Source organism: Pinus tabuliformis, chromosome X (genome assembly GCF_031772625.1).
Source record: "Pinus tabuliformis cultivar Carrire ecotype Pingquan chromosome X, CPIR1, whole genome shotgun sequence".
Classification (NCBI taxonomy): domain Eukaryota; kingdom Viridiplantae; phylum Streptophyta; class Pinopsida; order Pinales; family Pinaceae; genus Pinus; species Pinus tabuliformis.
The window spans coordinates 655732562-655804650 of NC_142308.1; the positions used below are offsets into that span (position 1 = coordinate 655732562).

Sequence of the window (72089 nt, forward strand, 5' to 3'; positions counted from 1 at the left end):
CTCGGATGGGTTTGGATTCAACTTCGTTCTCGTTTGAGAATTTTTCCAGGAACGCCTTATTGTATATCTTCTCTGGCTCAGGCAAATGATACAGTTGCCTCAAATCATCAGCTTTGAACGACCCAAAAATTCTCCCGTCTCTGGTGCTGAAGGTTCTATCCAGGATTGGGATTTCTTCAATTGCCCACCGCACTACATCTGTGTATGGGAGAATTTGTTCCCTAGCTGCTATCCGATGAAGGAAGGAGTCAGCTAAGTCCTTTAGAGTGGCCTCAGATTTCCAAGTAGAATCTGCAGTAGCTTCTACTGTTGTCACTTTGGGTTCTTCAATCTCAATCAAGTTGTAGGCGCTTTGCCAAGTAGTTCTACCGAGACCAGAACATGTGGTATCCGAAATCAATCCTTTCTTTTTGTTTGAGGGATTAGTGACAGCTTGTCCTGCGGCTGGCGCAGCGGAAGTGCCTGTGGTCTTCTTGGATTTCTTCTCCATTTTTCTTGAGCTTTCTTCTTTGGATGAATTCTGCACGGAGGCGAAAATAAACGTAATACAGAGAATTGGCAATGAAAACTTCAATGTGATGAGATATATTGACTGATGCGTGATAAGGGATTAGCTTTTAAAATGGGCGCAGATACAATCCATGGGAGGATTTTAGGACTTACAATTACATTAAATGGCCGTTTAAAACCTGCCAATCCTTAAATGCCCATTGTATCATTAATCGGCCGAATGATTTATTCAAGCGTGCTATAGATGTTTTGGCGGTTGAGCACAGGTGAATCATTGTTGGACGGATCAAGCCTTTAATATGAATTAATCGTGATATCCCTTTATTTTAACGGCTTTTTGAAATCTGTGCTTTATCGCAATCGGCTATCGGGGAAAGCTTAAACCTTTTATATTGGCACCTTTTGAAAACCCCGATCGCCGATAGCGATATTGCATCGCATTGGGAGTATTGGCATTATATGAGACATGTATAGTATATCGTTGATCGCCGATCGCCGATATCGCATCGCATCGGGGCGAATGGCATGGGGCGCTTTAAAAATGTGCATATAGTATTGCCGATAGCCGATAGCAGTATCGCATCGGCGGAAACCAGTGTGCCACTTACTTATGTACCTTATGTCATTGCGATATGCGATCTTGCGATCGCTTTATCGCAATGATAAAGATTGATTTATTTGATTAAAATGGGATTTTTCAAAAAGGGTTTTATAATGTTTTCATTTGGTTTTCGGACCTTTTTTAAATAATATAATATTGATACCAATCAAACTCTAAAGGGACCCATTTCATATGATAATTTTGTGAATAGAATGATAAAAAATGGGGGGGTGTTGTAGAGCACAACAATTGGCGATTCGCTGGAAGAAACAGTTATCTCTGAAAAGTATAGAAATACTTAAACTTTTTCAAAATAGAGTTCTAATCAAAGGGGAAAATTTTAATATAACTAGGTATAAATGCATTCCGAGTAAAATGAAACTATTTTGTTAATTTCCTCTCTTTTTAAAGACAATAGATACATTCTAAGTTTTAAATAGGCCTTTATTGGTTTATAATGATAAAACAGAAAACCTTTCCAAATCAGCTTTTATAGTGAACTCGTCTGTCATAGGTAGAGCCTCTGCTGCCAGCAAACGTTCATAGTTTCGACAGGGATACCTTTTAACCATGTTATTGTCCATTGTCCCATCCAATTTAAGAGTGTGATTAACAGCATGAATTCAAAATATGTTTTCATATTTTGTATTTCTTTCTTTTTCTGTTATTGATAAGATAAAAGCCATTGTCCTGGTTTGGTAGCCAGCTATTGACAATGCCATTCACTGGTAATAATCTAACCGAACAAGCTGGCTCGTGATGAGACCCCTTGTCTTATAATTCTTAAGCCATTACCCTGTTATGGTATGTAGTATTGGTAATGTCGGTTAAACTATTTCCCTATGATCATGGTAAGCAGGCTTGTAATAAGACCTCTTATCTTTTTATATCAAAATTTTAGAATTACACTCTGAGTAATCATAAACTTTGGTGAATGGGATGGACAATTTTCTCTTTTAAGAGTAGATGGATGACAGGGTAAGAGTTGAATATGCTGAATTTGTATTAGCTTCTATCTTGATATTGATAACCCTTTATGACCAATTTAAAAACAGAAAATGATTTATAATACTTTTAAACTTTGAGAGGTGTTCACAAAACTTGAAGTGTGGTTTCAGAATACAATGATACCTAGTTTCCTAGAAATTATCCCTTTTGGTTAAGACTTCTATTATTTTAAAAGAAAATATCATACTACTTCTGTGGATCAAGTTTTCAAACACAGCAAAGGTCAATGGAAGATACCTTACAACATTATTTTCTAAAAATCCTACAAACTACAAAACTCTATCAAACTAAAAGGAGAAGGGGTTACCTCCTCAATTAAAAAATTTCTTCAAGATAAGGCCATTAACAGGGAGAGAATCTTTCAAACCTGATAAATCTTGCAATATGAAGGTCGAATGGCCTATCTTCTCACAAATCTGAAATGGTCCAAGCCACATCTTCTGGAACTTGGTGTGTTTTCCCTTGTCCTCATGGGCCTTGTCCCATTTCAGAACTAAATCACCGACTTGAAATTGTTTTGAACCAGATGAGACTGAATCAAAAGCTACCTTGATGATTTGCTGATGTTTGGCATGAATAACCTTGGCTTTTTCTCTTTCCTCTTCTAATTTTAGAATTTGATCATGTCTAAGCTGAATAGAAGAGGAAGGACTTTCCTCAATGAACTGAATTAGGGCTAGAGAAGGAAGAACAAGATTTGTGGGCAGTACTGCTTCTTTTCCATACACAAGGTTGAATGGGGAAGATCCTATAGAAGCTTTCTGTGTTATCCTATCAGCCCATAATGAAAACATTAAGGATTTGTGCCAGTTTTTATGATTCTGTTCGATAGTTCGCTTAATGATTTTGATCAGATTTTTATTAGTAGACTTTGCTAAACCATTACCCTGGGGATAGTAATTAGCAGAATATTTCAATTTAAATCCTCTTTTAATAGCGAAATCAAACATAGCATTGCCTGAGAAATAAGATGCATTATCAAAAACAAGAGCATTTGGGACACCAAACCTGGTAATGATGAATTGATCTATGAATTCAATGATTGCTTCAGAATTTTCTGTCTTCAAAGGAACCGCCTCAACCCACTTAGTAAAATAATCGGTAGCAGTAAGGATATACTTATGCTGTTTGGAAGACGGTGGAGTAATTTCCCCAATGATGTCCAATCCCCATTGCTCAAATGGTTGTTCAATGTTGACTGGTTGCAGAGGGAAAGCTGGTTTACATTGTCTTCCACTAGAAGTTTGACAATTGAGGCATTTCCTTACATACTCGTGGGCATCTCTAAACAGAGTGGGCCAATAGTATCCAGCATGAATAATTTTGTGAGCTGTTGTGTCAGCTCCAAAATGTCCTCCTGCTGGTCCATCATGTAACTCCTGCAAAACCTTTTGTGCTTCAGATTTCTCAAGGCATCTTAATAAGATGGAATCATAATTCTGCTTAAAAAGCACATCATCAATAATTGTAAAATTCTTCGCTTTTAACCTAATGGCCCTTTTGTTTTTGTAAGACAGGTTAGGAGGTGAATAACCATTTTTTAAATAAAAGATTAAATCTGCATATTGAGATTCAGAATCAGTAACACTTATCTGGTTGATTTCTTCACTTTGATCTGTATCACTTGATTCTGGAATGTTGGATGCTCCTACCAATAACCTGCAAAAACCTTGGCCCCTAACAATCTTTGCTGGCTTAATTTCTAAGTCATATTCTTGAAGCACTGTGACCTAGTTTTCCCTTTTTTCACCTAGTTCTTTTTGGATTAATAGTTGCCTAACTGCAGGGAAAGGAACTATAACTTTTGTGTGGGTTTTCAAAAGGAAGGGTCTATAATGTTTGACCGCTTTAAATATAGCAAAGGCTTGTTTTTCTACTTCGGAGTAATTCAATTCAGCACCCTGAAGATTTGAACTAAAAAATGAAATGGGTGCTTCCAAATTGTGATCGTTGAGCTGCGTGAGTACTGCTGCATAAGACGAGGTGGAGGCAATAGTGTATAATATAAAATGATTAGAAAAATTAGGAGTATTTAGGGCTGGGGCATCGATTATTGATTATTTGATTAAATCAAATGCTTCTTTCTCTGCTGATCCCCACTTAAAGACTGAATTCTTCTTGATCATAGTTTGAAGTGGCAAAATAATTTGAGAAAAATCTGGAACAAATCTTTTAACAAAATTGATTTGGCCTAAAAATGACTGCATGGATTTCTTATTGTGCGGGAAAGGGATTTCAGAAATTTCTTTGATCCGATCAGGATCAATATAAATGCCATCTTTAGACACAATAAAGCCTAAGAGCTTTCCTTGGTCAAGAGCAAAGAAAGATTTTTTAGGGTTAAGAGAAATACCATATCTTTTGCAGCGTTGAAAGATTTGATTTAGGTCATGCAAATGATTGGACTTCTCTTTAGAGAATACAGTAATATCGTCTAGATAGACGGCTACTGTTCTATTAATCATCCCTCTAAAAGCTGTATCCATCGCTCTTTGGAATGTTGCTCCTGCATTATTAAGTCTGAAGGGCATTTTTTGATATGCATATGTTCCCCATTTGGTTCTGAATGTGGTTTTAAGCTGGTCATCAGGATGGACCAAAACTTGGTTATATCCTGAGAAACCGTATAGAAAAGACATTAATTCAGAGCCTGCTACTAATTGGAGTATTTGCTCCATGGTAGGTAATGGGAAATTGTCTCTTAAGCTTTCTTTGTTCAAATTTCTGAAATCAATACAAATCCGAATGTCGCCATTTTTCTTTCTGACTAGCACCATATTGGAGACCCAGTTTGAGTGTCGGACTGGAAAAATAATCTTGGCTTTCAAGAGTTTGTTAATTTCAGTCTTTATTTGACTCTCTAAACTTGGATGTATTTTTCTTAACTTCTGTTGAATTGGTTTCTGATTGGGAAGCACTGGGATGGTATGCTGGATAATGGATGTATCATATGTCTTCAAATCATCATATTTCCAAGCAAAAACCTGTTTATTTTTCCTTAACAGTTTAATGAATGCCTCTTCCTCTTCCAAGGAAAGTCCTAATCCTAAATTAATATTTTGAGGAGCTTGCTCAGTACCCAGATTTATCAACTCAAACCTTATGGTAGAGCTTTGGAGCTTAGCATTAGTCACAGGCTTAAACCTGTCTTTAATATCATAAAGATCCTCCAGCTTTACCACAGGCTTAGGAATTGAATTTTCCTGAGGTGTTTCTCTCATTTGAAAGTCATGCTCATTTTCCTCAATAATTATCATAGGACTTTTCAGAAGTTAAGAATTGTAAAATATCCTCATCATGGTTGAACACTCTCCAATTAGTGACATTGTCAGGAATTGAAGGCCTAAAAAGCAATTCTACTGAAAATCTATCTGGGCTGTAGTCTTCAGAAGGTAGGAGTTTGGAAGCTACATTGTCTAGCAGGTCGGCTGCCGAGTTTTGAGATCTAGGGATGGCGGAAATATTGAATGCCAAAAAGTGTGAAGTGAGTTCTTGTACTAGCGATTGATAATGCTTAAGATGATTTGAAAGACAATGAATTGTATTTCTCACCTGTTTGATAATAATTTCAGAATCGCCGAATACTTTTAAATATTGTACTTTAAGGCTGATCGCTTTATACAGTCCTTGGACTAAGGCTTCATATTCGGTTGTATTGTTAGTGCATTAAAATTCTAGCCTACAAGGTAACATTGTTTTTTCTCCTAGTGGGCTAACCAAAATACACCCTCCTCTTGAGCCCTCACTAGATTTGGACCCATCGAAATATAATGACCAAAATAAAGAAGTATTAACAATTGTATTTACAGTTTTCTCAGTATTATTGAAACATCTAGATCTATTTGTTTGTGAAAAATTCTCAACCTGAGATGTAAAATGGTTAACTGAGAAAGGGGATGATTGGGCAGTAAAGTTACCAAAAAATGACTCAGATGAATAATTCCCCAAAATGTTGTTATTAAATGCTACAGGTTGGTTTTCTTGCTCAAATTCAGTAACTGTATGGGTCATATGTTTTTCTCGATCAATCCTTATTTGATTTGGCTTACCCTTATAGGGAAGCCACATATGTGACCAATCAGTAGAAATATACCCATGTAGTTTTTCAGACCAATCCCTACTCAAGATTAAATCGTAAAATTCAGGTATATCGACTATCAGGATATCAATCCTTTGTACTACTCTGGGATCAGCAGATAACCTGATATTTACGGAATTAATCTCTCCCACAACCTGTACTTTGGTCCTATCCAACTGTACAATATGAATAGCAGACTTCTGGGGTTCAATGTTCAGTTTGGAACAAACTGAAGCTGGCATTATGTTAGAAGATGCCCCTGAGTCAATTAAACAGTTGTGCAGGTTTCTGTTGTAGATCTCATAGGTCAGAAGGAAAGGTGGAGTATGAGAATTTGATCTATCTCCAATCAAAACTAAATCGGTAGCTTCAACCATACCGGGAGGAGGTTGGCCTGAATCATTAGCAGCTTTAGCACTGGGAAGAGGTGTAGAAGGAACAGCATTCAATTCTTTGAGAAGAAATTTCTGCTGATGTTTTAATTTACTAAGTTCAAACATAGTAATGTTTGCTTTAGTTTTCTTCATGTCATCAACAATGTTGTACTCCATTGAATCGGATACCACTAATGTTTTAGATGTTGAAGAAGTATTAGAAGTTGAAGGCTAGTTTTGGGGAACTGTTGCAGGTGATTTCTTTGAAGGTATTTTTTCTTTGGTTGTAGCGGCCTGCACTCCTTTTCTTTGACGTTACCTGAACAGGTTCGGAAGTACTTTTACTCCTAGTAGTGACCGAGAACGCTTCTTCTTCATTATCGGTATCGGAGTTGGGGAGTATAAAACCCCACATTCCATGACATTCTACTACTTCTTCTTCATCATCAGTTGGTGAGATTGTTTCCTCTTCCTCTTCTTCTTGCTCTGAATCTGCATTAGATATGACATTCGGTGGCTTAGATTCATTTTCCTTATAAGTCCTAAAGGGTCTTTGGGTTGAGGTTTCGGCTACCTGTTTCTTTATTTCAACCATTTCATTTGATAAAGTTTTTAGGACTTTTTTCAAACCCTCCATGTCATATGGATCTTTTGGGGTTTTCTTTCTTGAGTCATCTTTAAACGAGACTTTTTTCACTTTTCTGTCTTCCAGAGCAGCTTTCTTTTCTAGAGCATTAATGCGTTTCTCCACAGCAAGTGCTTCTTTCATGTTTTCGGCTAAGGTAGGTTTCCCAACCCTATCTACAAAAATGGCTATATTGGCAGGTAGGGCGGTTATATACCATTTGCTTTGAATTTGTTCACTTGGTTTGGAGGCCATCGGGATTTTGTTCAGGAGTTTATTGAATCGAGCATTAAATTCCTTAATTGGTTCCCTATGCTCTATCCTAAGATTGGAGAGATCGTTTATTAGGGTAGCCAAAGACCTATCATCTCCATATTTGGTAAGAAACTGCTCTTGGCAAGTGTTCTAACTGGTAATGGAACCAGAGGGTAAAGAAAAATACTAGGATCCTACTGATCCTTGCAAGGTGTAAGGGAAAAGTCCAACAACAACATCTTGTTCTGTTACTCCTTTCAAGTTGACTGCCAACATGAAATTATTAATGTGTTCCTCAGCCTGGGTCCCATCATCTAATTAGACTTGGGTAGCCATTTTTCAGGAGCATCTGGTAATGGATGCAATGGTGCAGGCATATTGACTACACCAGGTCTGGTCCATGGATCTGCCATTATAATAGCAGTAGTGGTTGATACTACTGTTGGAACTCCAGATGTCTGGGAAGGAAATAATGTTGAGGAGTGAGCAGGTTGGGATGTTGAAGCTCCTAATCCCTGATGAACAACAATATGTAATGGGGGAGTGGATGGTTGACTTTGCAGAGGGGAAGATGCAATGGAGGATGTGGATGAAAGCTCTTCACTGTCAGATCCTTCAGTATATTTCTTCGCCTTTTTCCTTTTGGGTAAAGGGAACTCAGTGGGTTCAATACTGAGCTTTTCGCTCTGAAGTCTGGTGAGAGGGTGAGGTAAATTGAACTGCGAAGTCGCACTGCTTTGTGATACCTTAGATTTCTGTGGTGAAATCGAGAAACTCTGAAGTTTGTGGATAAGAGACTGGACTTCAGGTGATTCAAGACTTAATTGTTCTGGAGTATGATGGGTTTGAGCAGTGGTAGTTGATTCCTCTTCTTCTTGTTTGGATACTGGAGAACCAGCATGCAAATGGGAAGTTTGAGGGGATACGGAGGGAGAATTACTCTTAGAATGGCTTGTAGATTTTGGTTTGTGTGCCATTCACAGTTGGGCCCTCCTTCTAGCGCCAAAAATGTTGATGCCTCGAAAATCGCTGCAACAACATTGGGGGATAACCACCCGGTCCGGACCTTAGTACAGCTCCTTTTCCGTTTGGAATGGTGGCTCCGACTGGGGATAATGGGACCAGTTTCCCAGAAATGGATAAACGGGATGAATGGATAATTGATTAACTAATCTAATGATAGGTGAATAACTAAATCTATTAACAAGAATACAAGAACTATGACTTATCCCGAGAACTTATTGAGCTTTGAAGTGTAGCGCTTGATAATCTGTGTCTATAGACAGGCATATAGATGACTCCATCTAACAGACATGGACATTATTTCATTCAGGATTACTGTACTTAAATAGTTAAGCAAAGCGATTAAAGCAATATTACTACACTTATCATTTATATCATCGACACATACATGATTAAAAGAAAAGCACACCATAAACATACAATAGTGGAAGGAATACAGAACTGCTGTTAAAACACATATATATAATCGATAATAGCAAAGATAATCAAATAACAATTCATATGAAAGGAATGAATTCAGACATAGATAAAAATACCATATGAGCTGCTTGACACTCCCAATATCAATCGCTACTTGTGATTCTTCCTTCAACGCAGAAAGATTTTCAAACAAAGACAATAGTGCACAATTGCATAAAAAGCTTCCTTGTCAAATTTAGAACAACTGGTCTAGTTTCATAAAAGAATATGACTGAAGCACAATAGTGCAACTTCAGTCTTTAAGTCAGGTACAAAACTTTACGACCCTTTCCAAAACAATGAAAGGGTCTATAAATACTTAATTAATCCACCTATATATAAAACAGAAATCCTACTTAATTGGTATCAATAAATTTTGATCCTATTTTCTTCAGCGATCTGGCAGTCGACGGCATGATTCATCAAGTAGGCTGCTTGCCTTTAAATCTAAGCTGACTTATTGCAAGCATTGGCTCCACTTCAGGTGGTTTGTTGAGGCGCGAGCTGAGCTAGGCGGCATAGGTGGCATCCTGAATATCGGGGATAATATACTCGATTGCATCCGTAAGGCACTTGAGGGCGGCTCTCTGTGTGTGCGGCTTTACCAAGAAGAACCAATAAGTGTCCCAGGTTAAACTGTTAATCCCAGCGATTAATCTCCCCTTTTCTTCTAGATCTGGATAACATGATTGTTCCAATGTTTTCATCGTTGTCAACTTTCCTGGTGTGCATTGGGAAATCATGTTTGATAAGTAGAGAGTGTTATTGACTAATTCAACTAAATTGCTAGAAGTTGATTTACATCTGGAAACCGCCCTCTCTGCTTTCATTAACTGGGATTGCCATTCTGTGAAAAGTATATCTTTGTGTGATTCTAAGATCCTGGATAAATTTGCCGCTTGTCCTTGATCAGAATCTTGCCAATCGAGAAATGCAGCTATCGTTTCTTCAGCCTGATCCAATTCAGTCCTGGCCTTGTCTACTTGCTTACTTATGGATGCCGTTAATTCACATAGTGGCTCTGCCTGGGTGATTTGTTGACACAGAAGCTTAATTTGGGATATTAATGCAGTATTTATTTGTAATGCTTCTGCTCTAAATTCAGCCACTTGTGGAACGCCCTTTGTTTTCTCGAGCTGTGATGATAATTGAGCAATTTGCTCATCTTTTGTTTTCACCATTTGCTCATTTGCTGCTTTCAATTGTGCCAATGCCTCTGATAATTCTTTCTGTTTCTGGATTACGCTTTGGTCAATCCTTTGTTTTTCTGCCTGCAATTGTTGAGTTAGTTGACTGTTTAATTGTTGTTGCGTCAACAATTGCTCCTCTGCCTGCTCTGCTTTCTGCTTTGTTTCAGTTAACTGTGCCTGTAACGAGAAAATCTCCTGATCCTTTGTTTTCAGTAAAAGGCTTACCTCCGATGCCTTATCTATTGTCGCTGCCGAATAGGCTCCCGCATACTGTGACAGTTTTGTCAGGTCATCAGAGGGGTCAAATTCCTCCTTCCAAACCACATTGCCCGTGACAGTTCGCTCTGGGAAAAGGGAAGGTTAATCAGTCCTTCTTCTTTTCCTTTGTCGTTTAACCACAACTTTATGCCTTGGGCTGTAGAAGACATCCAGGGGAGGAATATCTTCTACCTGAAAAATGATTTGGTCGGAGGGGTCCTTTGGTATTATCTCTACCTCTTTAGAAATGGGTGGGCCGCTGGTTCCACTTAGAACCTATGGTGAAGTGATTTCCTATGTGTCCGTTACCTTTGAAGTGTCTATGTCCTTTGAACATTCCAAACCACTGATAATGGAATCAAATTGCTTCCATTCCTGGAGCAATTTAGGGTCAATATGAGTATCCACATTGACATCAATGGTGGTATGTTTTTCCTTTTCAGCTCGGGTCTCCTCCCGCACTTTTTCCTGCTCTCTCTTCTGCTTTTCCTCCTGTTCTTTCTTCTGATTTTCCTCCTGTGGCTTCTCTTGTTCTTTTGTTATAACTGGAGGTTCCTTTGACTGTTGCCGATTAGCCTCGCTTGACGATGTCGCTGGGGTTGTCGCTAGTAGATCTAGAGGCAGAGTTTGAGACCTTTGTTCTCTAAGTGTGTTAAATTCAGTCAACCCTTCATCATGATATTTCATTTTGGCCAATGAGTTAACCTGCATTATTGACTCAGCTGAAGAGAATAGGTCATCAAACATATCTTCTTTATGGTCAAATTTTGACAATTTGGCCTGCTCTAGTGCATTATAGGCAACTTTGTTTGGATCAAATTGCCTATTCGGGAGAGTCGCCAGAGTTAATGATTTAATCTTTGTAGCTTCCTTTTCTGCATGTTTGAGATCATGCAGAGTATAGACACCGCATCTCAAGGGAAAAGAGGGCCAGCCCTGCTTCTTATTTTTCTTGAGAGTCTGTGTAACACTCTCAGCAATAATCTGGTAAGAGATTTCCCTTGCCAACAGTTTATCTGGTATGTATAAAGGGAGAACATGAGGTTCGGCTTGGCTACCGAAAACTCTTATATAAGTGAATTTCTCCTCTCCAAACCATCTCCCTACTGTTGTTAAATCAATCCCAGCTTGGTAGGAAATCTTGGGAATGGGTTTATCAAAAATAGAATAATAAATGGGCAACATAAAGCCGTTGCAGACTTGCTACAGATGGTGCTTGTAGGAGGATTTCCATAATTTCTGGTGGTAAATATGAATAGGCATGGATTCTTGTGGTGTCCACCTCCAGCCGAGCACAGGAAATTCAGAATTAAAACACAAGGTATCTAGGATATAGGCACTGTAATAAAATGGGGGGATTATCCTTTCAGAGATGCGAGTCTTATTCCTAAACTCAAGAAAAACTTTGGCTAATTTATCTGAGAGAATAGTGGCCCAATCCATTATTATACTATTGCATGCAGCTTCCATTAAAGGAACCATTTCTATAGTGAAATTAGAAGAGTCATGTAATCCCCACAATCTACACATCATTATTCCAGCGTAGAAATAAGGAGAAGCTAGGGAATCAACAGAGTACTTACCGGAAGACTCATGTTTTTGTTTTGCCAGATTTTGTCTCCAATCCCGGATGGGTTCGGATTCAACTTCATTCTCGTTTGAGAATTTTTCCAGGAACGCCTTATTGTATATCTTCTCTGGCTCAGGCAAATGATACATTTGCCTCAAATAATTAGCTTTGAACGACCCGAAAATTCTCCCGTCTCTGGTGCTGAAGGTTCTATCCAGGATTGGGATTTCTTCAATTGCCCACCGCACTACATCTGTGTATGGGAGAATTTGTTCCCTAGCTGCTATCTGATGAAGGAAGGAGTCAGCTAAGTCCTTTAGAGTGGCCTCAGATTTCCGAGTAGAATGTACAGTAGCTTCTACTGTTGTTACTTTGGGTTCTTCAATCTCAATCAAGTTGTAGGTGCTTTGCCAAGTAGTTCTGCCAAGACCAGAACATGTGGTATCCGAAATCAATCCTTTCTTTCTGTTTGAGGGATCAACGACAGCTTGTCCTGCGGCTGGCGCAGCGGAAGTGCCTGTGGTCTTCTTGGATTTCTTCCCCATTTTGCTTGAGCTTTCTTCTTTGGATGAATTCTGCACAGAGGCGAAAATAAACGTAATACAGAGAATTGGCAATGAAAACTTCAATGTGATGAGATATATTGACTGATGTGTGATAAGGAATTAGCTTTTAAAATGGGCGCAGATACAATCCATGGGAGGATTTTAGGACTTACAATTACATTAAATGGCTGTTTAAAACCTGCCAATCCTTAAATGCCCATTATATCATTAATCGGCCGAATGATTTATTCAAGTGTGCTGTAGATGTTTTGGCGGTTGAGTGCAGGTGAATCATTGTTGGACGGATCAAGCCTTTAATATGAATTAATCGTGATATCCCTTTATTTTAATGGCTTTTTGAAATCTGCGCTTTATCGCAATCGGCTATCGGGGAAAGCTTAAACCTTTTATATTGACACCTTTTGAAAACCCCGATCGCCGATAGCGATATCGCATCGCATCGGGAGTATTGGCATTATATGAGACATGTATAGTATATCGCTGATCGCCGATCGCCGATATCGCATCGCATCGGGGCGAATGGCATGGGGCGCTTTAAAAATGTGCATATAGTATTGCTGATAGCCGATAGCGGTATCGCATTGGCGGAAACCAATGTGCCACTTACTTATGTACCTTATGTCATTGCGATATGCGATCTTGCGATCGCTTTATCGCAATGATAAAGATTGATTTATTTGATTAAAATGGGATTTTTCAAAAAGGGTTTTATAATGTTTTCATTTGGTTTGCGGAACTTTTTTAAATAATATAATATTGATACCAATCAAACTCTAAAGGGACCCATTTCATATGATAATTTTGTGAATAGAATGATAAAAAATGGGGGGGTGTTGTAGAGCACAACAGGTCCACATCTATTTCACATAATTTTCTCTTTATCCAGACTCAATAGATTAACTCCCAGAAAAGCAAGTGATCTGGGTATATACTATTAAACTTTTGTCGCACCCAGTTAAAAAATATGACAAAGGGACCACCCTGGAGTAATTCTTTATGATATTTTCAGACTCTCTAAATATGAAAAGACCACTGAGTTATCTCATTTGGACTCATTAAATTACACAAATTAACAATAGAGTCACTCTTTTTTTGGTCCTTTTTAGACTCTTAAAATATGAAAAGATCGATGAGTTATCTCATCTGGACTCATTAAATTACACATATTAATGATAGAGTTGCTCTTTTTACGATCTTTTTAAGACTCTTAAAACATGAAAAGATCGAAAAGTTTGCCTATCTGGACTCATTAAACTAATCAGATAGGGCATAGAGTCATTCTTTTTGCGGTCCTTTCCAGACTCTTAAAATATGAAAAGGTCGATGAGTTTACCTGTCTGGACTCACTAAACTAATCAGATGGGGAAAGTAGACAATACAACTGTATTCAGTATTAGAAAGTGTGGCTTGGTAGCACTCGTTCCCTTGAGCATGGAACTCCCTCAGATAAACCTTCCTTATGATGGCCTCTCAATATGAATCCTACCATCCTATGAGTTTAGCCTAAATACCCCAATGTTCTTGCATCTCTATATCCTAACACTCTTTGGTGTTCATGAGTCTAGTGCTGCATGGTTAAAACTGTTGTTGTGCCTTCTATTGTTCAAAGGTTAACCTTTCATTTCCTCCCATGAACCCATCAAGCATATCCTTTCATCGTGCCCTTTGTCGCTTAGACCCAGTGCTAAAAGATTCCTCAATAAAAAAATCATTCTTGTCCTGTTTTGTGTCGACTGATGTAGGACACATTATTGCCTACCTTTGACATGTATCTTCTTATCGACTTCAACACTCTATCTAGAAGACAACCCAGAAATACATTCAGTGCCTTGGTACTTACAGAAATTACTGGCAGGTCACCTTATGTTTGATCAGGAGTTCTCATTATTGGCTCCTAGTTAAGCGATTCTACGGGTGTTCGACAACAAAAACATTTTTCACACTTACTAGATTGTACTGTGCATCTTGGAGACCATCACCATTATTGGCGGCCTTCCTCACATCTATTAATGGTCTCCATTATTGACTGGTAATCAGACGATTTCATGCATGTATCGATCTATGCTGTTCGGTGAAGCGAAAATCAAGACCTTGGGTAGAGGATTGCATCACTCAGCCTTGTTTCCTCTCCCAAGTTGCGTATATTGTCTTCTCGAGACATCTCATTAGAATGATCCTATTATGACACTGGATAAGCATTGTGTTTATCGGCAGCCAGCATCGTCATATCTCTTTTATGAGAAAATCATTCTGACATAGCTACTGAGCATGGGAATGCCCGACTCAGGACATGATTTTAGTTATTTTATATCTATCAGGTTTCCCGTACCACCCAAAGCTCTGATCCTCTGCTAGGTCCCTATAATACTAGTAATTGCCCATCACTATTGTAGTTGTATCCCTTATTAATATTTTTGTGCCCCTATTTTCCCCATATTGTTATTATTGTGCCCCATAGAATCCCTCTATTGTTATTTTTGTGCCTTTATATTATTATTGTTAGGTCGGCTGGGTTATATTGTGACTCCTTAGACTCCTATATATAGAAAGAAGGTTTTTTCATTTGAATCATCAAAGAATCATTCATTTGTGTAATGTAAAGGAGGTTTCCCCCTCGAAGAGGCTAAATTCTAAGGTGTTGATCTATCTTTTCTATCTTTTTGTGAGCTGGTTTCATAACATTTGGTATCAAAGCTCTAGATTCTAGGATTTCGTTGCTCCAAATAGGTCATCATGGAATTTTCACTATAACTTTTTTTCTGCAACATTTCAGAAGTGAAAAAAAAAAATCCATTGGAGAGGAAATCGCACTAAACCTCGGGTCTGAATTTCAGAGCTTTTAGCACTATATTTGCGGAGATATGATCTGAGGAAGTTGGTCTTTTTGCAGACTCCTGAATTACATTTCAAGCAAGTGACCTAGGGAAAATCGTCATAACTTTCTCTCTGAGCATTGGATTGAAATTTCGTAAGAAGGTACAGAAAGAGGACGGACTGTAGTTTCTTTTATATAGTTTTCAAAGCCAAGGGTCGAAATAGGGACACATGGCATGTCATACAAGTTCGCGCTACTGAACTAGTCTATAATCAGGTCTCTGTGGGAGATTTGGCATAACTCTTCCTTGGAGAATCCAATTTGGATCAGACTGGTGGGATTGGAAAGAGGACATAGAGGGCTAATATAGGACACAATTTTAGAACTGGATGATCTGAAATTACAGAGATACATCAAAGGCAATATCGAGCTCCTACAAAGTGAAATAAAGGTGTGTAGATTTTTTTAAATTTTTGCTTAAGCTTGGTTTGAAAAATTATTTTGAAGGAATTCAAAGGGCATAGTAGAGCATTATTATCAGCAATTTATGCCCCGAGGAAAGAAAATTAAAACACCTAGTGAGCAACCTAAAAGCTTTAGCATGACTCATGAAGAAGAGGAAGAAATGCTACATGATATATCAAAATTACAAGACCAAGTGCAACAAATGTCACTCTCACAAAAGCTAACAGAAGCTAAGATAAATGGCATGGAATCTAAGATAAAGGGCATGGAAGCTAAGATGAATGGCATGGAAGCTAAGATGGATGATTTCAAGATAGGCATGGCAGATTTGAAGACAAATTTCACAAATTTTCTACAAGAAATACTTACTAATGGTGAAAGGGTAGTAAAGGAAACTCATGATTCGAACAAAAGAAATGTTAATCATGATTTCATAGACTTTAATGTTGGATCAAAGACCCACCATATTACAAAAATCGATATGAGGAAGTTTGATGGCAAGGATCCCGCAACATGGATATTACAGATGTTTTCGATCTCAATAATGTGAAAAACACAAAAAAGGTACATATTACAACTTTATATTTGGAACCAAATCAATTTGTATGTTATCAATGGCTTTGCTCTCGTAAACAAATTATCACTTGGGAAATTTTTATGGAAGAATTGAAATCACATTATGAGGATACAAAAAGCAGCACTTTTTTTATCCAATTGATAAGTGTCAAACAAAAGGGTTCAATAATGGAGCACATTAAGGAGTTCCAAAAATTGAACACAAGGGTAAAAAATATTCCAGAGGAGCATAGGATTGATGTGTTCATAGGGAATTTAAAGGATAATATCCAACATGATGTTCGCCTTTGGGAACCTGATTCATTAGAGAAGGCATTCAGGTTAGCAAGAGAATGAAAATCAAAATTATGGCAACCAGGAAGCATACCACTCACAACTATAAAGACGGAAGTGTTGTTGACCCTAGTCTTCCACAACCTATAAGGTTGACACCACAACAATTGGAAGAAAAAAGAGCAAAAGGGCTTTGTTACAGTTGTGATAGAAAATACACTAAAGGTCATAAGTGTGTTGTGAATAAATTATTCTACATACATTGTGAAGAGGAAGAAGAAAAGGAGAAAGAAAGGTCAAAAGAAGAGGATATACTCTGGGAACAAAGCCTAGATAAAGAAGAAATGAATCCGACCATATCCTCTAATGCATTGGCTGGAATTACCACTCGTCAAACCATCGAGATAGAAGGAAAAATCAAGAAGAAAAAGGTAATAGTGTTGATTGATTCAAGAAGTACCCACAATTTTATTCATTGTAAGGTAGCAAAAGAATTTAATTTCTTCGTATATCCAACACCAGAGTGTCAAGTGATGGTTGCAAATGGAGGAACAATAAATTTCTCTGGAAAGTGCCATAATATCAAGCTATCCATGGGAGAATATGTATTGACTAGCCCAATGCTTTCCATTCCAATGGGAGGTGTTGTTCTTGTACTAGGAGTCCAATGGCTACAATCCTTGGGTACAATAGCTTTTAATTTTCAAGAACTTTTCATGAAATTTTCTGCGAAAGGAAAGGAAATTGAATTAAGGGGTATTGCAGGGAAACAGAGAAATATAATCATCTCTAATGGTATGAAAAAGCCTCTAAAAAAGGAACAAAGAGGTGTAATTTCACAATTATGTTTGCTAGATGTTTCCACATCGAAATCATCTATTTCTCCAAATCTCCAAAAAGTCTTGGACTATCATTCCAAGGTATTTGAGACTCCCAAAGGTCTCCCACCTATTTGTGATCATGATCATGCTATTCATCTGATTCTATGAGGTGTTCCTCCAAACATCAGGACGTACAGATATCCCTATGCCCAAAAGAGTGAAATTGAATGTATGGTTGCAGAAATGCTAGAGGCTGGTATAATTCAATTTAGTCAAAGTTCTTTCTCTGCTCCAGTAGTATTGGTGCATAAGAAGGATGGATCATGGCACATGTGTCCAAATTATAGGGAGCTCAACAAGCTCACTATTAAAGATAAGTTTCCCATTCCTATCATTGATGAATTACTGGATGAATTGCATGGATCAATTTACTTCACCAAGTTGGATCTTCATTCATGATATCATCAAATCAGAATGAAGACTGAAGACATTTCGAAAATAGCATTTAGAACTCATGAGGGTCATTATGAATTTTTGGTCATGCCTTTTGGCCTTACCAATGCACCTTCTACATTTCAAGGTTTGATGAATTCCATTTTCAAACCCTTCCTTAGAAAATTTGTGTTAGTATTTTTTGATGATATACTAATCTACAACAAGTCTTGGAAGGATCATGTTGAACATGTTGATAGGGTGCTACAACTATTGGAGGAGAAACAATTATATGAAAAATGATCCAAATGTTTCTTTGGAGTACAGAGGTGGAATATCTGGGTCATATTTTATCTCATGAAGGAGTTAAGGTAGATCCTAGAAAAATTAAAGCCATTAAGGAATGGAAAATCCCTACATCCATAAAGAATCTGTGAGGATTTCTTGGGTTGATAGGGTATTATCATGATTTTGTTAATAATTATGGGAGAATAACAACACCTCTAAAAAAATTATTGAAGAAAGATGCATTTTCATGGACTCCAGAAGCAACAAAGGCCTTCGAACATCTTAAAGAGGCAATGTGCCAAGCACCGGTCCTAGCTACACCAGACTTCACAAAAACCTTTATTGTGGAATGTGATGCTTTAGGAAATAAAATTGGTGTTGTTTTAATGCAAGATGAAAGACCCATTGCTTTTGAAAGTCGTCCAATCAAGGGAAAGTTTTTACACAAAGCTATTTATGAGAAGGAAATGTTGGCAATACTACATGCACTTAAGAAATGGAGACCCTACCTAATGGGAAGACACTTCAAGGTAAAAACGGATCCTGAAAGCCTTAAATACTTTTTAGAACAAAGATTATCCTCTGAAGAGTAGCAAAAGTGGGTCACAAAGATGTCGGGTTATGACTTTGAAATCATCTACAAAAAAGGGAAGCAAAATGTGGTGGAAGATGCACTCTCAAGAAAGGATGAAGATGTGGAAGCATTGTTGTGTGCCATTTCTATTATCCAACCAGATTGGATAAACAAAGCAAGGGAGGAATGGATGAATGATGAAGAAGTGTGGGCACTTATTCAAAAGTTACAACAAGATTCTAGTACATCTGATACATTTAGCTGGAAAAATGATTCGTTATGGTACAAAGATCGCTTATACCTCTGTAAGAATTCCCAACTCAAACAAAAGATTCTTATGGAATTGCACACTTCTCCCTTAGGAGGGCACTCAGGGTTTTTAAAAACTTACCACAGGGTTAAGAAGCATTTTTTTTGGGATGGCCTTAAATCAGATATTCAAAAGTTTGTGGCGTAATGTTTGGCTTGCGAACAAAATAAAGTTGAAACAATTAAGACCTCGTGTCTATTACAACCTTTATCCATTCCAAGCCAATGTTGGGAGGAGGTTTCAATGGATTTTATCACAAGTTCACCCAAGTCTGAGGGAAAGAGTGTCATCATGGTGGTAGTTGACAGACTTACCAAGTATGCACACTTTTGTGCATTATCACATCCTTTTAAAGCTAGTACAGTTTCTACTGCATTTATGGAAACAATTCAAAAGCTACATGGAAACCCGAAGATTATTGTAAGTGACAGAGATCCCATTTTCACTGGAAATTGTTGGAAAGAATTATTTTCTTGTCTCGGTACTCAGTTAGCTCATAGCTCATCTTATCATCCTCAATCTGATGGGCAAACTGAGATAGTAATTTTTTTTTTGGAAGGATATCTTCATTTCTTTGTATCTGATAAACAGACACAATGGGTCAAATGGTTTCCTCTCGCTGAATGGTGGTATAACACTTCCTTCCATACAACAACAAAAATGACCCCATTTATGGCACTTTATGGATATCAACCACCATCCATCACGTCATATTTAAGAGAAAATTCTAAGGTTCAAGCAGTGGAACATCACATCAGGCATCAACAACAAGTCCTCCAACTCTTAAAAGATAACCTTGTGTTGGTGCAAAATAGAATGAAACAACAGGCAGATCAACAACACAGCGAAAGAAGTTTTGATGTAGGTGATTGGGTATTCCTACGGCTACAACCATATAAACAAATGTCCCTCAAGCAAGCTAAGAAGGATAATAAATTATCACCAAAGTATTATGGTCCGTACAAGGTGTTGCAAAATATTGGTACTATGGCATACAAATTGGAGCTTCCTGTAGCTTCTAGAGTGCACCCAGTTTTCTATGTTTCATGTTTAAAGAAGGTTATAGGCGACAATCTCCCAGTTCAAAAAATATTGCTAGAACTTGACGAGGAAGCAAAAATTATATTGGAACTGGAAGCAGTCATAGAAATAAGAACTCGACAATTACAAAATCGATCAATTTCGGAGTATCTCATCAAGTGGAAGAACTTATCTAATGAAGATTCTACATGGGAGGATGAGAATTTTATACAGAAGCATACATAACTACTCAAGCGTTGAGGACAACACTTTTTTGAAGGAGAGGGGCATGTTAGGTCCCTATAATACTAGTGATTACCCCATTACTATTGTAGTTGTATCCCTTATTAATATTGTTGTGCCCCTATTGTCCCCATATTGTTATTACTGTGCCCCATAAAATCCCTCTATTGTTATTTTTGTGCCTTTATATTATTATTGTTAGGTCGGCTGGGTTATATTGTGACTCCTTAGATTCCTATATATAGAAAGGAGGTTTTTTCATTTGAATCATCAAAGAATCACTCATTTGTGTAATGTAAAGGAGGTTTCCCCCTCGAAGAGGCTGAATTCTAAGGCATTGATCTATCTTTTCTATCTTTTTGTGAGTTGGTTTCATAACATCCTCTCTCTCTTTTTGTCAAATAAAGAAAATTATAGTTAAGTAAAGTATTTCGGTCATCGTCGCAACCTCTGATCTCACACTTTAGGGGGCATCTATTATACAACAAAATGACCTCCTCATCAGCTTAGAGGAGAAAGACATGATGGCTGAAGCAATGGCCAAAATCACAGGCCTTGTTTCCACACTAATGATGTTTATACACTGACAACATGATTTATAAAGCTTCTCTGTAAGCCTAAGGGAGTGTTAGTGACCCTACTAACTCTACTTGTTCGTTTGGGGATAGTGTTAGTGGATTATAATGAGAATTTAGAGGTCAAAGGAGTGAATTGACTCATAAATATCTCTATATTCCCTCCTAAATCTACTCAGAAAAGCAAGGAAACATCTAAAGTTCGACCAATTTGTGGGATTTATAATCCTAATGAAGGAGGCAAATGGGAAAGAGCTCAAAAGCATGGCAACATCATTGCTTTTACCTTAAGGGACTCATGGAGGAACTTGGCAACCCTAACTCGATTGCTACATAAGCAGAGCTAGGGCTATTGTGATGGAGGTCAGATCATTTGAAAGGATAACTTACTTGATTGTCGAACATAGTCTCAAATCTAAGCATAAGAAGTTGGTAAGAAGGGAGAGAGAGAGGAGCTAGATGGGTAAGGGAAGACTGATGCAACAAATGGTTGTAATCACTCTTCTGACATTAATATAGAACTGCAGTTGCATTGTCTACTCCATGATGTTGGTACTATCATTCATTTATTTTTTTTTCCAATACCTTTTAGCATGAGTAGCTTAGTTATGTGTAACTAGATGTCTTTTATATATTCATGTATTAATTATCAAGGTTGTATGTTGTGATTATGCTTGTCTCTTCTATGTGCAGGAGTTGATCTGGAGCTGGCTCAGGGGACTTCCACCTAGCTACATTGTGCTCTCCAGCAAACCTACACGGAAGCTTGAGGTAATGCATCTATCTTGCTTTGATAGTTAGTTATTTTTTATGGACATGCATGTAGCTTTGTGACTACTGCAGATAATCTTACAGTCTGGCAAGGGTCCCAAGAAGACCCTTGAGGGTATCTCCATTCTCCATACACCGTGCATTTTATCCTATAGTAGATTGTTTCATTCAAAAAATGCGTAATCCTATCACTCATAAAAATATTAGGGCATCCAAACCTCATTAATACATATTCGAACAAAAACTTCACAATAGTGGTCGTTGTACAATCCTTCACTAGCTGCGCTTCTTCCCATCTAGTTAAATCTTTGTTGTAGTAATAATATACCACACACACTTCTTCTTTCCTTGTGGTTGTATAGTACCTATAAAGTCAATGGCCCATTTATTAAACACCTGCAATGAAACATGAGGATTTAAAGGCAATTCATCCCTTCGCAAAGGTTTCCCCATCCTTTGGCAAGCATCGCATGTCTTGTAGTATGCCTTGGAATCCTTGTGTAATGTAGGCCACCCTAACCCAACGTGAAAAATCTTCTGCATGGTCGCCTTCCTTGCATAGTGGCCTCCTTCCACTCCTCCATGAGCGTAAGCTAGGATACTAGTGCATTCAAACTCCAGAACATACCTACGCAGTATCTCCTATGTTCCCATTTTATATAAATGATCTGCAATTACTAAAAAATCTGCAGCGAGGACTACTAAATCCTTCTGTTGAGTGTGTTAGCGCTTGAGATTTCACCCTAGGCTGAGGAAGGTAAATCTTCAAGGCTACATCAAACCATTTCACCTCGTAGCTAGCCCTACGAGGTATGAGAAGGCTCTCTCGGGTCAGATTCGGTAGATCTTTCAATAGGATTAGGCTGACCAATTAAGAATAAAGATTTTAGGCTAGTAAATTGATAGGGGGTTTGGATTTAATGATTTTTGGGGTTTTTTAATGGAATGACGGGGCTTTTCTGGGCTACATGGGCAAAATCACAGCTTCAAACAGAAAAATATAATGACTACACAGGTTGTCAACTGAGGCAAGGTAGGCATGCAATTTAACACCAAATCTGGTTTCAAACGGGATGGCAAGACTGGTGAGGAGTTAAGGAGGGCAGACAATAACTCTGAATCCTCCTTAAACAGTAGAAAACATCGAATGCGAACAAACTTATAGGAGGAGCATATAATACTATGAATTCCTACCTAATCACTTCATTTGTTCAGCTTGAAAGGGTCATGAAATGAAATGGAATATAACTGATTACATATGAGACAAAGGGAAAAACTTATGCTAAATCAACATACCACATGAATCTCAGCAAACAGAGCTGTGAAATTCCATTAAATTCTCTGCAGAAAACTGTACATTACAAAGCTCTATGCTTCTCCAGCAGCTCCCAGCGCTCAGGAAAAACTCTCCACTCTTCACTCACTCTAAAAAAAAACACTCCTCTACAAATGAATTTTTAATACATTAAATAAAAAAGTTGCCCAAAACAAGGGCGTTGTTTTAACTAACCTCAAAAATATCAAACAAACTACAACTGGGGGAAAACAAGTCGACCCCAAGATGAGGGATTTGTTTTATTATCCTTATTAACAAAATAAACTAAAAATAATCAGCGCTTTCCTGAAGGGAGAATGGCGCTCTTTCCACTGAATTCTGTTGATGATTGACCAAAACTGGAGCGCATATCTAGTTTGTAATATTAATTAAAATCTGGGAAATAGGAATCGAATCCTATCTTGTTGTTCTGGCACCGTTTGAATAGCGGTGGCATTACACGTTTACCCTTGGCACTCTTCTGTTTCTTGTAAGAGTTTAGTAACTTTGGTGTGTAAACAGCATCGTATGCCACCTGGAGCTCCACATCAACATAGTTGGCATCCAATTCTATAGCCAAACGAAGTACATCAAGGCGTGTTGCTTCATCCATTTCATTCTGTCCAGCTTGAACTGCAAGTAAGCTATGGTCCTGTAAAATAGCCTGAGCACAAAGCTTCCCTGACAGCACTGCACCTTCCATTGATGCTAAATATTTCTGCTTCGTATAATCACCAGATAAATAAAATCCCTTAATAGGCGACCTCTGCAGAGGACGACAAGGTTCGCAATTGGATACTGTCTTGTAGACGGACCTTGGAGTTTTAACAACATGATACTTTAAAACCTTTGCTTTACATCCATCATCTGCAATTTCATCTGGAAATAGTTTGGAGAGTTCCTTAAGCGTAGTTTCAAGAATGTCCTCATCACTGCGACCAATCCATTCTTGTGCAGGTGCAAATACAAGCTCCAGCATTGATCGATTTGGATCATAATATTCCTTGCAAGTAACAGACATATCTGCATACACACTAAGAATAGGACTTCTGCTAAACAATAAATGATCATATGTGTTTTTCAGTTTTCTATCAAACCAAATGTGGACGTTGATTACAGGAACTCCTACTAACTTTTCCAGTTTCTTAAAGTAGGAAACCTCTTTCCACTCTTGGGGTAAAACAAGCTTTAAGATGTCAACAGGCATTGCTGATACATAAACATCTCTTTCAACAATGTCTCCATTAGCCAGAAGAAAGTGTTTCACCGTGCCATCATTATTAAGCTCAATCTTTTGTAGTCGAGAATTTAACTGAAGCTGACCACCTAAGGATTGGACATGATCAACAATTGGTTTGCATAACCTCTCAGGCGGATTTCCATCTAGAAAAGCCATCTTTGAAGATTACATCAGCTGAAACAGACACCTCTTCTGCTCCCCTAAGCGCTGCTATAATTGAAATATGAAGAATCCCATCCCGATCTCCAACTTTAAAGTTCTGCCTGCTATCCTTTAAAACTGGCAATATATGAGACAAATGCTCTGGCGTATATGGAATAAATGAACAATACAAGGTCCCAGTAACCGAGTCCCTCCATGGTTTACAGTGCCCCAATATAAGATGGATCAACCTGACAGTCATATGAACTTCAAGTTCCTCCCCCAACGCTTTGAAACTGTGCCCTTCAAAGTCACTAATTTTTACAGAGAAGTTATATCCCGCATCTGGAATGTGCACATTGGCTCTCTAGGTCTGCGTCCAGGAGTCCTTGTACTCAATCTGAAAAGACCAATGGCTCTTCCAACATTTGATGGTGCTGCTAAAGCAATTGTTACTCTTTCTCCTTCTTGTGCTGGAAGATCAACGGACTGTGTTGAAAATCTGTGTGTGAAAGCGAGCCCATTTGGTGCTCGAATCTGATTGATTCTGACTCTATGTTGACAATTTCACCAGACATAAGCTCATATTGGTAACGACACTTTGAACAGGCGACAACCTGAATTTCATGTTGCGGTTGGACAACAGCAAAGGCTATCATACAATATGGACACTTCACAACCTTGCCAAAAGACACCTCATCCCCATAGACGCACGGGCTTGTTATTTCGACCAGGGTTGGAGCAGAGCACCCATCTCATAGTAAGAAGTAAGTCAAAATCTTTATAGTGTCATACATACCCCCCCGTTACAAGTAGTGGAATGTATCATGGGAAAAAGGAGCCCCGTAAAGCATTAATTTATATGTTACACAGAACTAACACCAACTGCGTGTTTTACTTGGTGATATTCCTGATGGAGAGCACAACATTTCCAGTAGTCAATGAACACAAAAGTCAGACCTGTCATTCCAGGAAGCTTCCACTTCTTTCTCAGTCATTTTGGGGACCCACAGGAATAGTAGCAGTGCAATATACCTAGTGACAACAAACAATAGATGCCCCAACCTTAGATCCATCAGTTACAAACTAAGCAATCCTTCCAAAATAATTCCTGGTGCAAATTGTTGTCATACAACATGGGTTTTTTCTTTATAGCAATCGAGAATCCCAATCTTCAACAACTTCCAATAGCAATGAATTGTGAGTCGATAGCTAGCGTGTTGGCACTCGAAATCTCTGAATCTATGAAGAGAGGGAGCACAGGGTCTTGGAGACGTGCCATCTGGTTCGATAATGCGAGGAATTTACTCATCTTCTACGTTGAATTTACTGTCACGGCCAATGGAATCAATCCTCTTCTCCACGGCGTCCAGATCCAAAATAACCACCTATGATGAGAACATCAAGATCAGATCCGGTGTTTATATAATCTGGTTTCAACTTGAGCCATTTTCCACTGCGGTCACTAGGTTCCCATTTTGGATCTAAATCCTTCAAAATTATGCCTTCATCTCTGTTATCAACAGTTCCTTGTAAAAATTTAGCAACTTCTTCAACACTAGCAGCAATAAAGGACCAACAAGGTTCACCAAAAGAGCGACATGAATTCAAACTCCCTTCAGGTAACAATAGCTCTAACCGACCCTTTAAAGGCTTCACGACCTCGCAAAGAAGTTTATGGCGCTCACGCAAGCTTTGGTGGACGAAGCACTCCATCTTTACGCTTATAAACGACTTTTGCACCCAAGACATTCCCATTTTCACTAAACAAATCTCTCAGGGTCTCCTCCCATTCTGTATGCTACAGTAACAATCTCAAATTCTGGCATGATGTCAGTGAATTCTAATATGTCTTTATGTACTTCCAGGATTACCGCCAGAGGGCGTGCTCTGCAATGAAAAATATATATCGAAACAGACCATGCTCCTCTGTCTGTCCCCTTGTCCTTGCCCATCCATTCCTGCCTCAAATGCACCTGTAGAAGCATCCACAACTAAGACTGCGGCATCTGCTTGAGACGCACCAACGATCAAGCTTGGAACAAAATCCTTGTGCCCGGGAGAATCATTCAAACACACGCCTCCTACCTGAAAGAGATCAAGAGCATAAAATGCTTTGTTCACATCTGTAGTGAAAACCCCTGCTTGCAATCCATAATGCGTATTATTTACTTCATGTACTGCTTCCTTCGCCGAATTTTCAGCTTCAAGTCTAGACAATTCCTCTGAAACTGTAGCTGCCATTTGTCCACTTATGATTGCCACTGCTTTGCTAATGATATTCTGAATTGTGCTTGTGCAGATAGGAGTTTCAAGTTTGCTGCTGTCTTAAGAAGAGCTGAAGATAAAATTACATAATCTGAAAAGCAACATTTAATGATTTCTTCTTCAAAACCCTGTTTTGAAGAAGAATCAATCGCACACTGTCATGAGACGGAGTCTAACATCGGCTCCATTTGGGATGGCAGCTGCCGCTCCGTGGAGGTGCCAAGAACCGCAGAACATTGGGAGAGCAGACCGTGCCTCCACCATTGGGCAATGGAGTCATCATCAACAAATCAACACAGCTGAAGACTTATTTTCAAACTGAAACTGAACTCAAACAAACTAAAAGCCAACTGAAACAAGATGCTGCCCTTATGGCTGCTTATTTATGTACAAAATCTACTCTAATCTGCTGTACATATAATAGATCAGGTAATGCGATAATGCCAAATTAACCATGCTAATAGACCTGAAAATGAAGCCGCTTGAGAATGCTGCCACGAAGTCACAGATGCAGTTGCTGGCAGCCCTTCATGCACATACTGAGCGCGGTCACGGAAAATACAGCCTGATCGGTCAATCAAGCTGAAAAATGTGTCCATGTATGCTGCAATAGGATCACGGACACCGGCCTCTGTTGGCTGCCCCAATTCCTCAATACATATTTCCAGCTGCACATTGTCAATGTATACCTCTATAGGCAAATCTGTTATTGCTTGTTTCGATGGAGGAAGGATTTCCAAAAACTTTTTAGGGTCTTGGAAATCATAATAGTGGATCTGCTCATCGAGATACTGAATCTCATTTTCAACTCTTTCAACCACTAACTCATAAAATCTAGTTTTGCCTTCAAGATGAAGCTTCGGAGATTTCACACATTGAAAGAAAATACTGAAAAATTCTTCATTAATTTCAATATCCGCTAACATCTCTCTAACTCCATCTAGAACTTCACAAAGTGCAGGGTCTGCCACATACCCTACCATTGCATGAACATATCAACAGGCACTGGAATGTCTGGATCAAGTTGGAGTCGCCAGGTGAATGATTCAGCCTGCATAAGTATCTGACTGCTGTCCACCATCAGCATCAGATCTGAACTTGATACATGTACTGGGGTAAAATGCAATCGAAGTGGTCGTATTCACAAGCTCACGGAGATTGACTGAAGCAGCGTTTATCTACTAACGCTGATGTAAAACAAGAGCGTTTTCGAAGGCTTCTGGCGTAACTTCAGGCTCCGTCTAAGACTTACGAAACTCACACATCAATCAACAAACAAGTTTGTTCTCCCCAGTATGGTCGCCAATATGTTAGCGCTTGAGATTTCACCCTAGGCTGAGGAAGGTAAATCTTCAAGGCTACATCAAACCATTTCACCTCGTAGCTAGCCCTACGAGGTATGAGAAGGCTCTCTCGGGTCAGATTCGGTAGATCTTTCAATAGGATTAGGCTGACCAATTAAGAATAAAGATTTTAGGCTAGTAAATTGATAGGGGGTTTGGATTTAATGATTTTTGGGGTTTTTTAATGGAATGACGGGGCTTTTCTGGGCTACATGGGCAAAATCACAGCTTCAAACAGAAAAATATAATGACTACACAGGTTGTCAACTGAGGCAAGGTAGGCATGCAATTTAACACCAAATCTGGTTTCAAACGGGATGGCAAGACTGGTGAGGAGTTAAGGAGGGCAGACAATAACTCTGAATCCTCCTTAAACAGTAGAAAACATCGAATGCGAACAAACTTATAGGAGGAGCATATAATACTATGAATTCCTACCTAATCACTTCATTTGTTCAGCTTGAAAGGGTCATGAAATGAAATGGAATATAACTGATTACATATGAGACAAAGGGAAAAACTTATGCTAAATCAACATACCACATGAATCTCAGCAAACAGAGCTGTGAAATTCCATTAAATTCTCTGCAGAAAACTGTACATTACAAAGCTCTATGCTTCTCCAGCAGCTCCCAGCGCTCAGAAAAAACTCTCCTCTCTTCACTCACTCTAAAAAAAAACACTCCTCTACAAATGAATTTTTAATACATTAAATAAAAAAGCTGCCCAAAACAAGGGCGCTGTTTTAACTAACCTCAAAAATATCAAACAAACTACAACTGGGGGAAAACAAGTCGACCCCAAGATGAGGGATTTGTTTTATTATCCTTATTAACAAAATAAACTAAAAATAATCAGCGCTTTCCTGAAGGGAGAATGGCGCTCTTTCCACTGAATTCTGTTGATGATTGACCAAAACTGGAGCGCATATCTAGTTTGCAATATTAATTAAAATCTGGGAAATAGGAATCGAATCCTATCTTGTTGTTCTGGCACCGTTTGAATAGCGGTGGCATTACACGTTTACCCTTGGCACTCTTCTGTTTCTTGTAAGAGTTTAGTAACTTTGGTGTGTAAACAGCATCGTATGCCACCTGGAGCTCCACATCAACATAGTCAGCATCCAATTCTATAGCCAAACGAAGTACATCAAGGCGTGTTGCTTCATCCATTTCATTCTGTCCAGCTTGAACTGCAAGTAAGCTATGGTCCTGTAAAATAGCCTGAGCACAAAGCTTCCCTGACAGCACTGCACCTTCCATTGATGCTAAATATTTCTGCTTCGTATAATCACCAGATAAATAAAATCCCTTAATAGGCGACCTCTGCAGAGGACGACAAGGTTCGCAATTGGATACTGTCTTATAGACGGACCTTGGAGTTTTAACAACATGATACTTTAAAACCTTTGCTTTACATCCATCATCTGCAATTTCATCTGGAAATAGTTTGGAGAGTTCCTTAAGCGTAGTTTCAAGAATGTCCTCATCACTGCGACCAATCCATTCTTGTGCAGGTGCAAATACAAGCTCCAGCATTGATCGATTTGGATCATAATATTCCTTGCAAGTAACAGACATATCTACATACACACTAAGAATAGGACTTCTGCTAAACAATAAATGATCATATGTGTTTTTCAGTTTTCTATCAAACCAAATGTGGACGTTGATTACAGGAACTCCTACTAACTTTTCCAGTTTCTTAAAGTAGGAAACCTCTTTCCACTCTTGGGGTAAAACAAGCTTTAAGATGTCAACAGGCATTGCTGATACATAAACATCTCTTTCAACAATGTCTCCATTAGCCAGAAGAAAGTGTTTCACCGTGCCATCATTATTAAGCTCAATCTTTTGTAGTCGAGAATTTAACTGAAGCTGACCACCTAAGGATTGGACATGATCAACAATTGGTTTGCATAACCTCTCAGGCGGATTTCCATCTAGAAAAGCCATCTTTGAAGATTACATCAGCTGAAACAGACACCTCTTCTGCTCCCCTAAGCGCTGCTATAATTGAAATATGAAGAATCCCATCCCGATCTCCAACTTTAAAGTTCTGCCTGCTATCCTTTAAAACTGGCAATATATGAGACAAATGCTCTGGCGTATATGGAATAAATGAACAATACAAGGTCCCAGTAACCGAGTCCCTCCATGGTTTACAGTGCCCCAATATAAGATGGATCAACCCGACAGTCATATGAACTTCAAGTTCCTCCCCCAACGCTTTGAAACTGTGCCCTTCAAAGTCACTAATTTTTACAGAGAAGTTATATCCCGCATCTGGAATGTGCACATTGGCTCTCTAGGTCTGCGTCCAGGAGTCCTTGTACTCAATCTGAAAAGACCAATGGCTCTTCCAACATTTGATGGTGCTGCTAAAGCAATTGTTACTCTTTCTCCTTCTTGTGCTGGAAGATCAACGGACTGTGTTGCAAATCTGTGTGTGAAAGCGAGCCCATTTGGTGCTCGAATCTGATTGATTCTGACTCTATGTTGACAATTTCACCAGACATAAGCTCATATTGGTAACGGCACTTTGAACAGGCGACAACCTGAATTTCATGTTGCGGTTGGACAACAGCAAAGGCTATCATACAATATGGACACTTCACAACCTTGCCAAAAGACACCTCATCCCCATAGACGCACGGGCTTGTTATTTCGACCAGGGTTGGAGCAGAGCACCCATCTCATAGTAAGAAGTAAGTCAAAATCTTTATAGTGTCATACATACCCCCCCGTTACAAGTAGTGGAACGTATCATGGGAAAAAGGAGCCCCGTAAAGCATTAATTTATATGTTACACAGAACTAACACCAACTGCGTGTTTTACTTGGTGATATTCCTGATGGAGAGCACAACATTTCCAGTAGTCAATGAACACAAAAGTCAGACCTGTCATTCCAGGAAGCTTCCACTTCTTTCTCAGTCATTTTGGGGACCCACAGGAATAGTAGCAGTGCAATATACCTAGTGACAACAAACAATAGATGCCCCAACCTTAGATCCATCAGTTACAAACTAAGCAATCCTTCCAAAATAATTCCTGGTGCAAATTGTTGTCATACAACATGGGTTTGTTCTTTATAGCAATCGAGAATCCCAATCTTCAACAACTTCCAATAGCAATGAATTGTGAGTCGATAGCTAGCGTGTTGGCACTCGAAATCTCTGAATCTATGAAGAGAGGGAGCACAGGGTCTTGGAGACGTGCCATCTGGTTCGATAATGCGAGGAATTTACTCATCTTCTACGTTGAATTTACTGTCACGGCCAATGGAATCAATCCTCTTCTCCACGGCGTCCAGATCCAAAATAACCACCTATGATGAGAACATCAAGATCAGATCCGGTGTTTATATAATCTGGTTTCAACTTGAGCCATTTTCCACTGCGGTCACTAGGTTCCCATTTTGGATCTAAATCCTTCAAAATTATGCCTTCATCTCTGTTATCAACAGTTCCTTGTAAAAATTTAGCAACTTCTTCAACACTAGCAGCAATAAAGGACCAACAAGGTTCACCAAAAGAGCGACATGAATTCAAACTCCCTTCAGGTAACAATAGCTCTAACCGACCCTTTAAAGGCTTCACGACCTCGCAAAGAAGTTTATGGCGCTCACGCAAGCTTTGGTGGACGAAGCACTCCATCTTTACGCTTATAAACGACTTTTGCACCCAAGACATTCCCATTTTCACTAAACAAATCTCTCAGGGTCTCCTCCCATTCTGTATGCTACAGTAACAATCTCAAATTCTGGCATGATGTCAGTGAATTCTAATATGTCTTTATGTACTTCCAAGATTACCGCCAGAGGGCGTGCTCTGCAATGAAAAATATATATCGAAACAGACCATGCTCCTCTGTCTGTCCCCTTGTCCTTGCCCATCCATTCCTGCCTCAAATGCACTTGTAGAAGCATCCACAACTAAGACTGCGGCATCTGCTTGAGACGCACCAACGATCAAGCTTGGAACAAAATCCTTGTGCCCGGGAGAATCATTCAAACACACGCCTCCTACCTGAAAGAGATCAAGAGCATAAAATGCTTTGTTCACATCTGTAGTGAAAACCCCTGCTTGCAATCCATAATGCGTATTATTTACTTCATGTACTGCTTCCTTCGCCGAATTTTCAGCTTCAAGTCTAGACAATTCCTCTGAAACTGTAGCTGCCATTTGTCCACTTATGATTGCCACTGCTTTGCTAATGATATTCTGAATTGTGCTTGTGCAGATAGGAGTTTCAAGTTTGCTGCTGTCTTAAGAAGAGCTGAAGATAAAATTAAATAATCTGAAAAGCAACATTTAATGATTTCTTCTTCAAAACCCTGTTTTGAAGAAGAATCAATCGCACACTGTCATGAGACAGAGTCTAACATCGGCTCCATTTGGGATGGCATCTGCCGCTCCGTGGAGGTGCCAAGAACCGCAGAACATTGGGAGAGCAGACCGTGCCTCCACCATTGGGCAATGGAGTCATCATCAACAAATCAACACAGCTGAAGACTTATTTTCAAACTGAAACTGAACTCAAACAAACTAAAAGCCAACTGAAACAAGATGCTGCCCTTATGGCTGCTTATTTATGTACAAAATCTACTCTAATCTGCTGTACATATAATAGATCAGGTAATGCGATAATGCCAAATTAACCATGCTAATAGACCTAAAAATGAAGCCGCTTGAGAATGCTGCCACGAAGTCACAGATGCAGTTGCTGGCAGCCCTTCATGCACATACTGAGCGCGGTCACGGAAAATACAGCCTGATCGGTCAATCAAGCTGAAAAATGTGTCCATGTATGCTGCAATAGGATCACGGACACCGCCTCTGTTGGCTGCCCCAATTCCTCAATACATATTTCCAGCTGCACATTGTCAATGTATACCTCTATAGGCAAATCTGTTATTGCTTGTTTCGATGGAGGAAGGATTTCCAAAAACTTTTTAGGGTCTTGGAAATCATAATAGTGGATCTGCTCATCGAGATACTGAATCTCATTTTCAACTCTTTCAACCACTAACTCATAAAATCTAGTTTTGCCTTCAAGATGAAGCTTCGGAGATTTCACACATTGAAAGAAAATACTGAAAAATTCTTCATTAATTTCAATATCCGCTAACATCTCTCTAACTCCATCTAGAACTTCACAAAGTGCAGGGTCTGCCACATACCCTACCATTGCATGAACATATCAACAGGCACTGGAATGTCTGGATCAAGTTGGAGTCGCCAGGTGAATGATTCAGCCTGCATAAGTATCTGACTGCTGTCCACCATCAGCATCAGATCTGAACTTGATACATGTACTGGGGTAAAATGCAATCGAAGTGGTCGTATTCACAAGCTCACGGAGATTGACTGAAGCAGCATTTATCTACTAACGCTGATGTAAAACAAGAGCGTTTTCGAAGGCTTCTGGTGTAACTTCAGGCTCCGTCTAAGACTTACGAAACTCACACATCAATCAACAAACAAGTTTGTTCTCCCCAGTATGGTCGCCAATATGTTAGCGCTTGAGATTTCACCCTAGGCTGAGGAAGGTAAATCTTCAAGGCTACATCAAACCATTTCACCTCGTAGCTAGCCCTACGAGGTATGAGAAGGCTCTCTCGGGTCAGATTCGGTAGATCTTTCAATAGGATTAGGCTGACCAATTAAGAATAAAGATTTTAGGCTAATAAATTGATAGGGGGTTTGGATTTAATGATTTTTGGGGTTTTTTAATGGAATGACGGGGCTTTTCTGGGCTACATGGGCAAAATCACAGCTTCAAACAGAAAAATATAATGACTACACAGGTTGTCAACTGAGGCAAGGTAGGCATGCAATTTAACACCAAATCTGGTTTCAAACGGGATGGCAAGACTGGTGAGGAGTTAAGGAGGGCAGACAATAACTCTGAATCCTCCTTAAACAGTAGAAAACATCGAATGCGAACAAACTTATAGGAGGAGCATATAATACTATGAATTCCTACCTAATCACTTCATTTGTTCAGCTTGAAAGGGTCATGAAATGAAATGGAATATAACTGATTACATATGAGACAAAGGGAAAAACTTATGCTAAATCAACATACCACATGAATCTCAGCAAACAGAGCTGTGAAATTCCATTAAATTCTCTGCAGAAAACTGTACATTACAAAGCTCTATGCTTCTCCAGCAGCTCCCAGCGCTCAGAAAAAACTCTCCACTCTTCACTCACTCTAAAAAAAAACACTCCTCTACAAATGAATTTTTAATACATTAAATAAAAAAGCTGCCCAAAACAAGGGCGCTGTTTTAACTAACCTCAAAAATATCAAACAAACTACAACTGGGGGAAAACAAGTCGACCCCAAGATGAGGGATTTGTTTTATTATCCTTATTAACAAAATAAACTAAAAATAATCAGCGCTTTCCTGAAGGGAGAATGGCACTCTTTCCACTGAATTCTGTTGATGATTGACCAAAACTGGAGCGCATATCTAGTTTGCAATATTAATTAAAATCTGGGAAATAGGAATCGAATCCTATCTTGTTGTTCTGGCACCGTTTGAATAGCGGTGGCATTACACGTTTACCCTTGGCACTCTTCTGTTTCTTGTAAGAGTTTAGTAACTTTGGTGTGTAAACAGCATCGTATGCCACCTGGAGCTCCACATCAACATAGTCGGCATCCAATTCTATAGCCAAACAAAGTACATCAAGGCGTGTTGCTTCATCCATTTCATTCTGTCCAGCTTGAACTGCAAGTAAGCTATGGTCCTGTAAAATAGCCTGAGCACAAAGCTTCCCTGACAGCACTGCACCTTCCATTGATGCTAAATATTTCTGCTTCGTATAATCACCAGATAAATAAAATCCCTTAATAGGCGACCTCTGCAGAGGACGACAAGGTTCGCAATTGGATACTGTCTTGTAGACGGACCTTGGAGTTTTAACAACATGATACTTTAAAACCTTTGCTTTACATCCATCATCTGCAATTTCATCTGGAAATAGTTTGGAGAGTTCCTTAAGCGTAGTTTCAAGAATGTCCTCATCACTGCGACCAATCCATTCTTGTGCAGGTGCAAATACAAGCTCCAGCATTGATCGATTTGGATCATAATATTCCTTGCAAGTAACAGACATATCTGCATACACACTAAGAATAGGACTTCTGCTAAACAATAAATGATCATATGTGTTTTTCAGTTTTCTATCAAACCAAATGTGGACGTTGATTACAGGAACTCCTACTAACTTTTCCAGTTTCTTAAAGTAGGAAACCTCTTTCCACTCTTGGGGTAAAACAAGCTTTAAGATGTCAACAGGCATTGCTGATACATAAACATCTCTTTCAACAATGTCTCCATTAGCCAGAAGAAAGTGTTTCACCGTGCCATCATTATTAAGCTCAATCTTTTGTAGTCGAGAATTTAACTGAAGCTGACCACCTAAGGATTGGACATGATCAACAATTGGTTTGCATAACCTCTCAGGCGGATTTCCATCTAGAAAAGCCATCTTTGAAGATTACATCAGCTGAAACAGACACCTCTTCTGCTCCCCTAAGCGCTGCTATAATTGAAATATGAAGAATCCCATCCCGATCTCCAACTTTAAAGTTCTGCCTGCTATCCTTTAAAACTGGCAATATATGAGACAAATGCTCTGGCATATATGGAATAAATGAACAATACAAGGTCCCAGTAACCGAGTCCCTCCATGGTTTACAGTGCCCCAATATAAGATGGATCAACCCGACAGTCATATGAACTTCAAGTTCCTCCCCCAACGCTTTGAAACTGTGCCCTTCAAAGTCACTAATTTTTACAGAGAAGTTATATCCCGCATCTGGAATGTGCACATTGGCTCTCTAGGTCTGCGTCCAGGAGTCCTTGTACTCAATCTGAAAAGACCAATGGCTCTTCCAACATTTGATGGTGCTGCTAAAGCAATTGTTACTCTTTCTCCTTCTTGTGCTGGAAGATCAACGGACTGTGTTGCAAATCTGTGTGTGAAAGCGAGCCCATTTGGTGCTCGAATCTGATTGATTCTGACTCTATGTTGACAATTTCACCAGACATAAGCTCATATTGGTAACGGCACTTTGAACAGGCGACAACCTGAATTTCATGTTGCGGTTGGACAACAGCAAAGGCTATCATACAATATGGACACTTCACAACCTTGCCAAAAGACACCTCATCCCCATAGACGCACGGGCTTGTTATTTCGACCAGGGTTGGAGTAGAGCACCCATCTCATAGTAAGAAGTAAGTCAAAATCTTTATAGTGTCATACATACCCCCCCCGTTACAAGTAGTGGAACGTATCATGGGAAAAAGGAGCCCCGTAAAGCATTAATTTATATGTTACACAGAACTAACACCAACTGTGTGTTTTACTTGGTGATATTCCTGATGGAGAGCACAACATTTCCAGTAGTCAATGAACACAAAAGTCAGACCTGTCATTCCAGGAAGCTTCCACTTCTTTCTCAGTCATTTTGGGGACCCACAGGAATAGTAGCAGTGCAATATACCTAGTGACAACAAACAATAGATGCCCCAACCTTAGATCCATCAGTTACAAACTAAGCAATCCTTCCAAAATAATTCCTGGTGCAAATTGTTGTCATACAACATGGGTTTTTTCTTTATAGCAATCGAGAATCCCAATCTTCAACAACTTCCAATAGCAATGAATTGTGAGTCGATAGCTAGCGTGTTGGCACTCGAAATCTCTGAATCTATGAAGAGAGGGAGCACAGGGTCTTGGAGACGTGCCATCTGGTTCGATAATGTGAGGAATTTACTCATCTTCTACGTTGAATTTATTGTCATGGCCAATGGAATCAATCCTCTTCTCCACGGCGTCCAGATCCAAAATAACCACCTATGATGAGAACATCAAGATCAGATCCGGTGTTTATATAATCTGGTTTCAACTTGAGCCATTTTCTACTGCGGTCACTAGGTTCCCATTTTGGATCTAAATCCTTCAAAATTATGCCTTCATCTCTGTTATCAACAGTTCCTTGTAAAAATTTAGCAACTTCTTCAACACTAGCAGCAATAAAGGACCAACAAGGTTCACCAAAAGAGCGACATGAATTCAAACTCCCTTCAGGTAACAATAGCTCTAACCGACCCTTTAAAGGCTTCACGACCTCACAAAGAAGTTTATGGCGCTCACACAAGCTTTGGTGGACGAAGCACTCCATCTTTACGCTTATAAACGACTTTTGCACCCAAGACATTCCCATTTTCACTAAACAAATCTCTCAGGGTCTCCTCCCATTCTGTATGCTACAGTAACAATCTCAAATTCTGGCATGATGTCAGTGAATTCTAATATGTCTTTATGTACTTCCAGGATTACCGCCAGAGGGCGTGCTCTGCAATGAAAAATATATATCGAAACAGACCATGCTCCTCTGTCTGTCCCCTTGTCCTTGCCCATCCATTCCTGCCTCAAATGCACCTGTAGAAGCATCCACAACTAAGACTGCGACATCTGCTTGAGACGCACCAACGATCAAGCTTGGAACAAAATCCTTGTGCCCGGGAGAATCATTCAAACACACGCCTCCTACCTGAAAGAGATCAAGAGCATAAAATGCTTTGTTCACATCTGTAGTGAAAACCCCTGCTTGCAATCCATAATGCGTATTATTTACTTCATGTACTGCTTCCTTCGCCGAATTTTCAGCTTCAAGTCTAGACAATTCCTCTGAAACTGTAGCTGCCATTTGTCCACTTATGATTGCCACTGCTTTGCTAATGATATTCTGAATTGTGCTTGTGCAGATAGGAGTTTCAAGTTTGCTGCTGTCTTAAGAAGAGCTGAAGATAAAATTACATAATCTGAAAAGCAACATTTAATGATTTCTTCTTCAAAACCCTGTTTTGAAGAAGAATCAATCGCACACTGTCATGAGACGGAGTCTAACAGAGTGGAATAACCTTCCAAATATGTTTCCATTGTTAAGAATTGAATAATATTGGAAAAATGATCATCTGCAACACACACAGCAAATGGATGCACCTATGGCAGTCCTTCCTCCAAACCACTTGGTTCCTCACCTATTTCAATATTTGATATATGGTCTAAGACTGCATTCAACCTTCCAGGCTTTACAATCACCTCAAAGTAATATTCCTGGAACAATAGTAACCATCAACATATCTTCCCCCCAACATAGGCTTATTGGCCAGGTACATCAGTATGGAGTGATTTGTATAGATTTTAAAATGTCCACCTAACAAATAATGTCTGAATCTCTGCAATGTGTAGACCATCACCAACCATTCGCACTCTGTAGTAGAGTAATTCTTCTCATATTTGGATAACTTCATGCTCATGAAAGCTATCAGATGATCATTCACTCCTTCACCTACCTATGTTAATACAACTCCTAGTGAAATACAAGATGCATCAACATGCACATGAAACTCCTTTTTCCAGTTGGGAAATACCAAAATAGGCACAGTCACCATTTTCTCCTTCAAGACATCCAAGCTGCACTGACAGTCTTCATCCCAGCAAAACATCACATCCTTCTTTAATAATTTCTCCATTGGCATGGTTATCTAGGCATATGCCTTGATAAACTTCCTGTAGTACCTAGTGTGTCCCAATGTCGTGCGTAGTTGTTTCACATTCCTAGGGGCTTCCAAATTCACAATTACAATGATCTTGGTAGGGTCCACCATCAATCCTTGCTTACATACAACATGGCCAAGAAAAATCTTGAAAGGCACAAAAATATACATTTTTTCAAGTTCGGCACGATTTGATACCTTTGACATGTATCCAGCATGAGGCGCAAACTCGGAACATGTCACTTCACCAACCCAAACATAGTCCAATCATCAAAATATACTTCCAAGAACTTATGAATAAACTCTTTGAACGTTGCGATCACTACCCGAGAAAAGTTTCCAGGCGCGTTCTTTGATCCGAATGGAATAACTGTATATTGGAAGAAACCCCACTCACTCGCAAAGGTTGTTTTGCTTCGATCCTCCGGCACGATCTTTATTTGATGATATCCTAAAAAACCATTAGTGAACAAATATGCCTCCTGTCTGCCAACATTCTCTAATACTTTGTCAATAAACGGTGTCGAAAATGGATCATGCACATAGGCATCATTCAACTTTCGTAGATCTACGCATATGCTGATCTCACCCTTCCGTTTCTTTTCTTGGACCACCATAGGGCTTACCCAATATGATTCTTCTACAAGCTCAAAAATACCTGCTTCCAACATTTTATCTAGTTCTAGGCGCACCTTCTCCTTATACTTTGGATTCAGTTGATAAGGTCACTACTTAATAGGCTTTACATCTAGTTTCAATGTGATCTTCATAACACCTAAATCTCTGACAACCCTTTCAAATCTGGAAACTTTGTTGGGAATAAGTATTGGTACTCATGCAACAACTTAGCTACCTTATCAACCATATCTTCACCCCAACAATATCCTATCTTCGTGAATTTAGGTTCTTCTTTAGATCCAATGTTTACTTATTGAGGTTTCAAAGGCTCTAATATATCCAGGTTCGCCATGTTCAGTCCTTCGACTTCTCACTATACTTTGGTTTCTAGAATGGTAATATTCCGCATATCATCCTCTTCTTCAACAATCACATTATAGCATTGCAGTGCATGGTGCAACTCTGTACTCCAATCTGGCTGAGACCATTCTACTCGTTCCTTTGACGTTCTGAATATAGTTTCTTTAATTTCTTTTAATGCCTCATCAATGCTCTCAAACCCATCCTTGAAGTTGAACGTTAATAGAAAACTCTCCCTTAAAACATCCCATTCAGTTGTTCCATGGTGAAGCTCCATTTCCAGATACCAATTCATTGGATTGTATCTAACATATGTCAGAAGATATGCACCCATTTCGGTTGTGGTTTTGTCCCCTAGGCCTTAGTCCATCATGCTAAATGATCACACAGATCATCCTTCCCACTATACTTTTCTCTGATTCTAGTATTAGCATAGTTGAACCTTAACTTCATCATTCTTTTGTATTCTTTCCATCCAGCAAATCTCTCCTTATGCGTACCCCACAAATGGGCAAGCATAGCATGCAACACCAATTCTAGTGCCTAGAATCAATGTTCATTCATTATTTCCATTTCAAATTCATCCAAAAACATTTCCACATCATTCAAACCATCATAATGTGGAAGGTTTCTTACCTCAGTTGAAACACACCTCTGCAACTTGGGCATCATGTTGTAGCGGAGCATAGATACTTCATGCAGCCTATTCTACTAGTGTTCAAGCTCGTTATATGAATCTAAGGCATAGGAACTATCCCTATCCCACGAAATTCATCCATCGGTTGTAGGATTGATCCAATCCTCATCTCCTATTGTTATCTTGTATATCTGATCTAGATCATCGTCTCTTTCTACATAGTCATGCACTGGTTCAGTATAACACACTCCTTTCGCAGGGTCTAGTGGCACTATAACTCTGAGTGACTTCTTCTCAAAGGAGATCTTCCGCTTCTTCAAGTTGATCACCCCCTACATATCAATAGCCTAGTCAATTCCTAGCATCATGGTGTATAGTTTACTATCATCAACTATCTCAATGACCTTGAAGTAAGCTAGCACCCTCGCACCCTCAATTTCCACTGTTACACCATATAAGTGCCCCATCAGAATCATCTTTTGTTGATTTTCTATGTGCAACTGAATAGGAGACCACTACAGCACAAGTCTCCCCATCCTTTCATGTGTCTATTTAGGAAATACATTCACATTAGACCGCATATCCAAAATTACCTGGTCCATTTTTTATTCACCTATCAGCACATTTAGCCTCATCTCGTGCCTCGTTCGTGCCTTATGCTTTCCAATATTTCTTACGGTGCACTACTCAGTAGGACTCTTTTCCTTATTGGTGCATTTGTCTATTAAGTCTTACAAGATTTCGACTGCTTTCTAATCACGCAATAACTTCATACAAGTCTTCAAAAAGGTATCTACTATTGAAGGATCTACTTCTTGCGATGCATTAGTCTCCATCATTTTCTCCTGACTTCTTGAGGTGGAGACCTCACTGAAGTTCTTCTTTGCTTCCAAGAAAGATTCTTTATCATAATTTAGATCAAAGTCGACTTCCTTCTCACCAGCCTTGTGTACCCATCCATATTCCTCAGGTTGCTTACCTTTATCTGTGCCAATCATCATACCACTTCTCAACACAATATTGATGCTTTGATCCTCTTCGTGGGCCTCAACCCTCATCATCTTAATGCTCTGTTGAAGTTGCTTGGGCTGCACCTTATTCTCTTGCATCTTTTCCATAAGAACTGGAAATTCCTCTATGACATGGTCAAACTATCGACAATACTAACATGAGCGATGTGTGGGATTTGTACAATCTCATGTGAAATGCCCTACTTCATCGTAGTTATAGCAGATTACCTACCCACGCCCTCGACTTGGTATAATGCCTCTTCCTCTTCCTCAGCCTTCGAATCCTCCATGCATTGTTCCTGCACCTTGATCCTAAGGTTGGTTCTCTACCTACATTCTATAGGTAGGGGTTTTATCCATCATCAGCTCATAACTCCTTTAATGGTGTTCATCGTGTCCTATGGATTTACAGAAATTACAAAATAACTGCTGAGGGGTCTGTACAAACTTTTGCAATAGATAGAAGTTATCAGTAGCATGCTGATCACTAGCCTGGTAGATAGCACACCACAACATAGCTCCCGTGATCGTCCCAACATTATTCTCTGGTTTCAGGGGAATAGCCCCCCCCTATGTTGTAGTTCTTAAAGTCTAGGAAATGGTCCTTATCATGTCCATGGCTTTTACACTTCAAACACCATATTTTAGCACATACCTTCGGTCGATCTTCCCTTCCTTTCTTCAATCTCTACAACTCCAAGTGTAGGATTTCTATTTGTGAATGAATCTATTACACTCGAAGGTTCATATCCTGAATATGTGATGCATCGAGCCTCATTGCGATCTCCAAGGATTTTTCTTGCATTGTTATTTTCTGCTGTGACATAGGTATTCTTAAATGTGGCAAGAGTGATGCTATAAACAAGTCACGATGCTGGGAATATGAGATTTTCATATTAGCCTGTCGGATCAGGCATTTCAGCCTCTCATCAAAGTCCCAAGGTGTCTCATCGACTTTCTGTCATATTTCCTTAAATTCAATTACTGACTATGCCTCTGACTTAGGCTTGTTTAACTCCTTGTTCGAAGCTAGCTGAGTACCTGCCAATGATGCATTGGAGTTATCAGTGAAATACTTGATATACCATGTTAATGAGCGATCTTGTAAGGCTGTAACCAACTGCGCTTTCTTAATACTATGGTCTGCAATCTGCTATGTTGTTTGAACAAAATCTGTGACAAACCAAAACTATTCTAGATCTTTGCTACTCGTTCCTTTAAAAATCATCATCTTCATCGAGTTTGTCATGTTGTATGGTGGGAATGGAGGTGGAGAGGGTGAAGGTGTAGTGTATGAGGCAGAGGTGGAGGTGGAGGTGGAGTGGATGGATGAGGTATCCTCAGAATACCCTATGTAATTAACTGAACTTCTCTTCATGGCGTAGTCAGCACTGTCCCTTCCTCATCGCTTGAAGGGGGTTCAATGAGCGGACTATATTCTGGGTTGTATCCTCTGTTTCTTCGAAAGAATATCCTACTTTGTGTAGCCCTAAACATAAAGGTAAATGCAAAACCCTTTTTTCACATAACAACATTTTAATCCAAGTGTTCAATGATTTCAAATACTTACCTCATTGTCCTTTAAAGGTCCTTTGCTCCGCTTCGCCATAGCTAATATTTATATCAATAGTAAAATAAGTCACAAAACTCCCCAACATGCGATCAACCCAGTGGTCCACATCCTTTGCAATATTTCTTTCTGATGCTTCCAAATGTTGCACCAGTTCAGGAGTTCACACTATAGGGCCTTCGAGCCTCCACATTCCTTGACTATTGGCCAACTTGGACAACCACTAGTGTATCTGTTCAGGAAATAAACTGAAGAACACATCAGTCTCGTTAGTGTACAAAGTATCTACAACCACTATTCCTTGGATAATTTAGGGCTCCTGTTCTCCTAAGCCACGAATGCGTGTGATTTTTGATCAATCAACTTGTCAAGATCTTTCTTCATATGGAACCATTAATTGCACATCTCTTAGATAGATCCTGGTCCCGATAATGGAACCAATTGTTGGCTTAAGAGGGTCTGACCCAGGTTCAAATTTGTTCACGCCAACCAACAAAACCCTAACTATTTACCCTTTCAGAAACAAGCTACATAACACAGGTTGCAGTCTCACCCAAAGCAGTATTAGGGGATGCTAGAACTAGGTCTCTGCATCCAAGGACATGTGATAAGTGTTTCTTAAGCTCTGAAAGTTCAGATCTACCTTCGCACATAATGGTATCCTTCTAGTGCTCACTGATACAACTCTATGAAAGTGGCTTCTAGACCTTTGTGAAGGTCTACGATCAATCTTTGCAAACCCCAAATAGGTAAATTATCCACTTTCGTGCATTAATTTATAACCTTATATCTAACTTCATGTAGATCTATCTGATTTATCCAAAAACATAACAGGAATAACCCTTATCTTCACGAAAAAATATAACTACTTCAAACATGCATAAAGAAGATAGATTCAGAAGTTTCGTGGAGCATTTATTCATTATTCAATCGGAAAAACATTATAAGAAACAAAGCATAAAATCAACATAATCAACAGAATTTCTCAGATTGCATAGTAATTCTTCAAAGTCAGTCTTTATTAATCTTCAATGTTTAGATTACAAACTCTTTCACCCTATGCACTCATCTACAGGTGCCCAGACACTCAGATGCGGACTTACTAAGGCCTCCTGTGCACTCAGATGCAAAAGCCTTCCATTTTCGCCTAAGTACAGGAAGTAGAGCCTTCCTACCTTAGCACTCGCCCAAAATAGCCTCTATCTTGACTTATCTTAGTTATCCCCTACTAGACTCACTATGAATCAAATATATAGCATTCTCAATACAATACCATGGTCTGCGAACCATGGGTGGGTCTCAAAATTGACCTATTTACTTATTCAAACAAGGGGCTAAGACCCCTTTGACTCCTATCTACCTTTGTGCTCTGCATCGACATTTCACGTAGACTACATATTTTACAAAAATTTATAGAAAACTTGGGATAACTAACCCCAAAATTGACCGTAGGGATCCTATCCCAATAGGCGTCAAGCATTAACACTAATAATTCCTATTCAAACTCATTTTTAAATCTAAATTTCCTTCGATCAATTGCATTATTTTTCATCTCTACAGTGTTCGCAAAAGTGCTCAATGACACCAAATCTCTAAATTGAATGGTCAAACGACTCTATCGGCCAATAGATTACCAGGTTACTTCAGATTTTTGTTTTCATTTCAGTTTAAAATGGCTAATCAGAAGGGGAAATCTAAGATATCTATTGAAAATCCTATGCTTCCCCATATCCTTAATTTAGATGAACTCCCCCTAGTAAACACGCAGTTCAAAAGCATAGAAACCAAATGTGAATTCTACTTGTATGAACTACATAATTAGGCATTTCTTAAGTTTGAAGATGTCAGTGATAAATTCTATTTATGGGAGTCTACCCAAATTCATTTTCCCCCAAACTCATCATTTCCCTGAATTCATCACTAGAGGCACAAGCTCAAGGGATGAAGTAAATGAGAGGTGGGACATCTTAGTCCCACCAAATTCTTGCTTTTTTAGTAGGACAAGTTGAATCAATGATGATTTTGGAGGATTCTAAGAAATTAAATATTCTACTCTCTAGTTAAGAGCAAGAACTAATGAAAAAGGAAGAGGAACTGAACAACACCAAAATAGAACTCTACCAAGCATAAGAAGATGGTCAGTGAGTCAAAGTAGAGCTAGAGGTATTGAGAAGGAAACACCCAAGTAAATCCTCATTTAAAGATTCTAAAGGAATAATATGGGATAGAAAAATAAAGATGGTAGGTCAGCACTGGGATCATATGGAGTTGCATCAAGAAAATATAGATAATTTAAAAAGGGTTAATAGCGAGATGAACGCAATAAAGAATGTTATTGGTGATTCCCCCACCAAAGTTGAAGTGATAATAAAATTCCTAAATCACATGCAAAGGAAGGTGTCACCAAAGTAAATATAGATACATGTATGATGGTAGCAAGAGAAAATTAGATTAAAATGAATAAAAAATTGGTGGAAATGATGGATAAGAAGGTAGGGGCACTCACAAAGGAGATACAAGCCTTCAAAGATAAATGTGAGATTTTATATGAGAGGAAATCCCCATCATTCTTTGATGGAAATGGAGACTTATATCCCAAGGAGTCTCTCATAAAGAGCCTATTTGAAATCAAGAATGAACATAAAGGATTTGGAGAAGAAGATCATACTCTACAAAGAAAGGAAATTGTCAACCTATATGCAAACCATTTTGAAATTTGTTTCCTTCTAAAGCACACCTAGTGGACTATGATTCAATCACTAACCTCGATGGATCCTTCTTGGATGCATAAGAATGTGATGTCTTGTTCAACATATAGTGGAAATATTGATGGATATATACAAACGAACCACTCAAAGGGGTCTTGTGTAGTCACAAGTTGGAGGAACAATGCTACAGGTGTTTCTAATGGAGGTAGGTTCAAGTTCCAGGCCACCCTAGAACAGGCAAGAAAAACCATAGCCACATGTTCTATCTTAGATAAGGTGGACCCCACCAGCGACCCAACCAAAGAAATGCACACCCCTTTAGCCAATGCATAAGCATGAGAGAGAGAGGCCAACCAAAATCAAGTTGAGGCATCCAAGGCAAGGTAGAACCCACAATATAGCTGGACGATGTTAGAAACTAGGACAATAATGAGAGGGGGGTTAATCAATATTTTGAGAATTTTAAAAATTTCTTTCATAAGTAAATAATACTATGACACCAATAAACACTTCAACAATTATTCATATCGGAATTACAAGAATCAACAAGAATCACATATTTGACAAATAGATTCTTCAAACTTTTCCTCAATTACTTTCATAATTGTAAGCTTCAACTTGTTGTTACAAATTTATCTGACCACAACTAGAAAGGAGCTATTACTCCCTAATTTATTAGCTACTACTGAAAGGAGCTACAACCTCTGATTTATCATCTACTACTAAAAGTAGCTCCAACCCCTAATTTTTTACTAGCAATTACTAGAAGGATATACAACCCCTGATATGCAAGTTGCCACTTGCTTGACCTCCTTTATTCATCTTTCATAACATTTTCAAACTCAAATCATGCAACTTCCTTTCATAAATAAATAACTTCTTACCTCAATCTCATACTCCAAACAACATAAAATAACCTTCAATCATTTATGATCATTGATCAATTCACCATCAACACTAGCAATAGTAACATCATTCACTTATGAACTCATTACTTGTTGAAAATTCAATTATGCTTGTAAAGAATTAGGACATATTTTTAGTTTTTATAACTTTATTTAACCCTGTCTCTTTTCCATGTGATGAGCCCCAAAAATGGGTAACTATATGGGCTAATTCTGCCTATTATTTTCATTTAATCCACCATTCTCAATAGTTTTGCACATTTTTTTGAATATGTTTATGCAAATAGAGTGAATGGGGATAGTCATTTTGCCATGTAGTCTAATGAGTATTTATTGCAGATTTTTTGGACAATTTTGGACAAGGACCAGGAATTTATGAGCAAGATGGCAGCCAAGCTCGAGGAAACAGGGATGAGGACTTGTAGGAGGGGTTTCTCCTTCATTAATGACCCCTTCCTCGAATTCTCCATCAGCAACTCAGAGTACAAAGGCCCACATTGATGATTCCAAGGGGCAGCCGAGCAAGTCAAGTAGGGCTACTGTTATCTTCAGTTTTAGACAGTTGAGTTCCGTAATTTTAGGAGGACCATTGGGAGTCCTCACTTGTATAAATAAGAAGGCTTTAAGCCTCAGTAGGTTAGCCATTTCATATTATATTTTCACACTATTGTGCAACTTTGTACTCAGCTCATTTTCGAGCTCCTTTTGAAGACAATTTTGTGATGTAACTGCTATTTTTTTCATAAATGAATATGAACCAAGTTTTGAACCAGCACTGATCTTTTCTAAAGGGATGAAGCTCTTGGGTTAGGGCCCAACCCAAGCTACCCAACACCTCCTTTGTGTATTTATATGCTTTTGCTTGCATTCATGAGATAATTTATGTTGTTTAGGTTAATCTTGCTTTGTTAAATTAGGTTGCTTTTGATGATTAGAATAGTTGTTTTTGCTTCAATTTTCTTAAGTAGTTTTCTATAGAGACAAAAAAAGATCCAAAAAGTTCAACGAAAAGTCTTGATCTCCTTTCTCCCTCCTTGGGACCATGATTTGAGATGAAGGCACTACTGCTGCCACCAAAAACACTGTTTTTGCTTTTCCAATGCAATTGCTATTGTGATATTTCCAGTTGGAGAAGCTGATATTAGTTTGGAATCACATGATTAGATCATTTTATGTTTATTTACCATGGTTTTCTCACATGATTTCCTATTCATAAGATATTGTTTATCATTCCTCTGGTTTTAGGTGAGAAATTAGGTTAAAGTACACAAAGCTTTGTTTTTCGGTTCTTGCTTTGGTCAGTTTTTAGAAGTAAGTGTGTAGATCTCTTGTAGAATGTTTTATCCCACTATCCCTCCATCAAAAAACCAACACCAACTCACTTCTCCAAGATTTCCCCACTCATTCGCCACATTTCTCCAATTTGCCTAATTTTTGTGGTTTTTCACAAAATTGCTTCCTAGCCCTTTGAACAAATCCAACCATCTCTTTCATTCTTGATCTTCCTTGACAAGTTATAGACCCCCAAACACCTTCATCCAGCCTTCATTCCCCTTTTTCCATCATTTTTCCACCTTCAAGACTCCAAAAACAGCCTTCGGCCTCCTCTTGTAGATCCTCCTCTAGAACCTCATGTAGATTCCCTGTAGCCTCCTGTAGAAATTCTTGTGAGTGATTCTTCGAAGTCTAATCACAATGGAAGTCTTCAGAAGGGTACTAGGGGCTTCTTAGGACCCCTCCACACCTTCCTCACCTTCTGCAAAATCCAACTCCATCTTCCTTTGCCACCAAACCTCTGCACAACCACAACCAGTCAAAACACAAGCATAATAATTCCACATAAAAATGCTCAAAAGTACAAAAAGATGATTTCTTCTCATTTCTCTTTAGAAGTAGCTTGAATAAATGAAATTTACCTTTTTAGTAGTCAATGGCACCCATTTCAGTAGTTTCCATCTCTTTTCTTGCAAAAGTAGGGTTAGTGGGTAAACTAGGGTTTGCTAGGGTTTACGTTTCATTTCAGTTTTCATTCTCTTTCTGCAAGTAGAATAGCCTCTTTCGAGTTATCTTTCTTTCATCATAGTTAAACTCTTCTTCTGAGAATTCATAGAAGTTTGCTTAAGCTCCTAGCGAACTTGCGCCAGCTGATCAAAGTGACAGCCTGCAGTAAGAGCTAGTACTTGTGCATATAGCACCATCGCTTCCAAGTTTGTTACGAACTACTGGGTTGATAAAAGTAAAAAGGGAATATCCAGGAGTTACAGCATTATTGCTGCAATACTGGAGCTCACCACTCTTTTTGGCGCCATTGTCGGGGAGGCGTCAGAGTATTTTGTGATTACTGCTTTTCTTCTATTTTCTACTACAACATTCTGCTAAGTAGTTTATTTCAGCATAAGTAGAGTAGTTGTTTCATTTCAATTCTGCAATTTCCTTTCTACAAGAGTAGATTAGTCATTTCCTGCTTTTGTTTCAATTCTGCAATTTCATTTCAGCAAGCGTAGATTAGGCATTTCCTTCTTTCGTTTCAATTCTGCAATTTCATTTCAGCAAGCGTAGATTAGGCATTTCCTGCTTTCATTTTAATTCTGCAATTTCATTTCAGCAAAAGTAGATTAGTCATTTCCTGCTTTCATTTCAATTCTAAAATTTCCATTTCAGCAAGATTCAATTCAGTTAGTTTCAATTTGTTGTTCAATCCATTTCAGTTTTGCGGGTACAAGTAGAAAAAAACAAAAATCACCCAAAAGATATTTCCTTTCATGCCTCGTAGGAACAGAGACAATTCAGGAAAATTCCTACCCAACACCCCCACCACATCACTAAGCCACCCTTCTCTCTTCTTCGATGGCAGTGATCTAGAAGAACCTATAGGTGAACCTCCAGAGATATACGAAGATCCTATAATAGAAAAAGAGCAAGAAACCATTCCTCCTGAGACCATGGATGAAAGCAGAAACGTTAGAGGAAATGGGGAACGAATATAAGGTTCCTTTCCTATCTGATAGACCAACGGGGACACAAAAATGAAAAACATAAGTCCTTTAGCCTTACCTCACTTCCATGGATGGTGTTATCACCCTAAAATCTTTGTCTCTAAGCTTTGGAAAGTTGCCTTGTTTCTAGTCATAGTCTTATAAGTTTTGAGTCATCTCATCACAATTAGTGTCAGTCTCATTTAGGAACCCTTCTTCTAGTCATGGTGTTAAAGGGTCTCTAGGTCATTTCATGCTTTAAGGGTTAGGTCATAAGGTTAGAAGTCTTTTAAGGTCATATCTCTTTTCCAAATAATGTTTGACAACCTCATTACATGTTCTAAAAGCCTTACCAGGTGTTTAGAAGTCATATCTCACATCATTTTGGAGAAATTTTGAAACTAGCTACGAAATCACTGAACTAGGAGTTTTCGTAGCGCGCTACGAAGTCCTTGAAAAAGCCTATTTCAGCATAAAAAACTCTGCTTTCTGCGTTTACTAGTCAACTTCCAGAAGGGGTCCTGAGCAGCTAAGAACTAAATTTTGAAAAATGAAAGAGGATTTTCTTCCTAACATACCAAACTACAAAAAACTCTTTCATTTTCTTCAAATTCATTCTTAGGTGGGAGGAATTTATGGTTAAACTTGCGCAACAAAACTGCTGAAAGTCAAGCTTGGTCTTCTGGTTTTAGCAGTCTTTTTCAAAATCAGTTTCTAGTCAAATGAAAAGGTATTTTGGAATTGTGAAGGGGTTTTCTCTTCATAAACTCTCCAGATACAATAACCCATATCAATTTCTTCATAAGTGTTTTCAATTGGGAGATAATAAGCTTTCTTTGAAACCCACAATTCAGAGAACGGATTTTCCCTGTTTGACACGTGTGTTTCAAGGATAGATTCTGGATAGCTGGAGAAGTGTTTTAAAAAACCAAGAGAGGTTTTTGTTCTAGAAAGCATGGAATACAAAAGCCTTCTTTAGTTTCGTAAAATATGTCATGAGTGAGAAGATAAGGGCTCTGTCCCACGTGCCATTTTCAAGGATCCTAAGCCTAAAAACAAGGAAACATGTTCCCTAATTTCTAGGGTTTGTCATCAGTAGTCAGGTGACAATGTGGGAGGCTTCATCAAATTTGACTTCATGAGGTTGCAGTTGTCAAAGAATTCATTTAAATGTTTAGATAATGTTTTTGTAATCATAATAAGGAGTTACACTCCTAGTTGTATTAGGTCTCTAGGACTGCTAGTTAGCTGTCAAATGCATTTAAAGGTTTGTTTTATGGTTAGAATAGGTGTCACTGAAGGAAAATTTGAACTCCCCTCATGCTAGAGGAGGAATCTAAGTCATGAAATTAACTCTATATATTGGAGAAGATGTGATGCAGAAAGGGTTGGAAATTTTCAGAGAAAGACTCATATTGTGCCATTGTAGAAGATTATGTTTTTATGAATGCAGACTTTGGCTTTACTTCTCAGGATTCAGAAGGAGTTCAATGGTGGCTTGTTTATGTTTTTCCTTTTTTCCTTATGTATAATAGTATGAATGTATGGCACTTAGAACTCATTAACATGCTCTAAATTCCTTCATACATTTATGGACTGTGTTTTCCTACATGTCTTTATGTGTTAACTTATATATTGAACTGTTGATGCCCTGACTTCCATGTAAAGCTAATTTTATTGTCATACTGAAGCATTTCTTGACTCCATAAGTGCAATTAATGTTTACTGATCATGTTCAACCATTCATATATCTTCACTTGTTTCATAGAGTTAGCCATCTAATCTTTATCAAAATCTTTAACCTAGTGAGAGAGCCTTCTCAGGTTGAGGAGGTTAGGCCTCAGCCAAAAGTTGGTTTGAAAGAGTTACACAAGGTATACCTAATCAGCAACCTATCAGGGGTTTATTTTTGTGATAATAGATGGACTATCGAAGATCCTGATACCTTCTTGTTTGAACTTTTTGTTCTCTGTCGAACCTATGACTATGTCGAAGACACGCAGAAGTTGAAACTGTTTCCTTCTACCCTCAAGGATGCAGCCTTGTGCTGGTTCATGGGGTTACCTGGAAATAGTATCACAACTTTGGCTCAGATGCAACAAGCCTTTAACAACAAATACTGGGATTACTGTAGGTCAAATGATACCAAGGAAAAAATCTTTCGAATGACCATGGGAAGTGATGAATCTTTAGAAGACTATGAAGAGAGGTTTCAACTCAGTTATAAAAGGGCCAGGTGCACACTTGACCCCAAATCTCTGAAGTTGGTCCTACTCAGAGGAGTCCCTGAAGATCTTTTAGAAACCGTCCATTTGCTGGCTGGGGGAGACATCTACGACTGCCATATGATGACATAAATACTATGTTTAGAAACCATTCCAGGTCAGTTGGAAAGAGAGGTAGGGGAAGTCAACCTTTAGCCAGTACATCCTCATCCAGTTCATCCCTTAGAAGCAAACTTGAGATTCGGCTGGAAGATTTCAAGAGCGAGGTGAGGCAGACTCTTGCCATGCAAATGGATACCTTGCATATCAAAAGGAAACAAGAGGAAGCCAAGAGGGCTTTGGTCATCTTTTGTCCCAGGTGCACTAGGAAGCATCCTAGGAACGAATGTCAATTGCACTCTATAGAAGTGTGTTTAGTCTGTCAAGAAGACCATCCTACAAATCAGTGCCCTTCCTTGCCCAAAATTAAAGCTACATATCAGGGGGCTAAAGGAGCCACTGAACCACTCTATTTCATGAACCAAATGAGGCCTCATGGACCTAGACCTTACCAACAGGGAATGCAAGGGACATCCCAGGCTTATTACAACCCCAATCAAGCCACTTCCATGCCTTATTGGGGCCCACCTACTCATCCTTCCTAGTCCACACCCCCTCCTTGGTCGTATCCTCCTTAATATCAGGCTCCACCAATTGCTCATTTGTTTCACTCTTATGCTTATCCATAGCCTCAGTGGAATGCACCTCATCAGGGGTGGAGGCCCCAGTACAACTCTCCTCCCACTCTTTTGCCTCTACCACCTGCTCAACCATAACCATTACCTCCTGCTCCACCAAGACAACCCCAAATACCTGCTCAACCAAACCCGAACCCTAATAACAGATAGGTCCAGCAGGTATACACTGGAGAAGCATCATGCCCAACCTATGTTGTGGACATTCAAGAGATTAACCTACGATCTGGGAAGGTTATCCCAAATAGACAACCTCCTCCTAAGGAGGATGAGGAAGAAAAATAGGAAAGTGAACCGAAAGTCACTCCACCCTTTCCTGAGAGACTAACTGGAACCACAAAACTGACCCCAGAAGAAACTGAACTTCTGGGAGAATTGAAACAGTTATGTGTAAAGATACCACTTCTCCAAGCCATAAAAGATGTACCTATCTACAACAATATGATCAAGAAGAAGTGCTTCAGGCACACGAGAGATGCCCCAACTATCAATGTCATAGGATAACTGTCCGACCTGATGTTTGGGTAGGTGATCTGTCCAAAATATCTAGACCCTAGGAGTCCTGTAGTCGATGTCCACATCAATGGCACCGTAATCCCCCATACCCTGATTGATCTAGGGGCTGCCATTAACCTGATGACCAGGGACACTATGCTCAAACTCAACCTTTAGGGTTCCCTAAGAAAGACCTCAACAATACTACAGTTAGTAGACCGCTCCACCGTGACCCCTGAGCGGATTGTGGAAGATGTAATGGTCTCTATTGATTCCTGGGAGTACTCTGCTGATTTCCTGGTTCTCCAGCCAAAGGCAAAGCTCACTGGGTATCCTCTCATCCTAGGAAGACCTTGGTTGGCTATTGCAGATGCCTACATCAGTTGTCGAGCTGGGAACAAGACAATAAAAAACCGACATATGTCCAAACAACTAGTCCTATATCCTCTTGCCCAACCTCTGCTAGAACATGATTTACCTCTCTGGTTGGAGGAGGAAGATTAGGATGAAGTCTATTCCACACCATTCTATACAATAGAGGCTACCATGGGGGGTCCACAAACTGAGGATGATATTATTGAGAACTTGATTTGGAATCCACCCCCCATTGTGTTGCCATTAGAAGAGATAGTGGAAGAAACCCAATCCAATCCTTTAGTTGATCTCTGTGTGGCTGATTTGACCTCTCTCTGAGTAAAGAATGTGGAATTTGTCCCAGAAAGAACCTTGAAGATCAACTCATCCCTATCCACCTATCAGGAGAAAGAACTGTGTAGCTTATTGAAAAACCACTTGGATGCCTTTGCTTGGAGCTATAAGGAGATGAAGGGAGTCCACCCTTCAGTCTGTACTCATCAAATTTACATTAAAGAAGATTGTAAACCAGTTAAGTAACCTCAAAGGAGGATGAAACAGCCCTTAAGGACATTGCCAAAGAAGAATTGCAAAAGTTGTTGGATGCAAGATTCATCTACCCCATCTCTGACAGCGTATGGGTTTCTCCTTTGGTGCTAGTGCCAAAGAAAAATGGGAAGTGGAGAATCTGTGTAGATTATCAGGAACTAAACAAGGCCACCAAGAAGGACCATTTCCTTTTTCCTTTCATAGATCAAGTGTTAGATGGCCTGGTAGGGAAGAAGTTCTTCTCCTTCCTAGACGGGTTTAGTGGGTACAACCAGATCCAAAGCAGCCTGGAAGACCAAGCTAAGACCACTTTCACTTGTCCTTGGGGTACCTTTTCATACCGGGTCCTTCCTTTTGGGTTTTGCAATGCTCCCACCACTTTCCAGAGAGCAATACTGAGCATATTTGTTGAACTGGTTCATGACTCAGTGGAAATCTATATGGATGACTTTACCCCTTATGGTTATAACTTCCAAAAAACTTTGACTAGCCTAGGAAAGGTTTTAACCAAGTGTATTTAAATGAACCTATCCCTCAGTCCTGAAAAATGCAAATTCCTGATGACTGAAGGGACCGTGCTAGGTCATACAATTTATCAGCAAGGATTACAGGTGGATCCCAACAAGAGTGCTATCATCCAAAGGGTCCCACCTCCTCAAAAGGTAAGAGATGTTTGAAGTTTTCTAGGCTTAGCAGGGTATTATCGAAGATTCATTAAGGATTTTAGTAAGCTAGCCTCTCCATTGTTTGGTCTTTTGGGAAAAGTTGCTGAGTTCATATGGACTGACAACTGTCAAGAGGCTCTGGATGCCTTGAAAGGTAAACTAGTAATTGCCCCAATTTTGAGAGGTCCAAACTGGGCCCTACCTTTCCACATTCACACAAATGCATCAAACAAAGTGATAGGAGCAACCTTAAGGCAAGTTGATGAGAAGCTACCTTATGCTATATACTTTGTAAGTAAAAATAACTACACTATAACCGAAAAAGAGCTCCTAGTTGTAGTCCATTCCCTAAATAAGTTCAAACACTACATCATCGGCTATCAAACATTTGTGCACATTGATAATGATGAAATTAGGTATTTTATGAATAAACTGGATGTAAACGCTCATATCATTAGATGGTTACTTTTATTGCAACAATTTGATTTGACCATTGTTGATAAGCTGGGTAAGGAAAATGTTGTTGTTGATTTTCTGTCTAGACTAGGTCTGTCTATAGGTGAAGAAGGAATGGTGGATGATCAAATGCCAGATGAACACCTATTTTCTATTTTAGTACTCTCTCCATGGTTTGCTAATATAGCAAACTATTTGGTTTCAGCACAGTTTCCGCCACACCTGTCCTCAAAAGAGAAGAGCAAGATCGTGAGGAAAAGTGCCCCATTCACCTGGATTTGGGGCAATCTTTTTAAACTTGGCCCAGATCAGATTTTGAGGTGATGTGTCAGGAGGAGGAATTTTTTGACATCCTCCTAACCTATCATGATGGGCCCTATGGGGGCCATTTTGCAGCAAAGAGGACTGCCTTCAAAATCCTACAAGCAGGTTACTATTGGCCCACTCTTCATCAAGATGTCAAGAGATATATCAGCCAATGTGACCAATGTCAAAGGATGGGGAAACCTACTCCAAGGCATGAGATGCCCCTGCAACCTCAAGTGACTTTCGAGCCATTTGAGAAGTGGGGCATGGAGTTTGTGGCTCCTATCAACCGTCCTTCAAAACAGAAATCTTACATCATTGTGTGTATTAATTATTTAACAAAATGGGTAGAAACAAAGGCAATGAAGGTAGCAACAAAAGAAAAAGTAGTTGATTTTTTGAGGGAAAATATCTTCTACAAGTTTAGCTATCTAAGAGAGTTAGTCACCTCCAATCTGGTTGAAGACCTGCTCACACATCACAATATTAAGCACAGAACTTCCACTCCTTATTATCCGTAAGCAAATGGACAGGTGGAAGTCACTAACAAAGCTTTGGAAGGGATTTTGACTAAGGTAGTGAGCAGCAGTAGAAAAGATTGGGCAGATCAATTGGTTGAGGCCACCTGGGCCTATAACACCATCTGGAAATCCACCACATGGTTCACACCCTATGAGCTAGTCTATGGGAAGAAGGCTCTGTTGTCAATAGAATTCGAATATAACACCTTAAGGATGGTAGCTCAGCTGGACCTAGATCTCAGCCATGCACAAAAGGAAAGACTGCTTCAGCTAAATGGATTGGATGAACAGAGATTATAGGCCCTTCTCCACTCCGAGGTAGTCCAACTTCAAAGAAAAATATGGCATGATAGAGACCTCAAAGAAAAACAATTCCAGCAAGGAGATTGGGTGTTGCTGTATGATTCGGGAAAACCAAGGACAATATTGTTGGGACCATACACAGTAGAAAAGTGCAACGACAATGGTTCAGTCCTGATCTAGATCATTGATGAAGAAGCCATCCCCATGCTCGTCAATGGAATAGGTGTAAAATCTACAGGAAGCACCTTTCCAAGCAGGAAATCATGGAGAATAAGAGGAAAACAGTGTTGGTAGTGGAGCAGGTCTCTGCCTCCACTCTGCCAGTTCAAATCACCCTTGTTCAGTTCAAACAGGCTTCGTCCCATTAAAACCACAGTTCAAATATGCAGTCAGCACGTGTTGTTATAGACATTTTTGTGCCTTACAGCATTGAGCATGAAATGTCCATAAACCAAGGGATCCTAAGTCCCTAAAGATGTTGTTTCAGCTCCTAAAGAAACTTGGTCAACAAATGACAGCTTCTCCCAGAAGTTCTCCACCAGAAACTGCCCAGAACTAGTCAATCAGGATCAATTCAGAGGCTCCACTAGCTGCCTGCGTTGCAATTCAGAGGCTACACTGGCTAGGTGCGTTGCAACGCAGGTGGATGCACTACCAGGGTGCGTTGAGTGGGAAATGACAAATGGCAAGCTCAGTCAACGAGGTGGAAAGACACTAGAAGCTTCCAGAATCTTCTCCAATGACACTTGCCTCAATGAATTCGACTAGTGATGAGTAAGAGGCTCTCAGTCTCCAAGTGGAAGCAAGAACTGACAGAGAGAAGCCACAAGTCAAGACATAAGCTGACTCATCCTCTCTGCTTACATCTATATATGGATCTCTCACCCAGAGGTCCAGGAGGCTGAAATTTTGTACTTTGCAGAGAATTGTTGTTGGTTTGAGATTGAGATTAGTATATTGGGTGATTTATGCTTTGTTGGAGGAGAGGAAGGGATTCCTTTGCTGGGAGGTAGATGCTGGATCGGGACTCACTTGGTTGTATCTCCTCTTGGACTTTCTTATCATATCAATAAAACTATTTGAGTTTCTCCTATATTCTTGTATATCAATGATGCTTTGTTGTATTTGCATATTTAGTTTATATCTGATCCTAAACTAGTTATGAATGTAAATCTATGTCTTTTGTGTAGTTTTCCTCTCTTGTGATCTTGCAGGAACTTGATGAAGCTGGACCAGTGAAGGAGCAAGCAGCGGGAAGCGAACAAAAGAGAGAGTGATTGAATCGACAAACTAGCGGAAGACACCGGTTAGTTACATCCTTCTTCTCCATTTACATTTCATAAAGAAGAATACGAAAATAGTTTTCCTTGTTTGTTGCTAAGGCACTATCACACCTTAGAGTGGGATAGGGGCATTCCGAATTGGATACTTTTCCCAACAACAAATTGGCGACTCCGCTGGGGATCGTATCTAGTTAGTTTATTTGTGTTTCTATTGATTGTTTGTTTCATAAACACAAGAAGAAGCAATCGAAAAGAATTTGCCATTATCAAATGTGAAGTAGCTGCTACTTCAATCCTTTCACTAGGATTTGTGTATGATCTGAACAGCTGATCCACAAATGCTCTAACAGCCCTTTGTGATAGATCTTAGTCCTCCTTTAAATCATCCCTCTAATTGTACCTAATTGATAGCTTTTATCTGGCCAAAAACCGTAGATTAAACTGCAAACCGTGACCCAGAACCCAGAAACAATTCTCATTTCTGCTTCAGCGCAGACTCTGTGAAGAGGTTCTGCATTTCAACGCAGGTCCCGAGAAGGCTACCTGCGCTGAAGTTCAGTTTCTCTGTGCTGGGGGTGCGCTGATCAGCTTTGGCCTTGTGCAGCTGTGGTTCCCTGCTTCCTTTTGCTCAGTTTTATCTCTGTTTTTGCAGCCTATTATCAGTGTGTGTACCTATCTGAAACCCCTTTTCTTTGCCTCAATTCTGCCTCAGTTGTATAAAGAAACTGTATTTGTTCTTTTTGTATTTGTTACATCATTTTCAGTTTCCCATCACAAAAGTAAACTAGTCATACTGTTGCCCTCAGATCTAGACTTGTCGTAAGTGTCATTTTGATCTTAGGAGTGAGTTTGTTTGCTGTTCACAGTTGATTACGCTTTTACTTTTGTCTTTTGGTTTGAATTTATGCATTTCTAGTGTCGAAACAAGGAAATCATAAAGTGTCGTAATCATCTTTTTGATTTCGAAAAGGAAACTTGTTTGTGTTTTTCACTTGAAATCGAATTCAAATTTGTACAACAGCTTTCTTTTTAGGCATCAATATTAAGAAAGTGAAAACAAATACATGCACAAGTGCATTTGCATTTTGACAGTTTGTATGTTGATTTAGGAAAAGTGCATTTACAGTGTGGTCTATGCTCTTTGAGAAAAGATGGTGTCTTTCTTTTCCCCTTGTAGCTAGGATTTTCATTGTTGAAAAGATATAAAAGCTTGCTTATCATCTTTAGACTGCATTTAGGAATTGTATCATACATCTCGTGGTGATCCAAAAAGGCAAACTTCTAAGAAAGATCAACCTAAAATAAATTGAATGAACTTAACAACGCTTTGTAACTTAACGCACAACATAGAGGTCTAGGCTAGAGACGTGTTTCGGCGTCGTAAAACCTGGTCACTGGTCGCCTCACTGATGGTTGGGTGATTCCTCCTGAGAGACGATAAGTGCCAGTATGGATTGTGCTCCCACGTACCGTCGAGTATATATTGGGAGACCCCTATAGGCATAAAACCTTTATCCATAGGAAGCCGTGTCGGCCGCCCTACTGATCGCAATGCACTGAACACAGCATTCGGGAAGATTGACCGCCCGTACCCTAAAAAGTATTCTGCGGTTTTGCAAAAAGTTTGGCACACCCTCTACCTAGAACTCCAGAGCAGTCCCTTTCATTCCTTTTCAGACTCCTTAACGGAAAAGGTCCATCTGAGCACTTGTCACTTCAGGCTCATTAAAAATCGAAGGAGACTAGAGTCATCTTTTGCTTTTTCTCGACTCTTTAAAATTGAAAAAGCAAGTTGTGTCTAAGCGTCGTTAAAATTTATTTTAAACAGAATAATCACCCCCTGTTTCCTGCGTTGATCTTTAGGTTGAGAAAATGGAGCCTACCAACCAAGGAATTCCCCTTGGTGGAAATCCTAGTCCCTTCTCCTCTTGGGGAGATGTTGGTGCGCCCCATATGGCCACATTGTCGCTTCCAGGACTGACAATTGGCTTGCCGGTCTGGCTCTTCTCAACCAATGTCGTTCAGAACACCACTATTCCTGAACAGTCGAATCAGTAGTTAGACGAGTCCAGAATTTCCCACCAACCTTCTACTTCCTCTAATTCTTCCTCTCTTCCTTCCTCTTCATCTGACGGGACTGGTAAAGCTAAAAACCAAGTTCCTAAGAAGAAGGAAAAGAAGAAGAAAGAGAAAAAGAAGAAGGAGCCAAAGGCAAATAAGGGAAAACAAGTGTCGTCTAATGAAAATCCACACACAGCACTGACTAGGCCTAAATCGCCATGTGTCATCTGCAAGGGAGACCACTTTCATAGAGATTGTCCTTGCATCCCTCGGATACTAAGGGACTGGTCTCCCCGTTTGCACAATCCGGTGTCGTCAACCTCTGATTGCCCTGTTGAAAGTACACCGTCAACTAGCGAAAGTGAAGTCCCAGGACAAAAAGGGAGGGCTAGACCTCCCTGTAGACTGTGCGAAGGCAACCATGCCCTCCACCGTTGTCCCTTCTTAGACGAGGCTAAAAGAGTCTTGGAAGATCGTCTGGTTTCACCGTTACGACTTCCTCCTGGATATAAAAAACTCTTGCCAAGTCCTTCGTTAGTTGAGAATCCAGCTGGCCCGCTCAAGTGGTCAGCTAAAGCGTCTATCATTGAGGATAAACCAACTGAATCCATACCAGACGAGAGTCAAAAGGTCGAGGCGGCAGTGGACCCGGTCTTGCCTTCAGAGGTTTTATCTTCGAATGATACAGTCACTGAAGAGGATAAGGATGACACCATCCAGATTCTTTTCATCAACACAGACTCCAACGAACAAGGGGGCAATCCACCCATTCCTTTATCGCAAGAAGGAAGTTCGTCAGAGCGATACCCGGCCGTCTACTCGGTCCCACCACCAAGAAACCTAGTTGTGTCCTTCGACTGGAACCAACTAGGCAGACCCCGTTTGCCAGCAAGTATACCATTCCGAATTATCGTTCAAATATACAGAATGGTCATGGCTGGCACCATCATTGATGAGGGGGAATCTGTGAGTATCCTTTCCTCTATTGCTTGGAAAGTGCTTGGTTCGCCATCGCTTTTGCCTGAGATGAGAAATCTGACAGGCTTCGATAAAGGAACCAGTCGACCTTTAGGGATCCTCCCCAATGTGCCTATCACATTGAAAGGGAAGACCGTTCAAATGAACGTGATGGTCGTTCAAGGACCCTTGGATTATAACCTACTCCTTGGACGAGACTATATTTATTGCATGGGAGCCATCGTCTCCTCACTCTTTAGAGAAATGTGTTTTCCGCACGAAGGAAGAGTGGTCAAGCTCGTGGACCAGCTTTCATTTCCCGGATCACGCATCACAAATAGTCATATACCATCCCTAAATGGTCTCTTCACGCAAGAAATGTCTCAACCTACGGTCCGTCCTCCCGATGAGCGCGAGTAATTCGGAAGGATATGACTGGAACCCAGGGGGCATGCGTCCTGGTCTGCTTCGGCAGGAAAACTTTGGGTATAGAGTAGGTTTCCGCAGGAGAATATGACTAGTCCGTACCCCTTCCGTGATTGGAAGAGGGGTTGTTCTAGAATAAGATTCTCTTGTCAAAGTTATGTGGGTCGGTGGGCGTCGTCGCTCATCTTTGTTCATCTCGGTGGACATTGCCGAAGAAATGTTTTGTTTGCTGTGTGAATGAGACAATCTTTGGTAACCTGAAAGAGGTAGGCCTCTCTCGGTAAAACAAATGTTTTGGCGGAAGTGAAGTAGGGGTAACCTTGAAATCGTACTTTATACCCGGGGGCATGCAAACCTTTTGGAGTGCAAGCAAAGAGCGATTATTTATCTGTTTTTTGGATTAGTCGTTTCCTAACTTGCATAAAGAAAGGATTGGGAGCAAAGCTTTGTAAGGCGCAAGCTCCATAAAAAATGGAATCTTAAATGAGACATTCTTATCATATGACTGGATTGATCGAGCAGTTTTAGCACATAGTTCATGCTCGTTAAAAAATAAACATAAGACCGAGCAGTGTTTTTCCGCGTTTAAGCTCGTTAAAAAATGAACTACCCTCCGGTAAATAACCACCGTGAATGTAACATTATCAGCCATTAAAGCCTTGGTCGTGTTTGCACCGTCACCTCCACTTTTCCATTGGCCGATCATTCACCTCCATTTGATTGTTTACCCATTTTTAGGAACAGCTGCGAAGAGTGATTTCACTAGCCATCCTTGTGACGCTGCCGTGATTGGAAAGTTCCAACCCTTACCTGGAATCAGCTGCTACCCGTTTTATCACTCGTTCCTCAAAAGACGAGTCTTCTTTAAGCTCTTTTCATCTGACTCATAAAATATGAAAAGATTGCCGAGTTTTGGCCTTCCAGCTCGTTAAAGCAACCGGAAGTGCTATCCCTCCTCTAGATTTTAATCTTTTTGGACCTGAGGGATTATTGCACAAAAAGATCGAGCGCTTGTTTTTTTCGGCTCGTTAAAACTATCGAAAATTCATCCCTTCTTTATTGTTTTATACTTTTTTGGACTTAAGGGATTAGATGACGAAAAAGGACTTCCAGAGTTATCTTTACGTACCTTTTCAGACTCTCTAAAAATGAAAAGGACCGAGTTATCTTTGTCGTTAGACTCGTTAAAAAGATTAATAGCGACAAACTTGTCTTTAGACGAGAACGAGTTTCACTATCGCTAGGCTCGTTAAAACATAGCGATGGGTTTGCCCGAAGGGAAAATTATTGAACAAGCATATGTTATCCTCCTCAAGCTTGAAAAAAATAAAGAGGTACTGGTCAGAAATGACTGGGGAAAATTGGGAAGAAACTCAAAGAACTTTTATTGGTAGCAAGTCGCTCTTGAACATGACACTTCCACTCCGTGCCTGAGTCAGGTTGGGTTGTTTCATTCACCGGTCACATCACCATGGTCTCGCCATACCATCCATCTTTGGGGTAAATGCTACCAATCCATCACATAAGTGTCGCCGATATGTTCAAGAGAAGTCATCCAGAGAAGTCAACCGTGTCCCATCCACTACCATACATTATCCTTCATTCTTTCATGACCGCCACCCTGAACCATATATCATCAGATCGTTTTCACCTCCATCAAAATCGTTTGCTCCGTTCCGTGTCACTGATGTGGGATACATTAAGGCCCTCCTTTGACGGATCGCTTATTGTCGACATCAGCTCATTATCCAAGAAGTTGATCTAGGAACACCCCCTTCAGTACTTTGAAGCTTGCATGCCCCAATGGCAAGTTTCTCACTTCCGGCGACAGGTATACATCAATGACCTTCGAACGAAAGATTTTGTGTGGTGTTCGACGCCAAGTCCTTTATTCACACCACGTGAATTGTACTGCAGTACCTTGAGGGTCATTATCATTATCGGTGATTCCTCTCGCGCTTGTTAACAGTTTACATCATTGACTGGTAATCAAGCGATGTCTTTCCATGTTCGACTTCAGAACATTTCTCACATGGATCGACTTGTACTTAGAGTGAAGATCGAACGAGATTGAAGACCCCGGATCTAGTTTCATCCATCCGGGCTGCAATATATATTCAGGAAATAAAGACATTGACATGTACAGCATTATAGCACAGATAATCATCCTACCAAAAGGATGGTGATTTCATCAAAATCATCAGTCTACCATCAGATGATTGTCTGTCCTATGTATAGAAAAATGAATTTATAAAGCTGAGCATGGGAATGCCCACCTCAGCTAGATCATGAAAACAGTATGAAAAATAATGTATTGTATTGTATCTTATTACAGGTCTCCTCCCAGCATTGGAAGAACTTCGGATCCTCCTAATAAAGCATTTCACCCGATAAACGGCCTCATACTTTAGGGGGCAACTGTTATAGACATTTTTGTGCCTTACAGCATTGAGCATGAAATGTCCATAAACCAAGGGATCCTAAGTCCCTAAAGATGTTGTTTCAGCTCCTAAAGAAACAAGGTCAACAAATGACAGCTTCTCCCAAAAGTTCTCCACCAGAAACTGCCCAGAACTAGTCAAATCGGGATCAATTCAGAGGCTCCACTAGCTGCCTGCATTGCAATTCAAAGGTTACACTGGCTAGGTGCATTGCAACGCAGGTGGATGCACTACCAGGGTGCGTTGAGCATGAAATGACAAATGGCAAGCTCAGTCAACGAGGTGGAAAGACACTGGAAGCTTCCAGAATCTTCTCCAATGACACTTGTCTCAATGAATTCGACTAGTGATGAGTAAGAGGCTCTCAGTCTCCAAGTGGAAGCAAGAACTGATAGAGAGAAGCCACAAGTCAAAACATAAGTTGACTCATCCTCTCTGCTTACATCTATATACGGATCTCTCACCCAGAGGTCCAGGAGGCTGGAATTTTGTACTTTGCAGAGAATTGTTGTTGGTTTGAGATTGAGATTAGTATATTGGGTGATTTATGCTTTGTTGGAGGAGAGGAAGGGATTCCTTTGCTGGGAGGTAGATGCTGGATCGGGACTCACTTGGTTGTATCTCCTCTTGGACTTTCTTATCATATCAATAAAACTATTTGAGTTTCTCCTATATGCTTGTATATCAATGATGCTTTGTTGTATTTGCATATTTAGTTTATATCTGATCCTAAACTAGTTATGAATGTAAATCTATGTCTTTTGTGTAGTTTTCCTCTCTTGTGCTCTTGCAGGAACTTGATGAAGTTGGACCAGTGAAGGAGCAAGCAGCGGGAAGTGAACAAAAGAGAGAGTGATTGGATCGACAAACTAGCAGAAGACACTGGTTAGTTACATCCTTCTTCTCCATTTACATTTCATAAAGAAGAATACGAAAATAGTTTTCCTTGTTTGTTGCTAAGGCACTATCACACCTTAGAGTGGGATAGGGGCATTCCGAATTGGATACTTTTCCCAACAACACGTGTGGCCCATCAACTCGGGAAGGAAAAACTTAGAACTGGTAGTGGTGGCGGCATATAACGGTAATAATGGAGTTGATGGTGGTCAGGCGACATGAAAACCATAATGACACTGGCGTAGGACCAATGGTCTGGATGGGGATAACATACCCATTCGGCCACCTCACCTCGTCATAGCATATCACGCCATTAGCTTAAGTACAGTGCGGTCTAATCCTTCACCACCTTTTGTTTCATTTGCGTCGACGAGTTCTCGACTGTAACACTCACCTACCACCTTTAGAATACCGAACTAGTCATTTTCTACCAGTTTTTCAAAACCTTCCTGCTTATCGGGTTCTACAGGAATGACAAACACACTCTACAGGAGCAGGAACATCGTCTACAGGAGGTTTTCTATAGGAAGGCTAGAGAGCAGCTCCGCAGAGGAAAAATTTAGATTTTTTTCCAAATTCGAGCTCAAAAAGAGGTAGGCTCAGAAATCCACTCTACATGTGATATATCTATACAAGGTGGTGGATTAGAAGCAAAGTATTGGGTTGAAAAAAGAAAGGAAAATGAGCTCAAAAGTCTGCCTGTGTTTCCTAAATTCCATACAGTCTTTCAATTTTCTTCTTTGCACTCAAAAATCTATTTCTTTCCCCTCTCCCGTATTCTCCTATAAAGAAAAGGGATGCAACCATAGAAACCAAGCTTGTGGAAAAAAATGAACTTTCAAGTCTGTCTACTCTGTGAAAAAACATTGTTTTATATATTCTCTATTTTGTCAAAATATTGATTCCTTCCAAAAGCCGAGAAGTAAATTCACGTTGGAAACCGGGTTGAAGGGAGGAAAAAATTGCAAATTGATGTTGTGAAAAAATAAGAACACGAGAAATCCCCAATCTGGTTTCAGAAAAACAAAACTCAACTATTCCTCTATTTGTGGTTGTTGCCTTCTTCCTCACCTAAGCATTTTCAGAAGTCACTAAACACCATGCACGGAGGTTTTATGAGAAAGGAGCCTTTGAACTCCAACAAATTGTGTGAGCACCTAGAAGTAGTGGCCCTTTTGACCAGGGCAAACTGTATTTCTTTCTTCAAGAGAATTCATGGATATGATGAGGAGGTGACAGAAGAATTTTTAATGTCCTTAAGGCCGCATTCAAAATCCCATGCTACAGTCAGTTTCAAGGGTTTTACCATAGAGCTTACACCTGAATTTATCAGCAGAGTCATAGATCTTCCACTTGCGCTCCCTTAGAGAAAAGAGGAAAAACCTCTAGGACAGGTTGCTAAAAAGACATTTTTTTAGCCTGATGAACATCCTTTAGAAGATAAGAATGGGGTCAGAAGGACAATTTTTCCTCATCCATGGGGTGCGGTCAGCTACTAGATCATGAAATATATCTCTAGTGAATGTAGATTCAGTATAGTTTATGGTTACCACTTCAGATTATTGCATGAATTAAGATATGGAATGGACCTACCTGCAGCTAGAAAACTCAGTCTGCCATATTTTCTCCTCCAATCTTTGATAGAGTGTGGCACCAAGTTGAATGCAGGGGTTCCAGACCAACTGGCCCATCATGGGCTCATCAAATTGTTGGTAGAGGATGCCCTACACACATACACCATCCCTATAGCCTGGGAAATTTTCAGGAACATGTCTAGAGAAGATGACACCAAAAATCTTACTGATGACCTTATCTTATCTAGCAGTGAAGAGGAGGAGCAGATAGAGGAACTTGGAAAGGAAATTCATGAGGAAGCACAAAATATTAAAATAGGAAAAGAGAAAGAGGAAAAATAGAAAGAAGAAGGAAAATCGGACCAAACCACAGTTGAACATAAGGCAGAAAAGAAAACAACATCAAAAAAAAAGAAGAGGAAGAGGACAAAAGCTGAGAAGAACAAGCCCAAGAAAGCTCAGAAAAAGACTACCACAGGAAAGGCAGAAACTCAGCAAGAAAAGGAGAAGACACCACCAGAGACAACAGAAACAAAAACAGAAACAGCAGATATAGGAAAATCTGTAGAGGATGAAGGGAAAGAACAACAAGAAGAAGTGTCTCCTAAGACACTAGCAAGGGAAGCAGCAACTATCCTTACTGCATTGAGCACTCTAGCTAAGCAAAAGGGAAAAGAAAAAGACAGACATCTATGTATTTCAAAGCCTGGAGGAGCACCAGAATTAAGGTAGGCAAGCCACAGCCACCATAAAAAAAACCCATTATCATTGAGGATGCACCTACTATGACAAGAGAGGAATCTCCCTCCAAAATCTCTATCACCTACAAGATACGGAGTCCTAAGACCTCCACCTGGAAGGAAAAGATCAAATTGATGGACTCTAAAGCAGTCCTATAGGAGGCACAAACCTCCTTATAGGAGACACTCGCCAAGCTCAAGGAAACTGAAATATTGGAAAAGAAGGCAGAAGAATAGTCCCTAAGAGGAAGGTAAGGCCAAAGAAATACCTGAGCCAAGCCCTTAGCCTAATTTAGGCTCCTATTACAATATTCTAGAAGGTGGGAAGATCATCCCACAAAAATTCGCAATACCTCTCTTCTTTGAACTAGAAAGGGAACGAGTTAGGACCCACACCTGGATGCAGATTCTCAAATCTAAAGGGGTCGAAGATAAAGGGCACATGGAAAATAGGTTGAGAGAGATGAGTAGAGAATTGGGCATGGTAAGGCACACAGAGAGCATTAGAAGAGATCAACTACAGGAAGAAAATGAACTATTGAAAAAGCAGTTACAGGAAAGGGGACCTTAAGGAGGAGATAAGCTGCCAATTTTGGAAGGACAAAAACAAAAAGAGGGACCCCAAGCATATAGTGAAGTAGCAGAGAAACATCAGCAAGAAGAAGAAATACAGATAGATAGTGAGACACTGATGAAACAACAACAAGAAAAAGAATCTCAGGCAGCAACTGAAGTGTTGATTTTGAAAAAACAACTGCAGGAAAAGGAAGCCCAAATGGCCTGCATGGTGAGCTGGGCAATGGAGGCCTTATAGTGCAGATAGCCAGCTAGATCATATGCACTGTATCTCAAAGATTAGTGGCTCCAATTCCAGATTAACACATTGGCTCAGAGGGGCATAACACCATTTGAAGATTATGGCTAGTTTATGCATATATGTGATAATAGTTCATCCGAGGATAAAACCAAGCTAACAAAATTTTATCTTCACAACATGGCACTTCCTGACATGAATTTATGGGATCCAAATGCTGCATTGGGAGACCTACAACTCATGGCCATGGATTCTTGGTTGAACCATGAAGAAAAGAGGGCAGTGGAAATTCAGAAAATCATGGCAAAGGAGCTAAGTGAGCCCCTGATGATAAGGGTAGAACCAACAAAACCATTGGATCTCATCTATGCCCACCAGCACCTTGTAGCCAATCCTCAAGTTGGCCTTGACTATGTTGACAAGCAAGCACATGCTATTTCTCATTTTGAACATATGGAGAGATTGTTTGGTGATGACTGCCTTCATGCCTACATGAGAAGGTGGAATACATTATCACATAGCCTAAAGATCAGGGAGTATCACTCCACAATTAGAATGAGGGAAGATATGAGGAGATTGCCCCTATATAACCAATCAATGAAAAACTTGAAAGCCAACTAGATTGGTCTCAAATTCAGTCCTCCACTGTTGCTAGGACTTTTGGAAGGAGTTAAGGAGGAGGAAGAATAGAAACAATGGGAGGAAGTGGACTAGAAAGCAAGTTTCCATGACAGAGAGGAAGACATCACATCAAAGGCTTGGGATGTCAGGGAATATGTTAGAGCTATTAAAGATGAAGAACTAGATTAGTTGCTCAGAGGATGAGCAACCCATTCAGCAGGGGGGTGATGATGAGCCCCAGAAATGGGTAACTATATGGGCTAATTTTGCCTATTATTTTCATTTAATCCACCATTCTCAATAGTTTTGTGCATTTTTTGAATATATTTATGTCAATAGAGTGAATGGGAATAGTCACTTTGCATGTAGTCTAATGAGTATTTATTGCAGACTTTTTGGACAATTTTGGACAAGGACCAAGAATTTATGAGCAAGATGGAAGCCAAAATCAAATAAACAGGGATGAGGACTTGTAGGAGGGGTGTCTCCTTCATTAATTATCCCTTCCTCAAATTCTCCATCAGTAGCTCGGAGTACAAAGGCCCACATTGATGATTCCAAGGGGCAGCCGAGCAAGTCAAGTAGGGCTACTGTTATCTTCAGTTCTAGACAGTCGAGTTCCTTAAGTTTAGGAGGACTGTTGGGAGTCCTCACTTGCATAAATAAGAAGGCTTCAAGCCTCAGTAGGTTAGCCATCTCATAGTATATTTTCGCTCTTTCTTGCAGCTTTGTACTCAACTCATTTTCGAGCTCTTTTTGAAGACAATTTTGTGATGTAACTGTTATTTTTTTGATAAATGAAGATGAACCAAGTTTTGAACTAGCATTGATCTTTTCTAGAGGGCTAAAGCTCTTGGGTTAGGGCCCAACCCAAGCTTCCCAACACCTCCTTTGTGTATTTATATGCTTTTGCTTGCATTCATGAGATAATTTTTGTTGTTTAGGTTAATCTTGCTTTGTTAAATTAGGTTGCTTTTGATGATTAGAATAGTTGTTTTTGCTTCAAGTTGCTTAAGTAGTTTGCTGCAGTGATAGAAAAAGATCCAAAAAGGTCAACAACAGGTCTTGATCTCCTTTCTCCCTCCTTGGGACCATGATTTGAGATCAAAGCACTACTGCTGCCACCAAAAACACTATTTTTGCTTTTCTAATGCAATTGCTAGTGTGATATTTCGAGTTGGAGAAGATGATATTAGTTTGGATTCACATGATTAGATCATTTTATGTTTATTTACCATGGTTTTCTCACATGATTCCCTGTTCATAAGATATTTTTCAACATTCCTCTAGTTTTAGGTCATAAATTAGATTAAAATAGACAAAACTCTGTTTTTCAGTTCTTGCTTTGGTCAGTTTTGAGAAGTAAGCGTGTAGCTTTCTTGTAGAATGTTTCAACCCACTATCCCTCCATCAAAAAAATATCACCAACTCACTTCTCCAAGATTTCCCCACTCATTTGCCAAATTTCGCCAAATTTCCCTAATTTCTGCGGTTTTTCACAAAATTGCTTCCTTGCCCTTTAAACAAATCCAACCATCTCTTTCATTTATGATCTTCCTTGACAAGTTATAGACCCCCCAACACCTTCATCCAACCTTCATTCCCCTTTTTCCATCATTTTTCCACCTTCAAACCTCCAAAAATAGCTTTAGGCCTCCTCCTGTAGATCCTCCTGTAGAACCTCCTGTAGATCCCTTGTAGCCTCCTGTAGAAATTCTTGTGAGTGACTTTTCGAAGCCTGATCGCAATGGAAGTCTTCAGAAGGGTAATAGGGGCTTCTTAGGACCCCTCCACACTTTCCTCACCTTTTGAAAAAGTGAACTCCATCTTCCTTTGCCACCAAACCTCTGCACAACTACAACTAGTCAAAACAAAAGCATAATAATTCCACATAAAAATGCTCAAAAATACAAAAAAGATGATTTCTTCTCATTTATCTTTAGAAGTAGCTTGAATAAATGCAATTTACCTTTTCAATAGTCAATGGCACCCATTTCAATAGTTTCCATCTCTTTTCTTGCAAAAGTAGGGTTAGTGGGTAAACTAGGGTTTGCTAGGGTTTGCGTTCCATTTCAGTTTTCATTCTCTTTCAGCAAGTAGAATAGCCTCTTTCGAGTTAGCTTTCTTTCATTACAGTTAAAAACTTCTTTTGAGAATTCATAGAAGTTGGCTTAAGCTCCTAGCGAACATGCGCCAGCTGATCAAGTAATAGCCTGCAGTAAGAGCTAGTACTTGTGCATACAGCACCGTCGCTTCCAAGTTTGTTACGAACTACTCGGTTGATAAAAGTAAAGAAGGAAGCCTTAGGAGTTGCAGCATTATTGCTGCAATACTGAAGCTCACCACCATGCATAGATCCTCATTTTTTTATTTTTTCCTACTTTTTTCAAGTATTATGAATATGTTCTTAAATTATTGAGTCTAATCTATTTTCCCTATGTGAAACTCTGAGTTATACTGCCCAAATTTGTAATTATGGAAAAATATAAAGGTTTAACCATAACTTTCAAAATTTGGTTGACTCAAAATTTGTCCAAACTACCAAATAAGATTCTAAATATGTCCTTGCCACCAAATATGTTACCAACTCATTCATGTCATGCTTTTGAAGTTCAACTCATTGCTAGTTATGGTGAAATTCCCCAAATATGGTGCATAATGCAAAAAGTTGCCAACTTGTTCATATGCTTTAAATTACACCTAAATGTGTTTAAACCAGGACTATAGAGTTTTTTAGGCTGGGTTATTTACATTGTAAACCTCTGCAAATGACCACTGGTTAGGCCCCTTATATTATAGCATTGATGGCTTAACCATCTGCTCTAAATATTTTGCACCCTTGATCACTTGACATCGAGAGAGATCGAGCCCTAGAACTTTTCCTTAGCCTCTAAATTTTGTTTCCCAAAAAAAATTAGTGGTGTGCATTTTTATTCTTCTGGAGTCAATCCTCCAAGTTGATGTGTCTAATTATAACCCACCATATCACTTGCACTCTTTTGATTGGTCCTTTTCTTCTACTCCATATGCCACCTATGATCCTCTGTGTCCCATAACTATCTCCCTGGGTGTTTCTGCTTGTGCACCCTCTCAATCATCTGGGGTCATTCCTCTGGGGTGATGTGTCTACCATCCTATATGCAACCTCTGCAAGGTTGTCCACTCATTTTCATCCCAATTGGGTAACTGAAAATGCTAAATTTGCATGCCATGTGTGTTGGGTTGTATTATATTCTTTCCACGACTAGCCCATGTAGTTAGCCGGGGGGTAGAGCCCCCCTTTCATTGCGCTGATTACGTAGTGAGGGGAGTCACATGGGGTTTGAGGGGTGCACGTAACTCTACTCTATGGGGCCCAGGGCAACGCCCCGGAAAATTTTGGTTTTGGACCCTATGTTAGGTTGGGCAGACCTACCTATGGCTTTGTGCATGATTTTCGCACATGGTTTTGGACATGATGGTTTTCAGTCCATGGTTTTAGACGCGATGGTTTTCGGTCCATGGTTTTGGATGTGATGGTTTTCAGTCCATGGTATTGGATGCTTCAACATGTATAAATATGTATTCTAACAATGAAAGGAACAATAATGAAAAATCAAGCTGGTAGTCCCGGTTTTGGGATCCAAGGGAAAATCTTTGTGTATATGTGTTTTATGTGTTATGATTTCGCATTGTTTATTTTCTGTGTTCTAGAATTTGTATGCATGTAATTTCTATATGGGGCTAAAACCTACATTTGGTATCAAAGTTTTTTTGGCTTCAAGGGGATGCCTTTGCTGCTGAGGGGTTTCGCTTGGGCCTGTGGTCGACCCTGTTCAGTGGGAGATCTATGAGATCAATTCTAGTGGTGAAGGAAGATGGCGAGCTATGGAAAGATAGAGATCAAGAAATTTAATGGTCAGAGTTTTGAGTTGCAGAAACTCAAGATGGAGGATCTGTTGGCGGATAAAGATCAGTGGATCATGGTAGATCTGAGTACTAAACCAACGAGAGTGTCCGATGAAGAATGGAAGAAGTTGGATCGGAAGGCAAAGAGAACAATACGATTGTGTGTCTCAGATTCAGTATTGTTGAATGTATCAGGGGAAGCTACGGCGAAGGCTTTGTGGGACAAGTTAGGGACTTTGTACCAATCTAAGTCTCTAGTGAATAAACTGTTCCTATGGAAAAATCTATATAACCTAAGGATGAAATATGGAGACTTAGTGACAGAGCATCTGAATGCATTTAATACTTTGGTAAGTCAGTTATTATCTGTTGATATCAAAATTTCAGATGAAGATAAGTGCATCAGTTTGTTGTGTTCTCT

General features: G+C 39.6%; 3 pseudogenes; all 3 read right to left on the reverse strand.

Moving 5' to 3' along the window:
* Nucleotides 1–23380: 23380 nt before the first annotated feature.
* On the reverse strand, nucleotides 23381–24391 carry LOC149141683 (15-cis-phytoene desaturase, chloroplastic/chromoplastic pseudogene; annotated as a pseudogene).
* A 4540-nt stretch (nucleotides 24392–28931) lies between these two features.
* On the reverse strand, nucleotides 28932–29942 carry LOC149141684 (15-cis-phytoene desaturase, chloroplastic/chromoplastic pseudogene; annotated as a pseudogene).
* Nucleotides 29943–34481: 4539 nt separating this feature from the next.
* Nucleotides 34482–35492, reverse strand: LOC149141685 (15-cis-phytoene desaturase, chloroplastic/chromoplastic pseudogene; annotated as a pseudogene).
* Nucleotides 35493–72089: the final 36597 nt, after the last annotated feature.